The sequence below is a fragment of the Oncorhynchus nerka genome, linkage group LG12 (assembly GCF_034236695.1).
Source record: "Oncorhynchus nerka isolate Pitt River linkage group LG12, Oner_Uvic_2.0, whole genome shotgun sequence".
In the NCBI taxonomy this organism is placed as follows: domain Eukaryota; kingdom Metazoa; phylum Chordata; class Actinopteri; order Salmoniformes; family Salmonidae; genus Oncorhynchus; species Oncorhynchus nerka.
The window spans coordinates 61622190-61683532 of record NC_088407.1 but is presented as its reverse complement, the minus strand read 5'-3'; the positions used below and the strand labels follow the sequence as shown (position 1 = coordinate 61683532).

Here is a 61343-nt window from a genome sequence, read left to right as displayed (position 1 = left end):
CCCCTTGTCGATGAAGGGGTTTTAACAAGTGACAATCAGTATTCTGGTATTTGAACCACCTTGTCGGCTCAGGTATTGTTCTCAATCTGTTGTCCTCAAAGGTTCTGATTTGTAAGATTATGATGTATGTGCCATACTTAACATTTTGGCATGTTTTCTGAATCACCAGTTTTGTCAAAATGAATTTGTCAGCCTGTCGCTGCTGAATCAAGGTTGTGTGGGGAATGAATTCCACTATGGCTCTCTGCTGATCAGATTTGCTCCCCAATGGTCATGAATTTGCCTGGCCAGAGAGTTTAATATGGCAGACAGAGCTGCAGAGACTCTGTCTATGCAGGTGCTCACCTCCATGATGGCCCATTTTCTGGAGGAGTACTGCATACAAACTAGCCCGGGGACAAGCATGTGTGTATACTGGAGACCTCATTGGTCCCGTAAACTTCATGTGGGGATTGTAGTTCGAATGGGGGCAATTATTTGATCTACCCTGATCTGTCGCCAGATCAGGGTAGAGGAGGAGGAGGAGAGCTGAGACTCCAATGCCAGTGAATAACATCGCTCTTAGTGCTGTGTAGAACTTGCCTCAGCCTCCCTAAGATCTACACTATCAATTATAATGAATTTACAGAGACTTTAAGATAAAAACCTGTTATTCTGATTTATAAATTTCAGCTTTTATATGGGATAAGTGTAGTATTTTATCAGAATCCCAATTAGGTACTGCTAAAGCAGCAGCTCCTCTTCCTGGGGTCCACACAAAACATAAAATATGACAATGCAGAACATTAATAGACTAAATCAGAACGACATACATTTAAAATAAGAATATACACTTTCATACATTCATACCTTGGCATTCCATGCATCATGTGCTCATTATAATGGTAATACTGCAGCCATTCATTTTCCCATACATTGCGATCATTTGCTCTACTGTTACAATTGCTTTGTCTAAGCAGGTCCTGATATCCTAATCTCACAGCATCCTTGCATCTTGATATCCTCACAGCATCAGTTGTTCGTAAACACCAGAGAGCCATCCTTGTCCTCGGTTCTTCTGTTTGACGTCAATACTATGCATAATCATGTGGTTCATAGATGCTACACACCACGTCTTTTCAATGTGGATAATTGGGTCTTATTAGGTAAATATGTTCCAACCTATGTTCACCCGTTTAAAAAAAGACAGCCAAAAGTTTGCTGAATTCCCAATGCTATGCTTTCAACCATCTAAAAGCACAACTAAATTCCAACGTAAAATCTATGTCCGATTTTTGGTTTAGTTGTCTCAAAAATGTGTTACCACTGCACTTTCAGCCATCTAAAAGCACAACAACGTTCAAATAGGAATACAATGTCAGATATTTTGTTTATTTATACAACAACTTAATGTGTATCACTGTGCTTCATCTAATAGCACAGCCAAATGACCTGGGTTGCAGTTGTGATTACATTAAAGTAGGCCTACATGGCATGTGATCAATGCCGTTTGAGGTTCTGTGCAGATTATTATAGCAATTGTAAAGATTTCCACAGACCTTGCGACCTGCAACGCTTTCTATGATTGCATCGAACATTTATGGTTACAGTAACCTCAAAATGTGGCAATGGATGTCTTACTCTTCAGGTTGAATAAATATTGTTACATTCATTTATAAGATGGCCTTAACATTAGGGTATTTACCTTAGAGATCTTATTAATTTACTTTAATTTCCATTTCTATGCTATTTACTGTCTTAAAGTAATATTGAATTGTGTTTTTTTGACATCTCCTTTAAATGTTGATATTTTGTTGTATCTACTGGTTGGATAGTTCCATCTTAGCCACTGGTGAAGAAGGCACAACAGTGACTCTTTAATTAACCTCAGGAGGCTGAAGAAATGTGGCCTGTCCCCGAGGGACCTCACAGTGTTCTACAGGCCACCATCGAGAGCATACAGCCTGGTATGGCAACTCCACCACCACTGACCGCAAGGCACTACAGACGGTGTAACGCTCAGCCGAAAGCCCCATTGGGTGCACACTGTCCCTTCAGGACACCTACAACACCCGGTGTTGCAGGAAGGCCAAGAAGATCATCAGGGAACCCAGCCACCCAAGCCATGCCCTGTTCTCCCTGCTTCCATCACTCAGACGCGGGCAGTACAAGAGCATCATGGCTAAAACTGACAGACTGGCCAATAGCTTCTACCCCCAGACCATCAGACTGCTGAATAGCTACCACCAATCAGATACCTGCTCCCCTTGTCCCCTTCCTGCCCTCCCGGACATACATTTTTGGGGGGGTTGAGAGGGAGATGTGAGTCTAACATAGCATTTGTAAAGTTGTAGACAAGGTAATAGGCTATTTACCATATTGCAAAAGGGATATTGAATTGTACTTGGATAGATCCATCAGTGCCACCTGAGTCTAGCTTTAGCTTGTCTACAAATTAATAATTTTATATGTTGAATTCACATCTCCTTTTCAACCAAAAACCTAAGTTAAAGAATAGGACTAAATCAAATCAAATCAAACTTTAAATGCACTTAATATAGAGTTTGATTTAATCCTATTCTTTAACTGTTGGTTGAGATGGAGATGTGAATCCAACATACAGTACATATTATTAACTTGTATATTCCATTTGAAATCAACCAAAGCTGAAAATGCTAGGCCTATGTACTGTCTATGTTTGGTTGAATTCTGGGCTTAATGTAAACAAAAGCTGTTGACATCCCAAATGCTAAAACCCTGGATGGAAGACTGAAGAAATAAGGTATAGAATACCTCTCCAGTATGAGGTGCTGCCCAGCCGAAGTCTTTTTCTGATAGTGGATATTACATTGATGATCTGACATTGTTTCAAAGGTACAAATTCAAGATTTTTAGTCAAATTTTGTCTATGTTGAAAATTGGTTAGAGAGAGAGAGAGAAAGAGAAAAACATATGTCTGACATTTTCCCCTGTCACCACAGGCAACTGCTTGGAGCACGCTTCTTAGTGAAAGGTGAATTCCTTTGGGTGTTTGGCACAGAACTTTTCCCCTCTTATCTCCAGATGCTCAGAATAGAATATTATCATTTCCCCCACAGCTTATGCTGCCTCCTTATTTTCACATGCAAATTCAGCTTAATCAGTTGCTGTTGTTTTATACATATCTTTACATATCTTTAGTTAAAACATTTCATGTAATGAAAGTATAAGTTGCAGTTGTCATTTCACTCTCACTTTTTATTCCACCCCAGATTGCATAAGTTTACACAAGATTTGTAGAAGCAGGCTATAGTTGTGAGTGGCTATAGTTGATCATTGTGTTCCAGGCCAGCCAGGGCTTTGAAGGCTAGACAGGGGGGACAGTGTCTTGCCCTCAGATCTTGGAGGAGATCGATGTGAGATCCAGCGTGGCGCTGTAAAGGTCTTGGCAGGCAGCGTCACAAAAGGTTGAGCTCATTAGAGGAATGTTGTCGGCATGAAATGCCACTGTCTCCATCTCCCAGCAAAGGTGTCAACATCTGTTATCTAATGCAGGAGAACAGGGCCATTAGAAGGTGGCTTCTTCTGTTACCATGGCTTCATACTTCAATTAGAATGTAACCTTTCTGGGCCTCCTGAGTGGTGCAGCAGTCTAAGGCACTGCATCACAATGCTAGATGCGTCACTACAGACCCGGGTTTGATCCCGGGCTGTATCACAACCAGCGGTGATCGGGAGTCCTATAGGGCAGCGCACAAATGGCCCAGCATGGTTTGGGCCCAGCATCGTATGTTTCCTCTGACACACTGGTGCGGCTGATGGGCGGGTGTTAAGAAGCATGGTTTGGCGGGTCATTTTTTACCTTTGCCTCCCAAGCCCGTTGGGGAGTTGCAGCAATGAGACAAGATCAAAATTGGGGAGAAAAAGGGGGTAAAGAAATAAAGAATGTAACCTTTCTAATGTTTAGACTGCAAGCCAGTCAAGAGAGAGAGAGAGGGGGACTACCTTACTTGAATGATGTTCTGTATCACTGCCTGTACTTTTTAGTGGCACAGTCTGTACCAACATAGAGGAACATATAACAAACACTCTTTGCCAATTGAGACACCTCAAGTTGACTGGGAAGTCAGTTGTAAACCCTGTACGATTTCAACTGAAAATCTTCACCTGTTTATGACATTTTAACACTCATCAAACTGTCATGAAAGAGCACAAAAAGAGAAGTGCTTCTCCTCTTGTTGCTAAGGCAATGGTGGTTGCCATGCTGCAGTGGTTGAGCTGAGGCGACGCGAGATGGCAGACTCACTCATTAGTATTCAGCTGCCTCCAGGCTGGATGATCTTAGAGTGTTAACCTGATCAGCCCCAGTCTGCTAGCCCCCTCCACCTCCCTACAGACCCCCTCTCCTCTATATCATACATCAGTTACCCTACCCCGCCCACCAGCCAGCTCCACTGAAGAGGGTCTGTCTGCCTCCAAAAACAAATATCTCTCTGGACCCTTGCTTAGCAGTTTCCATGACAACATCCAATCCCCCTTCATTCCAAAGCACATTGCAGACTTTCTAAAAAAAGAATGTGTGTCTTGTCTTTTCTAACAGGCTTGTCTCCCCCAGAAAGCCCCAGAACTGATCCCCCAGCAGCCATCAGGTATGGCACAATATCTTCAGTTGGCGTCATGGGACAACATTTGATTACTCTGCAGTACAGATAGTTTCAAGTTTCAAGTGTTATTATTCATATGTGCGGGATGCACAAGGTGAACACCGTCCAACGGTGCAACAATTATAAGAAATCATAAAAGATAACCCAGTGGGTACAGACATCAGTTCAATGTGCAATTTTAATTTACATTTGGTTGAATTGTCAACTAATGTGAATCCAACAAAACATTTCACCATGTCATAGGATTTAGGTTAATAGTTGGGTGAAAAAACAACAAAATTCCCTTACGTTGATTACTTTTTGCGATACCAATCAGTTTGCATGTTGATTCATGTGTGTGTGTGTGTGTGTGTGTGTGTGTGTGTGTGTGTGTGTGTGTGTGTGTGTGTGTGTGTGTGTGTGTGTGTGTGTGTGTGTGTGTGTGTGTGTGTGTGTGTGTGTGTGTGTGTGTGTGTGTGTGTGTGTGTGTGTGTGTGTGTGTGTGTGTGTGTGTGTGTGTGTGTGCAAGTCAGTATTTAACGTCCATCCATGTCTGAGGACGTTGGGAGATGACTTGTAAACCGGCCACTAGGGGCAACAGTGAGCATTGAAGTAGGTTTCCATTTTGCTACAGCATTGTGGACCGGATGTTGGATGAGCGTAAGCATCTGCCCCAGGTTGCATGTTTGAATCCAGCGATAGATATTTTTGTTTTTTTTGTTTTAAGCCTATCACAAACCTTAAACTTACCTTAACCATTCAGAGTTAATGCTTAACCTTAACCCTTACCTTAACCATTCAGAGTTAATGCTTAACCTTAACCCTTACCTGAACCATTCAGAGTTAATGCTTAACCTTAACCTTTACCTTAACCATTCAGAGTTAATGCTTAACCTTAACCCTTACCTTAACCATTCAGAGTTAATGCTTAACGTTAACCCTTACCTTAACCATTCAGAGTTAATGCTTAACCTTAACCCTTACCTGAACCATTCAGAGTTAATGCTTAACCTTAACCCTTACCTGAACCATTCAGAGTTAATGTTTCATCTTAAGATTTTGGAGTTAATGCCTGAACTTAACCTTAAACACGATGAAATTGTACAATTGGAACAACTTCAAAATTGGATGTTTGAGAAACATGGATGAACATCTAATTCTGAGAGCAGTCTGATGGCTTGTAGATAGAAACTGTCTCTGAGCCTGTTGGTATCAGACCTCAAGCTCTGATACCGACTGCCTGATGTTAAGGGAGTGAACGGCTTGTGGCTGGGGTGTGTGGGGTCCTTAATGATGCTGAGGGCCTTCCTCAGGCACCGTTCTGAGTAGATTTCCTAGATGGGTGGGAGCACGGTCCCAGTGATGTACTGGGCCATCTTCATCTCCGGTTGGAGGGCCTTGCGGTCGTGGATGGAGCAATTCCCGTAGCAGGCTGTGATGCAACCGGTCAGGACGCTCTCCATGGTGCAGCGGTAGTATTTGGCGAGGACTCGGGGTGGCATGCTGAATTTATGCAACCGCCTTAGGTAGTAGAAACCCTGTTGCACCCTCTTGACAAGAGTGATGGTGTTGTTGGTCCATGTCAAGTCCTTGGTGATGTGAACACTGAGGAACTTAAAAGTGCTGACTCTGCTGCAGTTCTGTTGATGTGCATCACCTCAGTGCTGCTGTATCCACCTTTCTCGTCTCTATATCCCTACATCTGCCAATGGCCGGGTTATACAGCTGCGGCCTCACTAGACCTTTATACCTGACCTGTAGTGGCGGTATAGTGGAGGTGACCGTGCTATAGCAATCCTCAGGACAGCAGATACTCTCCATGTTATGGGATGAATCATGTGTTAAACTAATGGAGGCCACTCCACTGCTTTTCTCAACCTAATCCCCTGAACTCACACCCCAGCCTCAGTGTTACTCTGTGGGTCATAGTAGGACAGCCAGCAACTTACTAGCATCAATAAACCAACCTTTCAGATAGAGGGGAAGATGAAAAGCACCGCAGAGAGACAGTTTTGGGACACGTCAGTTACTGCTTTCTCACCAGGGCAGACAGCCAGCCCATGGATGCGACTTTTACAATGACGCAAGCAAATGTAATACGTGAATGCTTTATAGGATCGATTAACCCAATGTGTTGAATGGAGTTCAGGCCATCTGGGACAGAACAACTTAGCTGCCATCTCTCTGTCTTTCTCTGTTTCTTTCTCTCTTCTTTCGCACGCACACACACACACACGCACACACAAAGCTTTAGAGCTTATCTTAATGCTTACAAAATAGAGCTGTCTGCATTTTAAGGTCAAGAAAGCACATTAGCTGTGTAGCGGCTAAGAGTTTTTGGAATCCTGGAGATGCGGTGAATGTGGCATTTGCATGATTAAGTAGGATGATATTCACTCAGCTCTCTGATTTTCAGACGAAGTCTCTATACCCCCAGGGAAGGAGCCAGCCAGTACACTGATGTTACATAATCCCAAGGAATAACCAAGCGGAGCGAGAACAACCGGGCATAGTGTAACTGATTACAAACCCTGAACTCAACATTAATACCATCACACAAACATACAAACCATCAAAGTGGAAGAAAAACAATAAACATTGTCCCCTTTTTTCAGTTGTATGTCCACAGAAGATCACCTTTATTTAGTCTTAATTGAGTAAGCACACAACACATTACATAGGTGAAATCATTGCTGTTCAATAGCAGCTGAGTTTGATGAGGTAGACATGGAGACACTCATAATCAAAATATCACGTTATTTACATGTACCAATGCAATCCACACATACACATTAAACAGACCTACTCTCAGAAAATTGAAAATAAAGACATTACCCACAACAATCTGCATAGTACATTATATTGATATTACAAAATGTGTTTAATTCATAGGGCTGGTTTCCTAGACTCAGATGAAGCTTATTCCTGGAATAAAAAGCACTTTCGATGTGTATTCTCTGTGTATAATGCTTTTTGGTCCAGGAGAAGGATTCATCTGGTAAGGGAAACCCACTATGCTAGTTGGAAAGTGGGAGAGAGGAACCCCCTGAAGTAGTAAAGTACTGCGATAGCCTGAAAAGAAAGCTCACAGGTAATTGAACAATAAAGTGAGATCTCATATTGAAATAGTAATGAAATGGTTCAGTATCCGATGCCAACAGTAACATTCCTTTTAGGGTTGACAAATTGATAATATGGCAAATATGTTTACCGATTGAGGAGAAATTGCGCTCTTGTTTGTAGTACAAGGCTCTCGGGCAATTTAACCACATTGAGTGATTGTTATATCTTAAGTCATGATACATGTTCAAGGGAACACCATGTATTTTACATATATGTTTTGGGTAATTTAACATGTTACGAAAATTTGTGTTCACAATGGTATATAGTCATTTACACATATAAAACACTTGAAAATACAAAAATAAACTTGATAAAAGTCATCTCGGACTAAAGCAATATTCACCACATATCAGCAGCTTGGATATACAGTAGTGTAGTGTTATCAAATACTTTACGTATTATAGCTAACTTGGAATTTTGTCTTTCATGCCACTGATACACACTGTATAGAAACATATAGGTAAATGTGTTCATAGCGGCAAAAAGGATGTACACATCTCTAACTATCATCTCTAACTACAGTATCATTTCTTACTATCTGAGCAGGCTCAGGTAGGATGTATACATCTCTAACTATCATCTCTAACTACAGTATCATCTCTTACTATCTGAGCAGGCTCAGGTAGGATGTACACATCTCTAACTATCATCTCTAACTACAGTATCATCTCTTACTATCTGAGCAGGCTCAGGTAGGATGTACACATCTCTAACTATCATCTCTAACTACAGTACTATCTGAGCATCTACACATCTAACTATCATCTCTAACTACAGTATCATTTCTTACTATCTGAGCAGGCTCAGGGTAGGATGTAACACATCTCTAACTATCATCTCTAACTACAGTATCATTTCTTACTATCTGAGCAGGCTCAGGTAGGATGTACACATCTCTAACTATCATCTCTAACTACAGTATCATTTCTTACTATCTGAGCAGGCTCAGGTAGGATGTACACATCTCTAACTATCATCTCTAACTACAGTATCATTTCTTACTATCTGAGCAGGCTCAGGTAGGATGTACACATCTCTAACTATCATCTCTAACACATCTCTAACTATCATCTCTAACTACATCTCTAATCATTTCTTACTATCTGAGCAGGCTCAGGTAGGATGTACACATCTCTAACTATCATCTCTAACTACAGTATCATTTCTTACTATCTGAGCAGGCTCAGGTAGGATGTACACATCTCTAACTATCATCTCTAACTACAGTATCATTTCTTACTATCTGAGCAGGTTCAGGTAGGATGTACACATCTCTAACTACAGTATCATCTCTTACTATCTGAGCAGGCTCAGGTGGGATGTACACATCTCTAACTATCATATCTAACTACAGTATCATCTCTTACTATCTGAGCTCAGGTAGGATGTAGTGAAACTTGTTTATTCATAACTGTTTTAGGGTTGTCCACAGAAAGACCCTCAGAGCTCTAAAAGTACTTCACTTTGCAGTGTTATGAACACACTAGAGAAGTAAAAAAGAAAGAATAAATCCTGGCTTTGTCAATGACTTTGATTGTCTAATGGGTCCAAAAAGCCAAAGTACTTCTGTAATTGTGGCTTGTTTATAACGTATCATCACAATATTGATACATTATGTGGTTCAACACCACTTCACATTTACAATTAGTGAAAACTAATTGCCCAAAGTCACTCAAGCAAATAATCTGCTGTTGGGTTCCATCATTTAGCTTGAACTCAAGAGGAGAATAACAGTCTATTTAGAGTAATTAACAGTCAGTTGAAGTCTATTGAAATATGATAATACGCATATGGCAGTGTGATCTTTACAACCTCTACTGTCAGAGGAGAGTGCCACTTACACTCTATGAAAGAAAGGTGCTCTCTAGAACCTACAAGGGATGTTCAGCTGTCCCCATAGAAGAACCCTTTGAAGAACTCCTTTTGGTTACAGGTAGAACCCTTTTTGGTTCCATGTAGAACCCTTTCCCCAGAGGGAACATGGAACTAGAAAGATTTCTACCTCGAACACAAAAGGGTTCTACCTGGAACTACAAATGGTTTTCCTATGGGGACAGACACAGAACTCTTTTGGAACCCTTTTTTTCTACTGTTCCACTTTCAGACAAAGGTGCCATTACAGTCATAGAGGTCCCATAGAAAAACCTTTGAATACATTAACAGTTCTTGTCATTTTCTATTGAGCATTGTCCAAAAAAACAGTTTACCTAATAATATCAATGTCTTTAAGAATCATGTTCACCTCTAAGGGTTGTTACACCCCAGGTCATGAACACACACAAAGAAAGGAGAGCATTAGCATTAGTTCTTTATCATTGGTTTGATTTGGCAAAGGGCCCATCTCATAGCCGCCCATTCCAGCTACAGTAATGATCACAGTAGAGGTAGTGATGCCAAGTAATACAGCCATTGTGTGATTCTTTAAGATGCATCACGAAGAACCCCACAATCATTGCTATTAGAGTAGAAACAGTGCCTTGCAAAAGTATTCATCCCCCTTGCCGTTTTTCCTATTTTGTTGCATTACAACCTGTAATTTAAATAGATTTTGGGGGATTTCATGTAATGGGAATACACAAACTAGTCCAAATTGGTTAAGTGAAATTTAAAAAATAACTTGTTTCAAAAAATGATATATATATATTTTTTAAATGGAAAAGTGGTGCGTGCATATGTATTCATCCCCTTTGCTATGAAGCCCCTAAATAAGATCTGGTGCAACCATTTACCTTCATAAGTCACATAATTAGTTAAATAAAGTCCATCTGTGTGCAAACAAAGTGTCACATGATCTCAGTATATATACACCTGTTCTGAAAGGCCCCAGAGTCTGCAATACCACTAAGCAAGCGCCACCACCAAGCAAGCGGCACCAAGTTGTGGAGAAGTACAGATCAGGGTTGGGTTATAAAAATATATCAGAAACTTTGAATATCCCACAAAGCACCATTAAATCCATTCTTAAAAAATTTAAAGAATATGGCACCACAACAAACCTGCCAAGAGAGGGCTGCCCACCAAATCTCACGGACCAGGCAAGCAGGGCATTAATCAGAGAGGCAACAAAAAGGCTAAAGATAACCCTGAAGGAGCTGCAAAGCTCCACAGCGGAGATTGGAGTATCTGTCCATAGGACCACTTTAAGATATTGTGTATTATTGTTATTATTATTAATCATGTATGGTTGTTATGTATTATACAGTGCTCCTTTTGTTCTTAAAAATGATGTTTATTATGCTATTAAGAGAAGCGCTCAGCTTCTACCCAAGTGCCATAATAATGTGCACTCTAAAAAGCAACGCAACAAAAAAAGACCCAAAAAGAGAATGACTACACGGAGCTGGGCTTTACGAAAGAGTGGCCAGACAAATGCCATTGCTTAAATAAAAAGAAATAAGCAAACACATTTGGTGTTTTCAAAAGGCATGTGGGAGACTCCCCAAACATATGGAAGAAGGTACTCTGGGTTAGATCAGACTAAAATAGAGCTTATTGGCCATCAAGGAAAATGCTATGCCTGGCGCAAACCCAACACTTCCCATGATTCCTACAGTGAAGCATGGTGGTGGCAGCACCATGCTGTGGGGATGTTTTTCATCAGCAGGGTCTGGAAAACTGGTCAGAATTGAAGGGATGATGGATGACGCTAAATACAGGGAAACTGTTTCAGTCTTCCAGAAATTTGAGACTGGGACAGAGGTTCACCTTCCAGCAGGAAAATGACCCTAAGCATACTGCTAAAGCAACACTTGAGTGGTTTAAGGGGAAACAGTTAAATGTCTTGGAATGACCTAGTCAAGGCCCAGACCTCAATCCAATTGAGAATCTGTGGTATGACTTAAAGATTGCTGTACACCAGCAGAACCCATCCAACTTGAAGGAGCTGGAGCAATTTTGCCTTGAAGAACGGGCAAAAAATCCCAGTGGCTAGATGTGCCAAGCTTGTAGAGACATACCCCAAGAGACTTGCAGCTGTAATTGCTGCAAAAGGTGGCTCTACAAAGTATTGACTTTGGGGGGTATGCACACTCAAGTTTTCAGTTTTTTGCCTTCTTGTTTGTTTCACAATAAAAAATATTTTGCATCTTCAAAGTGTTGTGTAAATCAAATGATACAACCCCCCCAAAATATTTTTTAATTCCAGGTTGTAAGGCAACAAAATAGGAAAAATGCCAAGGTTGTGAATACTTTGGCAAACCATTGTATATTAAGACAATTATTTACAAAGCAAATTCAGTCATTACATTAATTTAACCCTTTCTCTAATTTGAGGAACTCAAACTGAAGACTTAGAGCACGTGCAAAGCTGGTTGACACATAACATCCCCACAAAGTTATAGCAGCATTATCTACAGCTACAACATCCCCAGCAAAAACAGTTAACTCTGAACATCAGGTGATTCAACCATCGTTTGTGGTGTCAAGTGTGATAACATTATTTGTTCCCCCTACTGTAACCCTAGACTCACTGAGGAAATATACAGCAATCAAAACCTTCAGGCTGTGAGCTATACAACCTTACTCCGTAGCAACCATGAAGGTGATTAGACAGAAACTGGTAGCAGACCCCAGCAAATGTTTCAGTCAGTCTTGTGTTCCCCGTTCTTGGCCCATCCTCTGCTCATGGCCGCCACTACGATGGTGTACATGTTGAGCCAGGCCTGACGCAGTGGGCCAGTGTACCCATGACCCAGACTACACTGCAACATGTAGAGAAGGGACTCCCCCACCACCTGCAACATACACATGCACACACGGATGCACGCAAGCAAATATTATGAATATTGGCCTACAACTATAAATTGTTGCAAGTTTTGTTCCTAAAAAGTACACTGTAAAATAATATGTTGATTTCAATGTACGGCAAATGCCTTCAATAGGATTGTGAGTTTGCTCAACAACATTTTTGTTGGTCAAACTCACAATCTTATTGCAGCTGGTTGTCTTAAAATCATGGTTGTGGTTAATTCCACTTCCTCTAATACAATTTCCTCTCCCTGTATATTCAATTGAATTCAAATAAAATTCCAGGTCAGTCTTTGAATTCAGAGAGAACTCAATTCCAATCTCAATTCCAATCTTAAATCAATGCTAAGAATTCAATTCCCAATTCAATAGTATCCCCAACATTTCCACAAATTCCAATTTGAATTCAATTCTCTCAGACTGATCATATCACTGTCCTGACTGCCTGGTTATACTGGAAATAGAACTTGATATGATTTAGAACAAATCCTGCAGCACATTTTTATACTAAGTGCAATAATTCCAATAAATGGGAAATTTACAGATATTGAATTCCAATTCAATACCAAATATATAAATGTTTTTACAATTCCAATTCAAACAGTCCAAATTCCAGTTAAATTCCAAAACGTGAAGATTTTTGAAATTTGCATTGAATTCAACATGAATTCTCCACTTCATGAGTTAATTCAATATTTTAATTGGAATTTCAAATTAAATTGGAATTGACTTGCAATTGTACGTAAAATCAACTTTTCTTTTTTTGGTTTTACAGTGTAGTATAGTGTACAGTACACTCAGTATGACAGCAGTGTATTACAGTGAGTAATCAGAGTGACAGTAGTCTTACAGTGAAAGACTGGGTGTTAACCCCAACTGCCTGGTGCTTCTTCCCCAGATTGAGCAGAAAATCCTCCAAGGTATGAAGGTCGTCCAGATGACTGACTGCTGCATCGATCACCAGCATTACCTGGACACATACACACACACACACACACACACACACACACACACACACACACACACACACACACACACACACACACACACACACACACACACACACACACACACACACACACACACGCACAATCATGTACGCACATACACAAAGAAATGTGCACATACACCAACACGCAGCAAGAGGTTATTGCCGTGGATTTGTTTTCAAGAATCAACCATCTACAGTGAGGGAAAAAAGTATTTGATCCCCTGCTGATTTTGTATGTTTGCCCACTGAAAAAGAAATGATCAGTTTTAATGGTAGGTTTATTTGAACAGAGGGAGACAGAATAACAACAGAAACATCCAGAAAAGCGCATGTCAAAAATGTTATAAATTGATTTGCATTTTAATGAGGGAAATAAGTATTTGACCCCTCTGCAAAACATGACTTAGTACTTGGTGGCAAAACCCTTGTTGGCAATCACAGAGATCAGACGTTTCTTGTCGTTGGCCACCAGGTTTGCACACATCTCAGGAGGGATTTTGTCCCACTCCTCTTTGCAGATCTTCTCCAAGTCATCAAGGTTTCGAGGCTGACGTTTGGCAACTCGAACCTTCAGCTCCCTCCACAGATTTTCTATGGGATTAAGGTCTGGAGACTGGCTAGGCCACTCCAGGACCTTAATGTGCTTCTTCTTGAGCCACTCCTTTGTTGCTGGGTCATTGTCATGCTGGAATACCCATCCACGACCCATTTTCAATGCCCTGGCTGAGGGAAGGAGGTTCTTACCCAAGATTTGACGGTACATGGCCCCGTCCATCATCCCATTGATGCGGTGAAGTTGTCCTGTCCCCTTAGCAGAAAAACACCCCCAAAGCATAATGTTTCCACCTCCATGTTTGACGGTGGGGATGGTGTTCTTGGGGTCATAGGCAGCATTCCTCCTCCTCCAAACACGGCGAGTTGAGTTGATGCCAAAGAGCTCCATTTTGGTCTCATCTGACCACAACACTTTCACCCAGTTGTCCTCTGAATCATACAGATGTTTATTGGCAAACTTCAGACGGGCATGTATATGTGCTTTCTTGAGCAGTCCTTCACGGCGTAATGTGTTACCAATCGTTTTCTTGGTGACTATGGTCCCAGCTGCCTTGAGTTCATTGACAAGATCCTCCCGTGTAGTTCTGGGCTGAGTCCTCACCGTTCTCATGATCATTGCAACTCCACGAGGTGAGATCTTGCATGGAGCCCCAGGCCGAGGGAGATTGACAGTTCTTTTGTGTTTCTTCCATTTGTGAATAATCGCATCAACTGTTGTCACCTTCTCACCATTCCAGCCTTGTGTAGGTCTACAATCTTGTCCCTGACATCCTTGGAGAGCTCTTTGGTCTTGGCCATGGTGGAGAGTTTGGAATCTGATTGATTGATTCTGTGGACAGGTGTCTTTTATACAGGTAACAAACTGAGATTAGGAGCACTCCCTTTAAGAGTGTGCTCCTAATCTCAGCTCGTTACCTGTATAAAAGATAACTGGGAGCCAAAAATCTTTCTGATTGAGAGGGGGTCAAATACTTATTTCCCACATTAAAATGCAAATCAATGTATAACATTTTTGACATGCGTTTTTCTGGATTTTTGTTGTTATTCTGTCTCTCACTGTTCAAATAAACCTACCATTAAAATGATAGACTGATCATTTCTTTGTCAGTGGGCAAACGTACAAAATCAGCAGGGGATCAAATACTTTTTTCCCCTCACTGTAGATGTCAGTTTTAATGGTGATGGGCTACGCAGGGTTACCTTTGTGACATGGTCCAGGAACTCAGGGCTGGAGAGGCAGTCTTGTGTGGGGCTACAGTTTGTGTTGTAGTGAAAGAGGTTGAGGAGCGCAGGCTCTAGTTCAAACAGTCTGCACAGACATAAAACACAATTCAGTACTACAGGTGCAGACAGATACATGTAGTCGTAAGTCCCTCGAATGCCACAATTAGCTACGATTTTAATGTCTGGTTAAAGAAAATAGGACAGTCAGCAACAGTTCTTCTCTAGTCTGTTTTAGCAGAAGCTGTTTCAAAATAAAGACTATTGCAGCCTGTCGCCAAGCAACAAGTCAAGCCACCAGTCCCAGTATAGGGAGTGTGTGATGCAGTATCTATGTAGGTGAAGTGTATTTTTCTCTCTAAGTACACAAGTACTGTTTACTATGACAACTACATTATTTACAGTATCTTTGCACTATACTGACATATTTGTACTGTATACAACTGCAAATTGTAGTCAATGGTTAGGTTTCAGTAAACTTTCTTACAAGAAATGCTGCAGATATCAACCAACACTCTGTTTTGGTACACAAACAGTAAAGGCTGATATACTAATCACCATGAAATCTTCATGGAGGAACACATGCATGTATAGTTCTCAGTGTTTCCCATTGGATTTTTTTCAGCAGTGGTAGCAGAGTCGAATATAGGGGAAACACTGGTTATAAAGTATAGTGTTGTACACCGGTACCCCTGTTTATAATCTCGTTATTGTTATGTACATTTATTGTGCTACTTTTTGATTGATTAGATTTGTTTTACTTGAGTTTATTTAGTAAATATTGTATTAACTCTATTTCTTGAACTGCATTGTTGGTTAAGGGCTTGTAAGTAATCATTTCACAGCAAGGTCTACAGTTGTTGTATTCGGCGAGTGTGACAAATACATTTTGATTTTTGAATAGATAATACAGTGTGACAAGCAATATCACAACTTCTCCTAACTCCTTCATTTCCTCCATACCTAACTCCTTCATTTCCTCCATACCCAACTCCTTCATACCTAACTCATTTATTTCCTCCATACCTAACTCCTCCATACCTAACTCCTTCATTTCCTCCATATCTAACTCCTTCATTTCCTCCATACCCAACTCCTTCATACCTAACTCCTTCATTTCCTCCATACCTAACTCCTTCATACCTAACTCCTTCATTTCCTCCATACCTAACTCCTTCATTTCCTCCATACCTAACTCCTTCATTTCCTCCATACCTAACTCCTTCATACCTAACTCCTTCATTTCCTCCATACCTAACTCCTCCATTTCCTCCATACCTAACTCCTTCATTTCCTCCATACTTAACTCCTTCATTTCCTCCATACCCAACTCCTTCATACCTAACTCCTTCATTTCCTCCATACCTAACTCCTTCATTTCCTCCATACCCAACTCCTTCATACCTAACTCCTTCATTTCCTCCATACCTAACTCCTCCATACCTAACTCCTTCATTTCCTCCATACCTAACTCCTTCATTTCCTCCATACCTAACTCCTTAATTTCCTCCATACCTAATTCCTTCATTTCCTCCATACCTAACTCCTCAAATAAAAAGCTTTAGATCATGACTGTACCTGGAGAACATGACGACTCCGTGTGGAACTTTGTTCTTGCCAAGACTCTCCCAGCTGCCTCGGATCAGCTCCTTGTCTTTCTCCGTCAGCTTCTCCATGCCCGGGGGTCGCTCAGTGTGAGGACTAGCTCTCTTTGCAGGATCAGAGGAAAAGTCTCTGATCTGGGCAACCCATTACACTTTGGTAGACTCCGCTTGGGAAACCTTTGATGACCCACCTGGAAACTAAGTGTAAGTGCAAGAGCTAAAACATAACATATTAAAACCAAAACAATAGAAAGAGGAATTCATGATAGTTGTACATGTGCAAATCTAGATCCCAGCATACCTCTTCTCTCTTCACACGCTCCCTGTCTGTACCAGGCTGTGGAGTCTGTGTGTGTGTTTGTGCATCTGGAGAACTGCCTTGGCTGGTACTCTTGGTACTGACTTGCTCTCCTGCTCACGGTGCATTCAGAGAGAGACAAGTCATCCGCCGTGCTTATCTGTCAAACTGACTACTGTCTCTCTCTCCCTCTCCGTCTCTCTCTCCCTCTCCCTCACTCTCTCCCACTATACTCTCTCTCCAGCGCTGTGGGTCTGTTCACTCCACTGAAGAAGGAAAGGCGGGATCGCTCTCTTTCTCTCCTTTGAGGATGTGACGAGCTATAGCTCCTCCTACAGGTGAACCAAGGGCTGTCAAAAACATCAACCTCCCTCCAGATACACTGAACAAAAATACAAACAACATGTAAAGTGTTGGTCCCATGTTTCATGAGCTGAAATAAAAATAACAATAAATGTTCCACACGCACAAGAAATGTGTTTACATCCCTGTTAGTGAGCATTTCGCCTTTGCCAAGATAATCCATCCCCCTGACAGGTGTGGCATATCAAGAAGCTGATTAAACAGCATGATCATTACCCAGGTGCACCATGTGCTGGGGACAATAAAAGGCCACTCTAAAATGTGCAATTTTGTCACACAACACAATGTCACAGATGTCTCAAGTTTTGAGGGAGCGTGCAATTGGCAGGCTGACTGCAGGATCACGTGTATTGCTTTGTGTGGGTGAGCGGTTTGCTGATGTCAACGTTGTGAACAGAGTGCCCCTAGGTGGCAGTAGGGTTATGGTATGGGCAGGCATAAGCTACGGACAACGAAAACAATTGCATTTTATTGATGGCAATTTGAATGCACAGAAATAACGTGACGAGATCCTGAGGCCTACCTCATTTTTCAGCATGATAATGCACAGCCTCATGTCGCAAGGATCTGTACACAATTCCTGGAAGCTGAAAATGTCCAGGTTCTCCATGGATTGCATACTTACCAGACATGTCACCCATTGAGCATGTTTGGGATGTTCTGGATCGACCTGTACGACAGCGTGTTCCAGTTCCCATCAATATCCAGCAACTTCACAAAGCCATTGAAGAGGAGTGGGGCAACATTCCGCAGGCCACAATCAACAGCCTGATCAACTCTATGAGAAGATGTGTCACGCTGCATGAGGCAAATTGTGGTCACATCAGATACTCACTGGTTTTCTGATCCACACCCCTACCTTTTTTTTAAGGTATCTGTGACCAACAGATTCATATCTGTATTCCCTGTCATGTGGAATCCATAGATTAGGGCCTAATTTATTTATTTCAATTGACTAATTTCCTTATGTGAACTGTAACTCCGTAATATCTGTGAAATTGTTGCATGTTGTATTTATATTTTTATTCAATATAAATAATCCCATACACAGAGCACCATGACTTGGACTGTCACCTACTATAAGGTCAGAGGTCAATGAACCAAAGGGAGATAAGTCATCACATACATGATCTTGAGTTATGGGACATTTCAGACCCTTTGGGGCCCCAAATGTACCTTTTGGAGTTGCTCTTTAACCTTGCTATGAACGTTTCTATCGTCAGATTGTTTTATGCTCAAAAACTCAATTGAATGAAACTGTGGAGTGCTAACCAACCACAGACACTTGATTTGGAGCACTTGAAGCAATTTCATAATGAAATGTGTGGGAATGTTAATATTGTAGCTGAAGTAATAACAGACCTGAGGGCTCCACTTTTGTAAAATGGTACATGATTGTTTAACTGCTTGGAGAGGCGTATTCTCAGACACTCAGATAACCAAGTCTGATGGCCAAATTTAGAGGATGTCATTACCCCACATAAGAGATGTTTTTCTCAACCATGTTATTGCCTGCTTCATTTAAATGCTTGATCAAATTTTTCATTACATATAGTACCAGTCAAAAGTGTGGACACCTACTCACTCAAGGGATTTTCTTTATTTTTACTATTTTCTACATTGTAAAAAAATTGTGAAGACATCAACACTATGAAATAACACATATGGAATCATGTAGTAACCAAAAAAGTGTTATATTTAAGAAATAAAGCACAAGGGGATGTGGTATATGGCCAATATACCACAGCTAAGGGCTGTTCTTTGGCACGCATTGCGGAGTACCTGGACACAGCCCTTAGCCGTGGTATATTGGCCATATACCAACAACCCCCGAGGTGCCTTATTGCTATTATAAACTGGTTACCCGTTTAAGACATGAAGGTCAGTCAATCCAGAAAATTTCAAGAACTTTGAAAATGCAGTCGCAAAAACAATCAAGCGTTATGAGAGCCAGTTTCATCCTGAGGACCTCCACAGGAAAAGAAAACTAAGAGTTACCTCTGCTGCAGAGGATAAGTTCATTAGAGTTACCAGCCTCAGAAATTGCAGCCCAAATAAATGCTTCACAGAGTTCAAGTAACAGACACATCTCAACATCAACTGTTCAGAGGAGACTTCGTGAATCAGGCCTTCATGGTTGAATTGCTGCAAAGAAATCACTATTAAAGAACACCAATAAGAAGAGACTTGCCTGGGCCAAGAAACACGAGCAATGGACATTATACCGGTGGAATTCTGTCCTTTGGTCTGATGAGTCCAAATTTGAGATTTTTGATTCCAACCGTCGTGTCTTTGTGAGACGCAGAGTAGGCGAACGGATGATCTCCGCATGTGTGGTTCCCACCATGAAGCATGGAGGGGGAGTTGTGATGGTGCTTTGCTGGTGACACTGTCATGATTTATTAGAATTCAACACTTAACCAGCATGGCTACCACAGCATTCTGCAGCGATACACCATCCCATCTGGTTTGCACTTAATGGTACTATCATTTGTTTTTCAACAGGACAATGACCCAACACACCTTGAGTGCTGCATCAGATGACCTGGCCTCCACAATCACCAGACCTCAACCCAATTGAGATGGTTTGGGATGAGTTGGACCGCAGAGTGAAGGAAAAGCAGCCAACAAGAGCTCAGCATATGTGGGAACTCCTTCAAGACTGTTGAAAAAGCATGCCTCATGAAGCTAGTTGAGAGAATGCCAAGAGTGTGCAAAGCTGTTATCAAGGCGAAGGTTGATATGTTTAACACTATTTTGGTTACTACATGATTCCATTTGTGTTATTTCATAGTTTTGATGTCTTCACTATTATTCTACAATGTAGAAAAAAGTAACAAATAAAGAAAAACCCTTGACAGAGTACGTGTCCAAAGTTTTGACTGATACTGTAGGTTTTTGCCCACGCATTTAAAGTAAGGATGCTATTGAACAGCATTTCTCTACTATTCTCTGGGTCAGAGGGGTGATAGTGTTGCATTTCTCATGCTGTTAACCATGGCATTCTTTGTATGCATAGTAACTGCTGTGTGGAATGCCATAGATGGTGCACAGCAGTCTCCTGCTGGACCACTGGACGGTGTAAGGAAGGAAAACATGGTTTCCATGACAGCCTCACTGGAGCCCTTGAACCCCTGACATGTGATTTTTGAGCTCTCATGGAGGTGACTGCATCTACCATTCAAGAGTCTCCTACCGATGTGAACCCCACAGCTGGTTTGATTGATCAGCTTTTATTGTTGGTCCACTGTAGAGTAAGCTCAGTTAGGGGAAAGACCATAAGCTGTCAATGACTCCCATACTCATCTTCATCTGAACTCTTCCAAACATTTTGAGCGGGGCCTTAAACACATCATGTTTCTCTGATGGTACCCCCCAAATGACCATCTGAGCTGGTCTCTATGTAGACAGCAAGGTATTGCTCAATTACCTTCATAAGTCACAGAATTAGTTAAATAAAGTCCACCTGTGTGCAATCTAAGTGTTACAAGATCAGTCACATGATCTCAGTATATATACACCTGTTCTGAAAGGCCCCAGAGTCTGCAACACCACGAAGCAAGTGGCTCCATGAAGACCAAGGTGCTCTCCAAACAGGTCAGGGACAAAGTTATAGAGAAGTACAGATCAGGGTTGGGTTATAAAAATATATCAGAAACTTTGAATATCCCACAAAGCACCATTACATCCATTCTTAAAAACTGGAAAGAATATGGCACCACAAGAAACCTGCCAAGAGAGGGCCGCCCACCAAAACAACTCACAGACCAGGCAAGGAGGGCATTAATCAGAGAGGCAACAAAGAGACCAAAGATAACCCTGAAGGAGCTGCAAAGCTCCACAGCGGAGATTGGAGTATCTGTCCATAGGAACACTTTAAGCCGTACGCTCCACGGAGATGGGCTTTACGGAAGAGTGGCCAGACAAACGACATTGCTTAAAGATAAAAAAATAAGCAAATACGTATGGTGTTTGTCTAAAGGCATGTGGGAGACTCCCCAAACATATGGAAGAAGGTACTCTGGTCAGATGAGACTAAAATTATTTTTTTAGGCCATCAAGAGAAACGCCATGTCTGGCACAAACCCAACCCCTCTCATCACCCCGAGAACACCATCCAGCATCATGCTGTGGGGATGTTTTTCATCAGCAGGGACTGGGAAACTGGTCAGAATTGAAGGAATGATGGATGGTGCTAAATACAGGGAAATTCTTGAGGGAAACCTGTTTCAGTCTTCCAGAGATTTGAGACTGGGACGGAGGTTCGCCTTCCAGCAGGACAATGACCCTAAGCATACTGCTAAAGCAACACTCGAGTGGATTAAGGGGACATTTAAATGTTTTGGAATGGCCTAGTCAAAGCCCAGACCTCAATCCAATTGAGAATCTGTGGTATAACTTAAAGATTGCTCTACACCAGCGGAACCCATCCAACTTGAAAGAGCTGGAGCAGTTTTGCCTTGAAGAATGGGCAAAAATCCCAGTGGCTAGATGTGCCAAGCGTATAGAGACATACCCCAAGAGACTTGCAGCTGTAATTTCTGAAAAAGGTGGCTCACAAAGTATTGACTTTGGGGGGTGGGGTGGGTGAATAGTTATGCACACTCAAGTTTTCAGTTTGTCTTATTTATCGTTTGTGTCACAATAAAAAAGATTTTGTATCTTCAAAGTGGTAGGCATGTTGTGTAATTCAAATGATACAACCCCCCCCCCACACACACAAAAAAATATATATATTTTAATTCCAGGATGAAAGGCAACGAAATAGGAAAAATGCCAGGTGGGTGAATACTTTCGCCAACCACTGTTGGACCTGTCCATTGACAAATTATTTATGGGCTTTCTCAAACGGAGTTTGACGAATACAACTAGACTGCATGACAGATTGAATATGTACTACTGTACTGCAATGTCATTGGGACCACTGTCAGCCCTCTGATTTCTCAGTGAGGTATGATATACTAACTACACCAGGACGGGTCAGAATCCGTAACATTGTAGGCCTATTTTTGTTTTTCAAACACTTTTTTTCTGGTTACCAAGTAGTTCTCCGCTATAATGCCATGTTAAATGAATTTCATAAAACCAAATAAGCCTTTGATATTCAGTTTTAATAAGGTTGAAATATTATGCGGCCAAACATTTAATATGCCATGCAAAATGTCAACATATAACATTCTAAATTACTTATAAACATATACAGTTCCATAAACCTTTATTTATTTTCTCACATTTGCTCCATTTAATATAAATTTAACAGCTCCAGGGTCAGATATCCCCATTTTAGAAATATCATAAATCATGACAAAACATGTCAGACAGTCCAAGACTGGGTCAACATAGTTAAACTACACTACAATTATTTTAGAACATAGTTCTCTTTGAAGCAGAATAGCTACTGTATATGGAGTTCTATGACATGCGGGGTGGGGTCTACCTTCTTCATCAATGCATTTATTCCACTCTGGTTTTCACGCTCTCTTCCTCTACCTCTTCAATTTCCTCCCCGACGTCTACGTTTCCATCCCTAAATCAGACATGTCGGTTAGAATGTCTATATTGTAACTGCATCAAAGTTTTGCTTGACTGCAGTATTTGTCTTCTCTTCACTAAATACTTTACAACAGTCTCACAGTATTATGTAATGCAACAGTGTATATAGAACTATAACACATGGCGTCTGTGGATTTCCAGCTGCAGTGGTATTCCTATTGGCATTAGATATTGTATGACTAAAACGAATTGTTAGTTGGAAGACACTGCGACACAAACTTGTTGTCATTGTAGGTACCTTTTCTCCATGTCACTCTCAACACTTTGGTCATCAACATCGTCGTTGTTATCCAATATGAAGACGGGTGCCGTTCCAAACTCTTCTCCCTTTGTTTTGACAAACTGCTCATTCAAACCAGCTTCCCTCAGCTTGTCTCTGTATATACGCTCCGCGTCAGCCTTGGCGTTTTTCTAGAGCAATTCCATCAAAGGCCAGGGAATAGACAAGGTGCACAACAGTAAATAATACAACAGTTGACCGCTTAAAGGCTCTTCTCAAGTGTTTGCAATTCCAGAAAATGAGTTTCCAGGTCAATGCAAGCCCATAGTTTACCTGGGACACCTGTTCAAACAGGTAAGGACGGACAGTTACTCTGGCCTTTATATCCTGTAGCTCCTTCTTATACTCTCTCGTCCTTTGTTGGTCGGCCTCCCTACATGTACAGAGCCACATAAACATTAATTCGACATTAAGTACAGATCAACAACTCTTTAATCAGTCTGTTCTTTTCTGTTTTCATCTGAGGAATTTCCCAGTACTCACCGGTGCTGTTTCAGCTTCTCATGATACACCTCTTTCAGGCTGCTATGAGGGTCCATGACCTTGGCGCGGACAGCCACTGTCTTCTTCATGGCCTGAGACCTCTTCCTATGTCTCCGCATCCACTCTGCACTCTCCTGCTCCTTGCTCTCTTTCTGCTCCACATACTTTCTGATGGACCAGGGAGAGGACAGGACAGAGATGAGTATGACTATGTCCTGTGTCTTTACTTATTGAGACAGACACACCTGATAATGAAGTTCACAGTTCCCCTTTACCTAATGGCCATACAGCGTTTCCTTGCTGCATCTGTGATGTAGGTGGGAAGCGTATCTGTGGACAGTGATGTTAAGCCTCCAAAGGAATTGCTTCTCTTCAAAACGGCACTGACTATGGGTTCCTGAGGACAAAAATAACACAAGGAAACAAAACATTTCCAAAGATACAAAGATAAATTTCATTTCAAGTTCTATTTGCAGAGTTCTACAGTAAGCTCACCTGTTCTTTTTCAGAGCTGCTTCTGCTTGGTCTTGAAGGCAGAGTTGACGTCCGCAGGTGGAAGGGCTGACACTTGGTAACATTTTTCCTCTCTGCCCTCTTCAGTGATTCCCTCTGAAAGGCCTTGTGCAGCCTGTCAAAATCAGGGACCTGGGAGTTGGTCTTTGGCTGGAAGGTAGGCTTCTGATCCAGGAAGGCCAGAACCTCCTTCTTAGTCCGTTGGGCGGTGCGAGTCTCCGGATTCTCAGTATGAGTTTGGTTCTCTATAGGTGCTGTGGACTTCCTCAAAGTCTCCTGGGCCCTCAGCTGAATGCGTACCTTCCTGCGTAGCTCCTCCTCTACAGAGCATACAGAATTTAATGAAGAAAAAAAAGATTTAGGGAGGATTATAATACTTTTATAATACAATTTACTGCACCTAAGCAAGATCTTTGGAGATATATTATTTAGGCAACACACCTTTTAAATGCTCAGAGACCGCATGGTCTTTGATTGCTTTCGGTACTGGTTTCCTGACATTGGTGGCTTTTTGAGACTGTGCCACCGTGCTTATCATTTGCATCAGCTTCTCTCTCTTCTTCTCATCTCTCTCCAGGAAGCTGAAGGGCTTCTGCATGGAGAGCAGGAAGTCCCTCCTCTGTTCATGGCCTTCCTTCCTCTCTTTCTGCCGCACCTGCGTCATCTCATCATAGAGGGGCAAAAACACATGGCCAGGCACAGGAACAGCACGAAACTTCCTCTGACATTCCGCCTCCTCTTTCTCCTCTTTGCTTAGTTGGAGCTGCTCTGTTTCTGTTGGACCTTGGTGCTGAAGATGTTGTGGTCCTCTGTGTGAAACAGTTGTGGCAGAAGCCCAGGCTGCAGAGGATGTGAAAAACCTCCCTGACTGTCTGAGCTGTGGGGATTTCCTCGAGGTAGACCTCCTACCTGACATCAGTTCAGACATGGAACTGGATTTCCTCGGTCCCCTACATTTGAGATTGTTTTATTTAACATAGACCAATAGGATATTTGAGACTTACAAAACAAATATATTGTGATAACTTATTTGCATCATTGGGTGACTTGACATACCTGGCCTGAGAGCTGAAAAACTCGTCCAATTGTCTGTCAGCACTAGACTTCCTGTCAAAGCCTGCTGACAGCATAGAGTTCTGCTGGATCCTTTTCTCAAGGCCCTCTCTCTGTCTCCTCTCTGTCTCCTGCAGCTGCTGCGTGTGGGCCTCCTTCATCTCCTGCAGTTGGTGCTGGAGCAGTAGCTCTGAACTCAGGCCATCCTCCAGGAAAGCCTGCAGGTCAGCCATGTTCCTCTGCTCTTGCATCCTAGCAGCAGTGTGTCCTCCTGAACCCAACATTCACCAAACAGCTATGGAAAGAAGGAAAAAGGGAAGACATTTTTATATTCCAAAAACACCTCTTCCAAAAACACCTCCCACAATGAGATAAACCCTTGTTTAGATCAGACATTTTAATTTACACAGAACTGTGTCCCACATTTGACCAATTAATGATAATTAATATCATGAAAAGTTATGCAAAACTCCAGTAGCACATGATGTGAGCCTACGCAAGGGTTGCCCTAGCAACCAAACTGCTTCTCCAAAACATTGCCAGAGAAGTCATATTATATGTCTACGTTAATATAGTAGGCTACATGCTAAACTGTTTTAGGGCAGAAAATGTGTATTGTTACACAATGCATAACTACAATACATATTGAGATTACAATTTTGGAATATTGTCAAATAGAAAATATAACCTGATGCTGGTGCACTTTAGAACTACAGCATACTTATTCCAGTGGATTATTATTATAATAATTATTGTCCATTGTTGTCCATCTCTTCTTGCTTCTCTGCTTCACAACAAAGACTGTCATGTATCGACATCATATATTGACTGTTACAAAGTAATAACTTCGAATCACTGGATGATGTTTCGCTACTTGTTGTCAAAGCTAAGATATTTGACTCCACCCCCTGGAACATTCTAATGTTTGATTGGCTGAAGTAAACGCTTGCTGTATCTTGATCTATACCTCAGTCATCTCGATTGGGCACTTCATGTTGACACATTTGTAACACATTTTTTTATTCAAGAAGCGCCTTAACTATTCCTTCTACATTGTCCTCCTGAATAAAACGGAATTATGTTTAAATATCAATAGCACCAAAGTGCGGACAACTTGTGAAGTGAAACTAGTGCGGTTCCTTTTTCTGATTGGTTGAGCACTACAGGAAGTTCTTGCCTCTTACGTATGTCAAAATATACAACATGGCTGCATTATAGAATGGACACAGCTGCGATTAGTAGGACATATTCAAGGGGAAACATTTCGTTCTGATTCTAAACAATATAGTTGGAGTTCTTTTAAGGGTTAGACGAGTACCACGTCGTTACGTTGTTTTAAAGATGCATAGTCTTACTAAAACGGCACTGTCTTTCAATGGAATCGGGCGGCGGTGTGTTGCTCTGAACCGTTTTTCAGAAACAAGAATCATTTGCAGAGGACTCACGTGCACAGCAGAACACAGGGAACATGAAAATGAGCTCTATGATGTCATTATATCTGGAGGAGGGATGGTTGGGACCGCTATGGCTTGTTCTTTAGGTGAGTCGAGGTGATCTCCTGATGCTGCCCAGTCAAACTGCCCCTATTTGCCCCCCATCTAAAGGAGGAGGAGCCGTCATTCCGCTGCTGGATGCAAATTCTCAGACTTCATCCTCACAACTAAGTTGCAGTTGTGGCTTTGCTGCTGATTTACACCATACAGCATTTGCCTTAGTTCTGTGTTACTAAACAAGTAAGGTATAATTAAGACAAACATGCAGAGGAACTTTAATTTCTTGTTCTCATGGCACCACTAGTGATGCCAAAATGTAGGCTATATCAATGCTACTCCCACCACAACTTTTAATCTGTCTGTTTATCATTTTGGACGGAGCATAAATCAATTTCATGCATCCTCGTTATTGTTGACAGGCTTGGATCCAAACTTGGAGGGGAAGAAGATTCTTTTGCTTGAGGCAGGCAACAAGAAAGTGATGGACAAGGTCCCAGACGCCTACAGTACAAGAGTCAGCTCCATCAGCCCGGGCTCTGCCACCCTCCTCAGTGGTACACAACCATATTACGAAACACTATTATCATCTTCCCTGAGAAAGTAATCTCTCTAATGGCATTAGAATCTCTGTTTTCCATTGACCAGCCAATAGCATCAGAAAAATGTAGGGAACCTCTCTGCAAACAGATACACATGGCTGCAATAGTATGAGCTTCATAAAGTACAGTAGGGGTGAAGAGTTGTGTGTAGATCGTTTGGTAGTTGTTGTCTATTATTTGTCATGGTTGGTTTATCCGTTTGAAAAGAACAGTACATCTTGTCCAATGACAAAAGAGCTCATGTTTAAGTGGCCAGCTTCCTGTCTGATTAAGCCTATTTGTGGTGTGGCTCAGTATAAAAGGTTGTCAGGAAGAAGGTTAGTGATCAGGCCCAGCTTAGCAGGGATCATATCTGGCCTCTAGTCTACATCAATCATTGATAGAATCCTCTCAACTATTATTCATGTCTCCTTGGGTTTTACTTGACACCCTGATGATGTGCTGCATGTCAATAAGGAAGTGAAGGAAGTGATTTGGATACCCATGGCTATGTCAAGCCCAGTTAAATTGACTTGAATGTATACTGAACAAAAATGTAAATGCAACATGCAACCATTTCCAAGATTTTACTGAGTTACAGTTCATATAAGGAAATCAGTCAATTGAAATAAATTCATTAGGCCCTAATCTATGGATTTCACATGACTGGGAATACATACACTACATGGTCAAAAGTATGTGGACAGTTGCTGGTCGACCATCTAATTACAAAATCATGGGCATTAATATGGAGTTGGTCCCCATTTTGCTGCTAAAACATCCCCCACTCTTCTGGGAAGGCTTTCCACTAGATTTTGAAACATTCCTGCGGGGATTTTCTTCCATTCAGCAAAACTGATGTTGGGCGATTAGGCCTGGCTCGCAGTCTGCGTTCCAATTCATCCTAAAGGTGTTTGATGGGGTGGGGGTCAGGGCACTGCAGGCCAGTCAAGTTCTTCCACACCGATCTCGACAAACCATTTATGTATGGACCTCGCTTTGTGCACGGGGGTATTATCATGCTGAAACAGGAAAAGGCCTTCCACAAAGTTGGAAGCACAGAATTGTCTAGAATGTATTTGAATGCTGTTGCATTAAGATTTCCCTTCACTGGAACTAAAGAGCCTAGTCCGAACCATGAAAAACGGCCCTAGACAATTTTTCCCCCACCATCAAACTTTACAGTTGGCACTATGCATTGGGGCTAGTAGCGTTCTCCTGGCATCTGACAAATCTGGGATTGACGGTCGGACTCCTAGATGTTGAAGCGTGATTCATCACGCCAGAGAACACGTTTCCACTGCTCCATAATCCAATGGTGAGCGAGCTTTACACCACTTCAGCCAATGCTTGTCATTGGACACGGTGATCTTAGACTTGTGTGCGGCTGCTCTGCCATGGAAACCCATTTCATGATGCTCCCGGGGAACAGCTCTTGTGCTGTTTGGGAGTTTGGAACTCGGTAGTGAGTTTTGCAACCAAGGACAGATTATTTTTTACACGCTTCAGCACTCGGTGGGTCCCGTTCTGTGAGCTTGTGTGGCCTACCACTTCTCGGCTGAGTCATTGTTGATCCTAGACGTTTCCACTTCATAATAACAGCACTAACAGTTGACCAGGGAAGCTCAATTTTATATATCTGTCAGCAACTGGTGTGGCTAAAATAGCAGAATCCAGTAATTTGAAGGGGTGTGCACATACTTTTGGCCATGTAGTGTATATGGATTTGTTGGTCACAGATACCTTTTTTTTTAAAGGTAGGGCGTGGATCAGAACCAGTCAGTATCTGGTGTGACCACCATTCGCTTCGTGCAGCATAGTGTTGATCAGGCTGTTGATTGTGGAATGTTGTCCCACTCCTCTTCAATGGCTGTGCGAAGTTGCTGGATATTGGCGGGAATTGGAACACGCTGTTGTATACATCGATCCAAAGCATCCAAAACAATGGGTGATATGTCTGGTGAGTTTGCAGGCCACGGAAGAACCTGGACATTTACAGCTTCCAGAAATTGTATACAAATATTTGCAACTTTATTATCATGCTGAACCATGAGGTGATGGCGGCAGATGAATGGCACAACAATGGGCTTCAGGATCTTGTCACGGTATCTCTGTGCATTCAAATTGCCATCGATAAAGTTCAATTATTTTTGTTGCCCGTAGCTTATGCCTGCCTATACAATAACCCCACTGCCGTTGACATCAGCAAACAGCTTGCCCACACAACGCCATGCATGTAATCTGCAGTTGTGAGGCCGGTTGGATGTACTGCCAAATATTCTAAAATGACATTGGAGGTGGCTTATGGTGAGAAATGAACATTCAATTCTCTGGCAACAGCGCTGGTGGACATTCCTGCAGTTAGCATGCCAATCGCAAGCTGCCTCAACTTGAGATGTCTGTGGCATTGTGTTCAGTGACACAACTGCACATTTTAGAGTTGCCTTTTATTGTCCCCAGCACAAGATGTACCTGTGTAATGATCATGCTGTTTAATCAGCTTCTTGATATGCCACACCTGTCAGGTGGATGGATTATCTTGGTAAAGAAGAAATACTCATGAACAGGGATGTAGACAAATTTGTGCTCAACTTTTGAGAGGAATAAGCTTTTCTGCATATGGAACATTTCAGGGATCTTTTACTTCAGTTGATGAAACATGGGACCAACACTTCACATGTTGCATTTATATTTTTGTTGACTTCGCCCACTTGAGTTCTTGTCTCATTTAATCAAACTCCTCTAACAAGTAATTATGGGGCTTTTACGCCTCATACATAACATCCCTAGATTTGATAGATCTTGTATTCTATTAAAATGTTGTGTGTGCCTTTCAGGTGTTGGTGCATGGGATCACATTATGAACATGAGATGTAAGCCCTATCAGAAGATGCAGGTCAGTTCTTGGAAACTCCAAGCCCTAAAGTTATTTTTTATTGAGAAGCCAATTTAGGTTGTTAGTTATACTGCTATATACTTACTCTCATTCTCCATGCATCAGTAACTTGTTTGGATATAAAGTTTTAGGAAAATTGTATCTCCCCTGCCATTTAACCTCTACTCAATCATGTACTTTACAATGCCATTTCCCTGGAGCGTGTAATTGTTAACAAAGAAAAAGCAACCCCAATGGCGGTTTAAAACATGCATTTAGTTCATTCCTCTGCCCAATTTATACGTCCTCAGAGGCCATGCAAATGCCAGGGTGCCTCAAACCCCAAAGGACAGGAGGTCAATTTAAAACGATGATCAAAGCTCCCTGGCTTAGTGAAATTTTTGTTTTTTTTCCCCTCTGGCCACAATGGCAGAGTATTTATTTATTTAATTAGGATCATATTTAATAGGAAAAATACATCTATTTGGCATCTTCAACTAGGCGTTCATCCCCTGTGTGTACTAATTCTAAAGATGAATGTGACAAGCAGGAGGCAGAAGATGGAAGATGACAGGATGTGTGGATGTCAGCAGCAAAGTTACCGTGTTTTACAGCTGTGGGCGCAGGCTGAGTCCCTTCTGTAAGATGTGCTCAGTTTATACCAAAGAAAAAAACCCAGGGTTTCTCTCATGGCCAAGGATGTCATCATAAAATGTAATATGGTGATTATGGTGATATACCTCCTCCATAATTCCTTTACTGCTCTGCTCCTTTTTTTGCCTGTTTTTTTGCAGATTCATATTACAAGGATAGAGGAGCAGCGCGTAGTTTAGCTGTGTTACCTCTGCATGATAAGGTCTGAGAGAGAGAGTCCTACATAAGCATAACCACTTCCCTGCGTCACATGAAAAGTATTTTCGTTTACCATCTCAGAAATGATGTGCCTCAATTATGTGTTTTATTTTGACACTCAACTTTTTGGGGATACAGTAGCCAATATTTACCCGCTCGGTAACGTTAACAAAAGTGTTCTGTCGGGTCCAAAATATTGCCATACATCCACATCACAAATGGCATTTCATCGTGCATCAGTAAGCTCCCTAAGTCGACCATAGAACTAGAAGGGTGTTGTTGACCTTTCTAGATCTTAGTTTGGTAATTTAAGTAGTGGCTGCCAAGCTCTGGCTGCAGCTGAACAAATTTGATGTGTTCAGTTCAATTAGGCTGTGGCTCTTTGGCCGGCTTAATATAGGGAATGGGGATGCATTTAAGGATAGAGTTCTTGACCACAGGGATAATTGGTTTCTCATTTAGGTTTGGGATGCCTGCTCTGATGCCCTGATTACATTTGATAAGGAGAACCTGCAGGACGAGATGGCATACATTGTGGAGAACAACATCATTGTGGCAGCCCTGATGAAGCAGCTGGAGAATCTCTCTGGTAAGAAAAGCAGCGCCACACAGTCCAGTTGCATTGATGATTTGTCCATGAAACGCTCACTATGCACAAGTAGTGATGTGACTCTCCTTAGAAGAGACCTTGAGTTCATTGACATCCTGTTAATGAGCACTGGGTCTGGCAGCTCATGTTATGTCACCACATTTGTTCCATCCTGTCCCTGTGTTTTATTTATTTGTATTTTCCCCAGTGTCCGTTTTTAAAGACCAGTGCAGCTCTTGGACACATCCATGTTTTTCCTGCTATTTCAATCAAGTTCCATATTTCCTGTGTGCCAGTTAGTGCACTCCATATACCGGGTGCCATGTAAAGGCACGTGCAGTTGTCCAATGACCTATTTCACATTGACATATGCTCCCACGCCATTAAGGATGCTAAAGTGCTGACGTTGTGCTGTATTGTTGTTGAAATTAGGCCGACTTTTTGGAGGTTCAGAAATGAAACCTTAGCACTGCCTTGCGTCCGACTGTAAAACAGCATATTTATAAATGGGCTTTTCTACATTTTGCACTAAACAGATGTGTGGTTGCAGGCAGCAGGTTTTCCTTAAAGGCATCATGTTGGTCCTCTACTTAATTTTTTCTTCCTTTGGCCATGATGTTTCTCTGCTTCTGAGGCAGTACATGAAAAGCGTGCACTAAGTTCGCTAGTTTGGTAGTAAGTCTGCTCTCCAGTCACTGCAGGCCAATATTTGTCGCTCGTGTTCAGGAACCTGTAGTCAATCTGCAGACGGGAACCTCTCCAAGTGGACAACGCCAAGTGTAATTCCAGATCCTTTCATGTTTGGGATGACCGACTACCGATAATTCAAAGAAAGTGGGAGTTTTGGTGTAATCCCAGCATGCTGGCAGCAAGCGGAAAGTGTGAAATGGTCTGCTTGTAGATAAACACTATTAATCAATGCTATGTGGCAAGCCAAGACCATTTAAGAAGATTGTCAATGTGAGCTTCGGCAGCTGTTCCCTGCCAGAGAGGCAAACCAGTGGTATTTTACAAGGTGGTTTGTAGATCTTCCACTGCCTTAGTCACTTACAGCCAAACCTTACTCTCTTTTTTTCCTTTTTGGAGGAAACAAGTAGCAGTCTTTTTAAAATTTAAAATAAATGTAATTTATTTTACCTCCTTTTTTCCCCAATTTCGTAGTATCCAATTGTTAGTAGCTACTATCTTGTCCTATCGCTACAACTCCCGTACGGGCTCAGGAGAGATGAAGGTTGAAAGTCATGCGTCCTCCGATACACAACCCAACCAAGCCGCACTGCTTCTTAACACAGCACGCATCCAACCCGGAAGCCAGCCGCACCAATGTGTCGGAGGAAACACTGTGCACCTGGCAACCTTGGTTGGCGCGCACTGCGCCCGGCCCGCCACAGGAGTCGCTGGTGCGCGATGAGACAGGGATATCCCTCCCTAACGCGGACGACGCTATGTCAATTGTGCGTCGCCCCACGGACCTCCCGGTCGCGGCCGGTTACGACAGAGCCTGGGCGCGAACCCAGAGTCTCTGGTGTACAAGTAGCAAAGTCTTGATTAGTGTGACCAATTGTGATGAAAAATACTTACTGGCCCCTTCCTTGTTTAGTGAAAATGATTCTCTGTGGTGAACCCAAAATCCCCTTGTTTAGTGAAAATGATTCTCTGTGGTGAACCCAAAATCCCCTTGTTTAGTGAAAATGATTCTCTGTGGTGAACCCAAAATCCCCTTGTTTAGTGAAAATGATTCTCTGTGGTGAACCCAAAATCCCCTTGTTTAGTGAAAATGATTCTCTGTGGTGAACCCCTTGGCTCTGCTTTAGACCATTTCCTTTCTCTGTGTTCGGTCTCTCAGATCAGGTGAGGGTCCAGTACAAATCCAAGGTGGTGAAATACACCTGGCCCAAGTCCCACCAGGTAGCTGACGCCATCCCCTGGGTTCAGGTCACCCTGGCCAACGGACAGACTCTTCAAACCAAACTACTGGTCAGTCCATCCTGAGTAGTAACTCTTTTATTTTTTATGTTTAAAAAATATATTTTAGCCTTTGACCATAATGCTCTAGGATGTAACTGCTGTGATTGGCTGGTTTGCAGATTGGAGCAGATGGGCCAAATTCGATGGTAAGGCGGGAGGCGGGGATACCCACGGTCAAGTGGAATTACGACCAATCAGCTGTTGTGGCTGTCCTGCATCTGTCTGAGGTGAGATTTACATCTTACAACCTGTCTATTTCATCACGACACATGGAGGCCATACTAATTGTTATCATGTGTTTCTATAGCCAACAGAGAACAATGTTGCCTGGCAGAGGTTCCTTCCAACAGGCCCCATAGCAATGTTACCAGTAAGTTTGTATCATAGGTTCAAAGTGCAGCTGAGCTCTTTGCTTTTTTCTGTCCCTTAATCTTAACCAACGTCCCCTTCTCTCTTGTGGCTGTAGTTGTCAGACACAGAGAGCTCTTTGGTGTGGTCGACCAGCCACCGCCATGCAGAGGAGCTACTGCAGCTGGATGAGGAGAGCTTCGTGGACTCCATCAACACTGCCTTTGTGAGTCCCGGACTGACCCCACCGAATCAGATAATGATTAGGAACAATTGCCTTTATACAGCAGAGAAAGAAATGGATTTCTGATACATTTGTATGCGTTATCAATAGTACATTTTATGAACGGAAATCCTCTTGTTACCAACATGCTGCAAGTGCACCAATGAACCGGTTAGCCAATGCCAATGGGTGCACTTGTCACTGTTTTCTGTTTACTCTACATCATACATGTAGACAATACCAACGTTTTGCCAGCATAAAGTCGCTTTCCCAAGCCTGCTATATTTACTGGTCCTGCCGATGGGGTCACCACGGTTGTCATGCTTGGTTTCAGGCCTGGTTTGCTAATTTAACCTGTGGTCTGCCAGTTGGTCATTACTGCATGGAATGTTTTTTTAAACTAAGCTAATTCAACAGCAGGCCTGACCAGCCTCTTCTTTTAATTAGCAAGGGTCCTGTAACGCTGCCAAACCATTTTGTTAGTGAGGAAAAGTACACTCACTCTGCATTTCTGCTCTAGTTTGTTTCTTTAACTTCTCTCTTCTCTCTGTCTACCACGCCCCTCTATCTCTCCTGTACCCCTGTCTCTTACTCTACCTGCTGTTTCTATCTCTTTCGCTCTTCTTCTCTCCCTCCATCTCTTCCTCTCTCTCTCTTTCGCTCTTCCTCTCTCCCCCCCGTCTCTTCCTCTCTCTCTCTCTCTCTCTCTCTCTCTCTCTGTGTCGTCTCTTTCTGCCAGTGGAGTAATGAGAACCACAGTGAGCTGGTGGAGACTGCTGGCTCTCTGTTCCGCACTGCCCTGTCAGTCCTCATGCCGTCTGCAGGCTCGGCACGCCAGCTACCGCCCAGCGTGGCCGGGATCGGCCCAAAGAGTCGGGTCATGTTCCCCCTGGGCATGGGCCATGCGTCAGAGTACATCAGGCACCGGGTGGCACTCATCGGGTAAATCCCCACTCACCCCTGGGGACACGCCATTATTGAACTTCACATTGGTTTGCTTTAGAAAACTGGCTATTGATATTTGACCTGGCATTTTGTAAATGTAAGGATTATATGCCCTTATTCTATGAAGGTATAACAGGATCATATGAAAAAAAAATAGATACTTATCAACTGCAACAACAAAAATTAAAGGTTAATGCCTCTATCCAATTATTTCTGTCTATTTGAAGGGAATGCTTGCTTTGATCCTACCCTGTAGATGAGGTGACTAGATTTACACAGCGGGGGTCTTTATTTTTCTTTGCAGCGATGCAGCACACCGCGTCCACCCTCTAGCTGGCCAGGGAGCCAACCTGGGCTTTGGGGATGTGGCCTGCCTCACTCAGCTCCTGAGCCAGGCGGCCTTTAACGGGAAGGATCTGGGTTAGTGACTACCCTAAACAGACACCAAACACAGTAGCCGTAGCCAGTGGTTTCTCAGAAGCTCTTTTCCACAGCCCAGGCTGGGACGCTTGCTGTTGATCTTGATTATAAAAAGAACAGTCTTTCTTCCAAAGTTTATTTGATGTTTTTTTTCATATAGTTCTTGGCAGAAAGGACAGTTCACAGAAATAGAAATCCTGTTATGTGAATATTTGTATTTGTTCTGAATAGCTCCAATGCAGAAAACGCATTAACAATGTACACAGGTCCAGAAACTATTTTCTCCATGATTTATTAACCCCTGGTGTTTTGCTCGGCCTGTGTTGTGTTGTGCAGGGGCCATGCAGCACCTGTTGGAATATGAGACAGAGCGCCAGCGACACAACCTGCCCATGATGGCTGCCATCGACCTGATGAAACGACTGTACTCTACTAATGCTGCCCCCATGGTTGTCTTACGCACCTTCGGTCTGCAGGCCACCAATACACTGCCAGCCATGAAAGTTAGTATGCTGTCTCCTCTTTAACCCCGCCTTTCTCGAATGTCATGTCCCTTGTCAAAGTGAACCCACAACACTTGTTCAAGTAGAAGCCATCTCTTCTTCCATTCCCAAGGTTTGGCCACATGTCAGAAGTAAGCCCCACCTTGGCTTCGTTCATGACCCCACCCGATCCTGACCTTTTTTCTGATTACATGTCTTTTTACTTTAGCTCTGCCTATAATTTACATGGTTGTCAACTTACTACTACGGCAGCTTAGTTTAGCCCCAAATGTAGTGTTACAGAAAGTGTGTGGGTGGGGTGCAGGGCTGGCCCCGGGGCTGTGTTACAGTGGTGTTGGCTTGTGTTTTCACACCCCTTTTATTACAGACCGCTGATGTGAAATGGCTTTATTCCCTACTAAGTGATTCAGACCAAAGCAACCGTAAATGGTTGTAAAGGCATTTCTCTCTGGAGACCTAAAGTTATGCTTGACATTTTTCCATATTAAATGTTGAGTTTACAGATCTCGTATACAGAGGTTTGTAGTGCCACTTTTTTCACAGATGGGAAAGATGCTAGTCATTGTTTTTTGTAGAACTTGCTAGTGCTATACGTGGCTGTTGGATTCGTGTATTTGTGGAGAGGTATGGATGAATTGACAAAATGGATGTTTAGATTTGTGAGTTAATGTTCTTTCTCTCCAGGCTCAGATCATGGCGTTTGCAAGCAAGTGACACACACTGGTCCTGCCGTTTCAGTTTGATGGTACGCCAATGACTTTGTGAATGGAATGTAAAAGTGTAAATTAATAAAGTTATTTTATGCTCTGTTATTACTGCGCGTCTTTCTTTGTGTGAAGATTATTTTGGGTTTTTCTAAGCATTTCCGGGGCAGCAGGTAGTCTAGTGGTTAGATTTTTACTATGATTTTACTTGGCATGTCAGTTAAGAACAAGTTCTTATTTTCAATGATGGCCTAGGACCAGTGGGTTAACTGCCTTGTTCCGGGGCAGAATGACAGATTTTTACCTTGTCAGCTCGGGGGATTCAATCTTGTAACCTTTCGGTTACTAGGCCAACGCTCTAACCACTAGGCTACCGAAAGGTTGCTGGATCGAATCCCCGAGCTGACAAGGTAAAAATCTGTCATTCTGCCCCTGAATTAGGCAGTAAACCCAGTGTTCCCAGGTAGGCCATCATTGTTAATGAGAATTTGTTCTTAATTGACTTGCCTAGTTAAGGTAAAAACAAATTAAATATCCTGTATCCCAGTTTCACAAAACATTATGAACACATGCTCTTTCCATGACAGACTGACCAGGTGAAAGCTTTCATCCCTTATTGTTGTCACTTGTTAAATTCGCTTCAATCAGTGTAGATGAAGGGGAGGAGACAGGTTAAAGAAGGATTTTGAAGCTTTGAGACAAGCGAGACAGATTGTGAATGTGTGCCATTCAGAGGGTGAACTATCAAGAAAAAATGTTTTAAGTGCCTTTGAACGGGATATGGTTGTAGGTGCCGGACGCACTGGTTTGTGTCAAGAACTGCAACGCTGCTGGGTTTTTCATGCTCAAACGTTTCCTGTGTGTATTAGGAACGGTCCACCACCCAAAGGACATCCAGTCAACTTGACACAACTGTGGGACGCATTGGAGTCAACACGGGCCAGCATCCCTGTTGAACAATTTCAACACAAAGTCCATGCCCTGATGAATTGGGGTGTTCATCTCAATATTAGGAAGGTGTTCTTAATGTTTTGTACGCTGTATATTGGGCTATTTAAAGACTGAACATGTTAGGGAAAACAAATACACTTTTAGTATTTTATTGAAACACATGTATACTGTATACACGCACCAGGTTTTCATAAAATATTGACATGATCTGTCAAACAGTTCACCTTAAAGCATAGTGAACATTATGCAGCAGAAAGAACGTTTTCATCTGCAAAGTCTAAGCAGTTACAGACTGGTAAGTATTTTACTAATACAGGTTTACTTTGTAGTTTTATATACAGCAGAAGTTATTGGACAGATAGCGGCTATGATTGCACCAGGAGCAATAATACAGCAAAGTTGAATTTTGTACAGATTGCAACAGCATTTTAAATATTTGTACAGTTCACAAGAAGAAAATGACAGTATTAAGCATTATATGTGTCTTGAACCAAGAGCTATATTCCTACAAATGAACGATTAATGGGTTGAAGGTCTTTGATATACATGACATGCTTAGACGCTCTAATAATAACATTATGACTGGTTGCTGAATACAGCAACAAGCTAAACCTCTGACAGGGTCCTGTCGTCATGCACACGGCTGATCGAACAATGATCTTTTAGTGTGACACCGTAGACAACACACATAACAGAGTTCACCAACAGTCAGAAACACAAGTCACTCACTCTGATTCAACACCACCGGCCATCCTACACAAGGCCACACATCTACCAAGGCAGCACTTTTAAACATTAACACCGTACAGTATTCATGTATCAAATGCAAGACTTACTCAGTGAGAACACTATCGTCTCCCCCCTCTGAGCTTTACTTGCCTCCTGAGTTGTTGCAAATTGGACACCTCCCTTTAACATGGATGGATATGAACAACTCTGTAAACATCCAAGCAACATATCTCCAATACAGTATCTGCAGTTAAAGTGTTCTGTGCAAAGTATGAGGGGGGAAGCTTTGGCTAAGTCATTTCAACCATTTATTGTTATAAGCCTTGTGAGGGGAAATGTCTTATCCACTTGTCCTACAGTATAATGTACATTTCCAGATAGAATGAGTTGCAGTTTAACATTTACCATTGATTTTGGAAGGAAAGTGATCTGGGTAGATTCTCCACCCAAGTCCAGGATCCTCACTGTCATTCCTGCAACCCATTTTTTCAAATATTCCACTGTACTTTACAGTGCACTCCATGACCAAAGTTCTCTCAATACCTTACTAGTCGCATTGCTTTTAAATACTCACTCACACACTCAAAGGTAGCCAAATAAGACTGCATTTCAGGTCAGACAGCCCTAAGGAAGCGAAAATGTAAACGCTTGCTTTGCAAAAATAAAGTCAACTCACTAATTATGGGTTAAACATACAGTAGAAATAGCTGTCCTTCCTTATAAAAAATATAGTGATTTCTTTGTCAACAGTTCTTGGATTATTTGCAGGAGATTGCTGAGGGAGGGAGGGGATGGGCAGGCTGGAGGAGCGTGGCAGTGCTGCTGAGCAGGAGGGAGGGGCTAGTCAGGGGTCGGTGGCGGAGGAGATGCCCCAAATAACAGGCTGTCCCTCTCAGTGCCTGCAGACAGTTAGGATAGCTGCCCTTAGTGGATGTTGAGGTTGTTAAAGTGATCGAATGTGGCTCCCAAGGCCCAACTTGTCTCAACGTTGTTCACCTTCTTGGCAAGCTGTGGAGCAGAACAAAAAACGATGTTTGTTAAGTTGACTTATTAACGTCTTGGTGCCTGTCCCCTACCTTTGTGCCCAGTGACCTGTTCCTGTCTCACCTGCAGCATTGTGTTGTCCTTGAAGCCAAAGCCCTCCTTCAACAGGCAGGTGATATATGTCATATCCATGCAGAGGAAGGGACTGATGGGACGGTACTTGGTCATCTTGTTGCACACTGAAAACAAATCAGGTAGGCACTACGTTAACAACAAATCACAAGGGGCAGAGAGCACTGTTAGAAATATTATGTATTCACCTTATTTGGTGGATATTTAACAATTATTTACTTAACAGTAACATAGTTCTGTCCTGCTAATGCTGAGTTTTATGACGACAGCACGCGTGGGCATATTTTGAGACATCTTGTATCATGTCTCATGTGGGGTCAAGCAGCAGACAACCTCTAACCTGTACACCACATAATAGAAAGCTGGTCATCTTGTTTGGTTTATTTTGTTTGTTTAGCTGACTGAGAAAGGGGGTGTGAGAAGAGTCAAGTGCTGAGGGTCTGCACATGTTGGTGATTCTGGGGATGGGTGGCAGAGTCAACAGACTAGCTGTACACAGTGTGTCTCTCTCAGGCTCAGCCCCCAGGTCAGTTTGGTGTTGTGTGGCTGTCAGGTACGAGAGAGAGAGCTCACAGCTGCCCAGGTCAACTGCCTGCCAACCTGTCCAACACCTGACGACCTGCCCAACGTGTTCATCGAGACCATATGACTGTTTTCGCAATGCAAACAGACTTTACATAACACACCAACTCGTTCCTGCTAGCTGTAAATCTAGCACAGGCATTTATTGAGCCACGCGCTCTAACAGTACCAAGGCTATATGTCAATCTAACGTGCCAGAGCACTTTCCACATCAGATTACTGTAAATTATGTGTAAATGTGTTAAATAGCTAAATGTCAATGTGTATGTAAAATATCAACATATTTGTTTAGGCTCTGAGAACAGTTATGAATCAGACATTTCATCTGATGGTCCTTGGTTATATTGGAAATGGCAAACGAAAGTGCCAATGTTCCAGGTTAGGTTACAGTAGTGCCAAGATGTTTGGGCATAAACAAGGTTGAGTGTTTGTGTGAGTTAGAACAGCGTGTATTTTTACGGCAAGATTTTGTGGTGAGGAGCTGATGTTTTGTAAGGCCCGTGAGATTATTGAGTCTAACATGCAAATAAGCACCAACATTATTTGTTTGTACACTGTGTACTGCATCAATATAGTCAACATGTTTCTGAGGGGGAAAAGCCTAGCACTCACCTTCTTTGGCTCTCTTCTTGAAATCCCTGACTTCTACCATGCCACCGCGACTGCCATCTGGAAAACAAAACATTTATACTTATTCTCATCTGCAACAACAGCTGTCATTTCAGTTTTCCAAGCAAATCCTAAAAACTGCAGTTAAATGTATTTGAGGAGAAAATAAGTAAACATTTTTTATTAAAAAAATATAACTTGAATCCTTTCATATCATTATGAGGTTTAACTGGATGCTTTCTGAATGGTGGTTTTGTATCCGTCCTGGTCTGTGTCTACTCACCGATGAGGCCTGACTCCACAGCTCTGTCGAAGTAGTAGGAGAAGGCATAGAAGATGCTGCTGCCCTTCACCTCAAACGGCTGGTGCACGATGCCTTTCACCACCCTCATCACCTCATAGTAACACAGCTTGTAACCTGCATAGCCTGGAGAGACACACAGATAACATCAAAATAATCATTACTATCTATCACAAACTGTACTGAATCTTCAAGGCAGGTATCATAAAAGTATAGAGTTACGTCAGCTTCATGACAACATAACACTCAAGTCAATTGTTAACAAGCCAGAATCATTTTAAATTGGCACCAACAATAAAAGGTTTATTTTCAAATGAGAGTAAAATACCTGAGTTTGCTGCATGCTTGTGGTGGAATGTACTGGGAGAACCCGAAGCCTCTTTATGAGATCAAAATGGGGTTGAGGCTATGGGCTCTCCAGGGCTCTACACTAGAAAAACCCCAAAAGGATACTTTCACAGCACCCTGGGATTGGTTTGTTGGTTACAACTGGGGAAACCAAGTGCTGACAAGAGTAGCACACGCCTGTTGGGTTATCTATTTTTACCACATAATTGTAAGCGGTCAACATCAAGCCTCTCCTTACACAAAAAAATTCCAGCTCGGGGACTAACCCAGTATCTTTTGGCTCCATGACCGTGGTATGGGAGTGTTGCATTATTTGCGGAGTTAACTGACAATTTTCCTCTCATTTAAACACAAGGTTTGCTCTATTATAACTGTTTAAAGTCTGCATGCAGAGAGAAAGAATGACAAAACATGCATTCTGCACTGTCCAGTGGGAAAATGTTCTCAACTCAGACTGAACTAAACTCTAACATGGCGCTCTGAGACTGAATAATTTATTTATAGTTTCGAGGATTATAAAAAATAAAATATTATTGAAATTGTATGTTTTATCTTGTGCTTACCGTCAGGAATTCCGCTAACTTTGTAGGTGATTCCACCAAAAGTCCAGTCCTCTCTGAACTTCTTGGGTAGACAGGAACTTGTGAAAACTTTCCAATCCAGACCTGAAAGAGTAAACCAGTTATTGCATTGTCCCCAACGAGGATGACAGTTAAATAGTGTGTCTGATTTATAGAAATCTTGTGTCTTGCAGCATTATACAAATGTATTTATCCAGCCTGAACAGATGAATGACTGCAGTTGCCTAGCTTGAATAGCTAAGCAAATACTGTATGACAATTCAAATTACCATCAGCCCCCAAAGCACCAAGAGTTGCCAATCGAGCCGCTACAAGTCCATTTCCAAGGTAGCTGAATGAGAACAGATATTCAGAAAACATTCATGACAATGCCAAGGTAATGTGAGTATGCTGTTTTCATTGCATGCCATGATATACAATGAGTATACAAAACATTAAGAACACGTGCTCTTTCCATGACGTAGGTGAATCCAAGTGAAAGCTATGATCCCTTATTGATGTCACTTGTTAAATCCACTTCAATCAGTGTAGATGAAGGGGAGGAGACAGGTTAAAGAAGGATTTTTAAGCTTTGAGACATTTGGAAGCACGGATTGTGTATGTGTGCCATTAAGAGGGTGAATGGTCAAGACAAAATATTTAAGTGCCTTTGAATGGGATATGGTAGTAGGTGCCAAGCGCAACGGTGTGTCAAGAACCACAACGTTGCTGGGTTTTTCACGCTCAACAGTTTCCTGTGTGTATCAAGAATGGTCCACCACCAAAATGGCATCCAGCCAACTTGACACAACTGTGGGAAGCATTGGAGTAAACATGGGCCAGCATCCCTGTGGAACGCTTGACACCTTGTAGAGTCCATGCTCCAACAAATTCAGGCTGTTCTGGGGGCAAAAGGAAAATGTACAACTTGTAGTGTGTTTGAGTTTTAAAAAGGCTTCTGAAGTTTGTAATTTCCACTTTGAAATTTCCGACTTGATTTTCCTTTACGAAAAATGTATCAACCCCAACAAAAATTTCCATTAATTATAATCCACATTATAATCCACATTATAATTCACATTTCCTGTTGCAGCATGATTATTTTCCTGCAAAATGAAGATCTGTACTATAAATACTGCACCAATGCTTGTTTACTCACCTGTGAGTATAGAGTTGTAGAGTGTGGTTGAACATGTTGATGTTGGCAATGTAACTGGCTGGGGCAGTGAAAACTGTTTTCTATGGGTACAGAGAGAGGGGTTGAGTAATGTCTAATTAAATAGCAATGTTTATCTAAATCTTTGTAAAACATCAGTGGAGTTCAGTTGAACATTTACCTTTGATTTTGGAAGGAAAGTGATCTGGGTAGATCCTCCACCCAAGTCCAGGATCCCCACTGTTTTCCTGGTCTTGGCATACAAGTGACCTAAAGCAAACAGATGGAAAGTCAAACACACAGAATTGGAAATAGAAAACTATAGACAGGATTCTATCCATCATCGACATTATAAACAGAAAGTAGAACATACAGGTACTGTACATTGACCACATACTGCATTTAGAATTCATTCATTTTCCAACCACCCGCTTGAGACAAAGACAGGCATTCTAATAGATACAGTTGAAGTCGGAAGTTTACATACACCTTAGCCAAATACATTTAAACTCAGTTTTTCACAATTCCTGACATTTTATCCTCGTAAAAATTCCCTTTCTTAGGTCAGGTAGGATCACCACTTTATTTTAAGAATGTGAATAATAGTAGAGAGAATTATTTATTTCATCACATTCCCAGTGGGTCAGAAGTTTACCTGCTACCAAATACGTTGTCATTATGGCAAAACAGTTCTATTTTTGTTTCATCAGACCAGAGGACATTTCTCCAAAAAAGTATGATATTTGTCCCCATGTGAAGTTGCAAACTGTAGTCTGGCTTCTTCCTTGCTGAGCAGCCTTTCAGGTTATGTCGATATAGGACTCGTCTTACTGCGGATATAGATACTTTTGTACAAGGTCCTTTGCTGTTGTTCTGGGATTGATTTGCACTTTTCGCACCAAAGTACGTTCATCTCTAGGGGACAGAACGAGTCTCCTTCCTAAGCGGTATGATGGCTACGTGGTCCCATGGTGTTTATACTAGCGTACTATTATTTGTACAGATGAACATGGTACCTTCAGGCATTTGGAAATTGCTCCCAAGGTTGAACCAGACTTGTGGAGGTCCACAATGCTTTTTCTGAGGTCTTGGCTGATTTCTTTTGATTTTCCCATGATGTCAAGCAAAGAGGCACTGAGTTTGAAGGTAAGCCTTGAAATACATCCACAGGTACACCTCCAATTGACTCAAATTATGTCAATTAGCCTAACAGAAGCTTCTAAAGCCATGACATCATTTTCTGGAATTTTCCAAGCTGTTTAAAGGCACAGTCAACTTAGTGTATGTAAACTTCTGACCCACTGGAATTGTGATACAGTGAATTATAAGTGAAATAATCTGTGTCTAAAAAATTGTTGGAAACATTACTTGTGTCATGCACAAAGTAGATGTCCTAACCGACCTGCCAAAACTATAGTTTGTTAACAAGAAATGCGTGGAGTGGTTGAAAAACGAGTTTTAATGACTCCAACCTAAGTGTATGTAAACTTCCGACTTCAACTGTATACAGTACCAGTCAAAAGTTTGGACACACTTACTCATTCAAGGGTTTTTCTTTATTTTTACGATTTTCTACATTGTAGAAAAATAGGGAAGACATGAAAACTATGAAATAACACATATGGAATCACGTAGTAACCAAAAAAGTGTTAAACAAATAAATATATATTTTATATTTGAGATTCTTCAAAGTAGCCACCTTTTGCCTTGACAGCTTTGTGCACTCTTGGCATTCTCTCAACCAGCATCACCTGGAATGCTTTTTCAACAGTCTTGTAGGAGTTCCCACATATGCTGAGCACTTGTTGGCTGCTTTTCCTTCCCTCTGCAGTCCAACTCATCCTAAGCCATCTCAATTGGGTTAAAGTCAGGTGATTGTGGAGGCCAGGTCATCTGATGCAGCACTCCATCACTCTCCTTCTTGGGCAAATTGCCCTTACACAGCCTGGAGGTGTGTTGGGTCATTGTCCTGTTGAAAAACAAATTATAGTCCCACTAAGCGCAAACCAGATGGGATGGCGTGTCGCTGCAGAATGCTGTTAGCCATGATGGTTAAGTGTGCCTTGAACTCTAAATAAATAAAGACAGTGTCACCAGCAACGAACCCCCATACAATCACAATGCCTCCAGCATGCTTCATGGTGGGAACCACACATGCGGAGATCATCAGTTCGCCTACTCTGCGTCTCACAAAGACATGACGGTTGGAACCAAAAATCTCAAATTTGGACTCATCAGACCAAAGGACAGATTTACAATGGTCTAATGTCCATTGCTCATGTTTCTTGGCCCCAGCAAGTATGTTCTTCTTATTGGTGTCCTTTAGTAGTGGTTTCTTTGCAGTTATTCGACCATAAAGGCCTGATTCACGCAGTCACCTCTGAACAGTTGATGTTGAGATGTGTCTGTTACTTGAACTCTGTGAAAGATGTATTTGGGCTGCAATTTCTGACGCTGGAAACTCTAATGAACTTATCCTCTGCAACTCTGAGTCTTCCTTTCCTGTGGCTGTCCTCATAAGAGCAAGTTTCATTATAGTGCTTGATGGTTTCTGTGACTGCAAACTTTCAAAGTTCTTGAAATTTTCCGCATTGACTGACCATGTCTTAAAGTAATGATGTACTGTCGTTTCTCTTTGCTTATTTGAGCTGGTCTTTCCATAATATGGACTTGGCCTTTTACCAAATAGTGCCATCTTCTGTACCACCCCTACCTTGTCACAACATAACTGATTGGCTCAAACGCGTTAAGGAAAGAAATTCCACAAATGTACTTTTAACAAGGCACACCTGTTAATTAATATGCATTCCAGGTGACTACCTCATGAAGCTGGTTGAGAGAATGCCAAGAGTGTGCAAAGCTGTCATCAAGACGAAGGCTGGCTACCTTGAAGTATCTAAAATATATTTAGATATGTTTAACACTTTTTTGGTAACTACATGATTCCATATGTGTTATTTCATAGTTTTGATGTCTTCACTGTCATTCTACAATGTAGAAAATGGTCCAAATAAATAAAAACGCTTGAATGAGTATGTGTCCAAACGTTTGACTGGTACTATAGGTCTGTGGCCACCAAGAGAAAGGCGGCGGCTATCATTTTGGCCATAGGATAGGTTTTAAAATAAATGTTACACTAACTCTGTGTAAAAGGTGAGGGAATATTGCATCCCATCGTGACCAGATGGTGGCCAACATTCAAGACAGTCAGACAGGAGACTTGCACTGCTCTGCAACTGTGTACAGTGTTTAAACCTCAGAAATGACCCCCCTGACCATTAACACCACCTTAACAAAACATGAGCAATGTCTTACCTGTCAAAAAGTTCACTGTTACCCAGGCCAGGACTCCTACAAGAGAGAGTAGATGGAGAGTGTATGAAGTAAACATTCACTTGAGCCCAAATCATATACAATTGTTGCCTTTGTAATCGTGTTGTTGGAAGTACTGATACATATTGCCATTTGAACACATGCAGTTCAGAGACTGTCAGTTAAGATATTGGAGGTTATACTAGTTTTCATTCATTTAGCAGCTGTTACATTAGCAATATTTGTCTGACATGGATAGACCAACCCAGGTCATTACTACTGTCTCAGAGCTCAGGTTATAGCTCTCATAAAGTGAGGCTAATGAATTGCACATCTGATGAAACAGGAGTTGTTGCGGGTGTCTTAATGAGTGATGTGGAGGATCACTTAATATTGAGTGTGGGAAGGACAACCCAGACAAGGTTATTTAATTGCTCTATGAGGTAGCGATAGAGCTCTTATAAACACATGTTACTAGGACAGTGTTCGGAGATACCAACCACCTGGTTTGACAATACTGCAGCGTTTAGCTAATCTAAACAATGTCTACAGTTTTCCTCTTTACCAACATACCCACAATACCACAGTACCATAAAAGAACATGAAAGACAAATGTTTGTGACAGCAACAAAGTGACATACCTTCATTTGTTCCATTCATTATGGAGACACTGTTGTTCGGTACAAAGAAGGGGGACTCGTCAAAGACTTCCCGAACCTACGGGGACAATTTATGATGACAGTGCATATTAATAAAGATCATGATGAATAAAGACAAGAAGAAAATAAAAATTGATACTTATTATCTCAAGACTCAGGAATTGTTATTAGGCACATTTGGCTGAGAATGGCGGAATGCAAAACCACAAGCATGGCTAGAGTAGCCACACTAATTTAATCATTCAAATGACATATTCCACTACTCCAGACGACCCCAAAACAACAGTTTTTTTGCATAGTGATCACCACCTCGAAGTGGGTAGACTTTCCCCCCCTGGTTTTTTCAAGAACACTTGTAAGCACTTAGCAGTTTCATGTCCCGATCCTTGGCAGGACCTGTCATCCCTGTGCCAAACTAACTGAGGGGAGAGAAAACGTGCCTCACCTCATCCAGCAGAGCATTAGCCTTCTCCTTGGGCAGGAGGCGGAGCCCGGCCGTGGCTTTCAGGACCACCGGGGTCTGCTTCCACTCGTCCTCTGGCACCGTCTTCTTGGCCACCTTCAGCAGCGCTCTGATCGTGTTCCCACCCTGAATGGGATAAAAGGCATTAACAGATGAGCATGGTCTCCACTGGAACACTCTCAAATCACAGCCGTGACCAAAAGGGCTGATATAGATATTTCAATATAGATATTTCAACGTATTCAGTTGATTAAAGGGCTGATATAGATATTTCAATATAGATATTTCAACGTATTCAGTTGATTAAAGGGTTGATATGTTTGTCCACATAGGACTTCACATCGTCTGGTTTTTAAGATGTAGATCCCAAGACAGTAAATATCAGACTTAAGTGACAGCTTCAACAGAATCAGTTCATGTAATTACATGGTCTACATCGCAATGCCTAAATGAGAAAATGATAGGCATGATACATACCTCTTCAGGCTTATCTTTATAGGCAGACAGACCAGGCTTCACCGCATGATACATCTCATTGTCCAGAACTGGCAGCTCAACTAAAAAGACAAAGAGTAGATGGGGAGAATGCATTCAATTTTCAAACAAGATATAAATATATGAAATGTGTGAAATAACAGAACTCTGTTGCATTAATGTGTGCTTTGAAACGTGCTTTGTTGCCTCAATCATTGCTAGGCTTTACAATCACTGATGTTAAAGGTAAAGTAAATACAAAAACAGCAAATCAAAGTCCATTATTAGAGGTTCGTTTTTAGGGATTTCGGCCACACTAACAGATGATTAAAACTACAACTCAGCTGCCTCTTGGTTCGGTCTTGCCCATGATTGCTCTCTCCCCATGCTGACGGCACATGTTTGCCTTTACACCACAGAGCGAATGACCCAACGGCAAACATATGGGAGACAGCTGAATGTAAACCCCTATTGGCTCCTGGGACTAAGCTAAGGCTGATAGATACTGAATGAAATACACAGAAAAAGAGAGAGAAAACACTCACCTGGGTCTTTCTGGATAAATGTATAGATGTGGATCCGGGTGCCTGTGCTCCCAGCATCGAACATGATCCCATAGAAAGTGCGGCTGAGGTTGACAGGATGGGAGACCTCAAGCAAGACCTCAGGCAAGATTTTGGGCACGACTTCGAGCAGGAGGTTTTCGGGCAGGAGGTTTTCCATGTTAGCAGAGTGTTCGTGGTGGACTGTCTGGCGAGGATGGTAGGTTGCCTTCGCTTGGAAGTTCCAAGCCAGAACCGACATTGACATTACTGTCAGGAGAAGCATTTGAAGAGCCATCTTTTTTTAACACCCAAAGAAACAATGATGCTTTTGTAAAAGCTAAAACACTTTACTCTATGGATATACAGTAAGAGTCAAACTGTGCCTTATTCAAGATAGTCTTCTTCAGAGGAGCAGCACAAAATGCAGTGGCAGCAGCTTGCAGAGGTGATGAGAGACAACCGGAGAGGCAGAGACAGTGTGGGTAGCAATGCACATTCAGGACTGTCTGGTCATCGGTTTATAGTATATAAAGACATACGGGCTTGGCACTGGGCCACACCATGACAGGTCATCCACCAATCCTGTTGCGTTCCATCTAGGTTCCTTCAAGAGTACCCCTTCTGAAAGAACTGGATACTGACTATCTGCTTACCAGCAGCAATTATTTTTCTCTCTCTTCATCTTTTGTGTGCAAGCTGGAGCCAAAAATCCCCCCAAGTGAAGAAAGAAAGAGGATCTATCAAGACATCAAAATGACTGGCTTGTAGAAATTTGAAGCAATTGTCTTAAAATACATTTTATTGGTGTATTTAATTAAGACTTACAGGCAAGCTTGTCGATTACTACAATTCCTTCCCTGCACAAAGTAGCCTATTACTCATATTCGTCTTAATTTCTTGTATTGCCTGTCTTGACTTGGGCTGAGGTAGTAACCTGAGGTAGTAACCTAAGGTAGTAACCTGAGGTAGTAACCTGGGGTAGTAACCTGGGGTAGTAACCTGGGGTAGTAACCTGTCAGGTAGTAACCTGCGGTAGTAACCTGAGGTAGTAACCTGACAGGTAGTAACCTGAGGTAGTAACCTGTCAGGTAGTAACCTGAGGTAGTAACCTGAGGTAGTAACCTGTCAGGTAGTAACCTGAGGTAGTAACCTGACAGGTAGTAACCTGAGGTAGTAACCTGTCAGGTAGTAACCTGAGAGGTAGTAACCTGAGAGGTAGTAACCTGAGAGGTAGTAACCTGAGAGGTAGTAACCTGAGGTAGTAACCTGTCAGGTAGTAACCTGAGGTAGTAACCTGAGGTAGTAACCTGAGGTAGTAACCTGAGGTAGTAACCTGTCAGGTAGTAACCTGAGGTAGTAACCTGAGGTAGTAACCTGTCAGGTAGTAACCTGACAGCCCAAGGCAAGACGGGCAATACACCTTTCTCTAGATATGTATAAGTCATTGTATGTGTGTATCACATTCCGAACCAATAATGACATGTGAAAATTACCACATAAAAACATATGCTGCAGACCTTTAAACCCAACCAACCTTTCATAAGAGATGTGCTGATGCAACTTGCACTCCAACTGGCATAAATGCTGAAAGAATGAAAGCAATATTCTCACTCCCACTCATCCCTGTGCTAACCACAAGCTTTCCTAGGAAATAATATTTAAAAGCATGTTTCACAGGAGAAACCATGAAAAGCATGAGTAGCTGTTTTCAATTTTAGCTGGGGGGTTGGCAAGGTGTCATTAACCAGTCTATCAGCAAAAATATTCTAATGTACTGTAATGTTCAGAGTTTCTGGTTTCTAGGAGGGAGGGAAGCAATAACAATGTGCTACTGCAGCTCAGCAAAGAGGCCCTGCTAACTCAGAGACCTCATATGAACTTAGCTTTGCACCAGAGTGGGATTTCCTTCACTCAGTCCCCACGAGAAGCTGCAGCAACAGTAAACAAAGACAGGGCTGAAACAGGTTGAATTTGTATATTTCTAGAGACTGCAGAATTGCTGAACTGGTATCACCCAACTCAGCTCCTGCTAACAGGTTCACCACACAGTCACACACAGGGTGAGTGAAGCACAAACTGTGGTGGCATGTGTCACCCAGCTCAGCTGAGGGGGTGTGATTAAGCCGGAATGGGGGCGGCCAGCAGTCCTGCAGCAGGACTTGAGAAGGGCAGAGAGAAGGTCCACAGAGAGGGCACGAGGAAAGGATGGGGCTTGGCACTAGCATGCCATTCCAATCCCAGGACAGTCCGCTGTGCAGCGCACTGTTCTAACACTGTAATTTGGACTAAAAATATTGCACTTTCTTTCCTCCTTCCTTTTTGTCTAAATACTGTGGCTACTCTTTTTCAATCCTGTGGTTCACCCTTATGGTCCATTTCCCCTATCAAAGCATGCATGTGCAGGACCTCTCATTGACGTTGTGTCCATTCAAATGTCCAATGCAGCTGTTTTAGCTCAATATTGAATAATTTCTTGGTAACAATTAAGTACCTTACTGTGATTATTTTTGACAATTTTAATTGAAAACAAACAAAATAGCTTCGTAGCAAAGAAAAAAATGTCGGTGGGGGAGGGAAAAACGGAACATTTGCTGTTATTGGCAGATTGGTTTATTAACTCATTGTGATGTCACCATGGAAGGCCAAAATGCTACCCCACTAAAACAGGCTGAAATTTCAGGCAGTCTTTTCAAAACAGCTACACTAAAAGGGCATCATAATTTTCACAATTTCACAGTATTATTCCAGTGTGTGGAAATATATACATTACCAGTCAAAAGTTTGGACATACCTACTCACTCAAGGGTTTTTCAAATTTGGACTATTATCTACATTGTAGAATATTAGTGAAGACATGAAACTATGAAATAACACATATGGAATCATGTAGTAACCAAAAAAGTGTTAAACAAATCAAAACAGATTTTAGATTCTTCAAAGTAGCCACCCTTTGCCTTGATGACAGCTTTGCACACTCTTAGCATTCTCTCAACCAGCTTCTTGATGTCGTCACCTGGAATGCATTTCAATTAACAGGAGTGCCTTGTTAAAAGTTAATTTGTGGAATTTCTTTCCTTCTTAATGTGTTTGAGACAAATCAGTTATATTGTGACAAGGTAGGGGTGGTATACATAAGATAGCACTATTTGGTAAAAGACCAAGTCCATATTATGGCAAGAATAGCTTAAATAAGCAAAGTGAAACGACAGTCCATCATTACTTTAAGACATGAAGGTCAGTCAATCAGGAACACTTCAAGAACTTTTAAAGTTTCTTAATGCAGTCGCAAAAACAATCAAGTGCTATGATGAAACTAGCTCTCATGGGGACCGCCACAGGAAAGGAAGACCCAGAGTTACCTCTGCTGCAAAGGATAAGTTCATTAGAGTAAACTGCACCCCAAATAAATGATTCACAGAGTTCAAGTAACAGACACATCTAAACACCAACTGTTCGGTGGAAATCTGTCCTTTGGTCTGATGAGTCCAAATTTGAGATTTTGGTGAATGGATGATCTCAGCATGTGTGGTTCCACTGAGAAGTATGGAGGAGGTGGGGATTTAGTTAGAATTCAAGGCACACTTAACCAGCATGGCTACCACAGCATTCTGCAGCGATACAACATCCCATCTGGTTTGCGCTTAGTGGGACTATCATTTGTTTTTCAACAGGACAATGACCTAAAACACACCTCCAGGCTGTGTAAGGGCTATTTGACCAAGAATGAGAGTTATGGAGTGCTGCATCAGATGACCTGGCCTCCACAATCCCCGGACCTCAACTCAGTTACAATGGTTTAGGATGAGTTGGACCACAGAGCGAATGAAAAGCAGCCAACAAGTGCTCAGCATATTTGCGAACTCCTTTAAGACTGTTGGAAAAGCATTCCTCATGAAGCTGATTGAGAGAATGCTAAGAGTGTGCAAAGCTCTCATCAAGGCAAAGGGAGGCTACTTTGAAGAATCTCAAATCTATTTTGATTTGTTGAACACTTTTTTGGTTACTACATGATTCCATGTGTTATTTCATAGTTTTGATGTCTTCACTATTATTCTACAATGTAGAAAATCATTTAAAAAATTAAGAAAAACCCTTGAATGAGTAGGTGTCAACTTTTGACTGATACTGCATATAAAACACAGGGATATCACATTGACAGAGATCTGACAACAGCAAAGCTATATGAGCCAATTTAACAGGTTGCTGGCTGCACACACTCAAAAAACACAAGATGTCATATTAAAGTTACTAACTCCAGTCCTTGCAAAAGCCATGATGTCGTGTCTGCTTTTCCCCCATGCTGCTATCTCCAAGGTCCTTTGTGAGAAGAAGTATCATACCCTGACAAAGACAAATGTATACTACTGCATAATTAAGTTTGGCATTCAGACATACAATAACGTACAGTAAGTACTACTATAGAAAAAATTATGTATTTGGATCATGTGCAGTGTTTTGATTGATTTGTTCCTTGGAATCTTACTACTTGTCCCTATTGTGTCAAAACATGCCAAACCTTCATAATCAGATTACAATGATTTTAGAGGAGAGCCATGGTCGGACAACTTCTGAGCTGAGCTGAGCTGTATAAACTGTGAAACTAGACAAACTAGATTGTTCAGTGGTCGTGGTTGAATACTATGATAAAAGTATGTTTAGTTTGAAAATGAAAATAGTTTAGATCAAAAGTCACTTTAGTAAAGCAAGGTAATTGCTTATTGTACACAACCATCCTTCGTTTCAGAATATGTAGACTAGTTAGTTGGTAAATAATATATATATATATATATGAAAGGTTGTGTTAGTCTATAGGGCTTTACGGAGGGAGGCATAGACTTGTAGAAATTAGGTGGCAGTAAGACACAGCAAATACTAGTCAAAAGGTCCAAAAATAAATCCTCAGTGGTATCTTAAACACTTTTGATGTTTTGTTGCATCTTAACCAAAAGCTTTAAAGCATGAGAGATGACCCAAGCATTGTTATCCAAGCCTTGCAATCTATTATTAATATACCGCAATGTTGCCCTCAGGAATATCATGTTTGCGGGTGTCCTACCACAAAACTCTATTGAAGAGACCTAAACCATGTCATTACAATTCCAATGATAATGACAGCTTCAAAATGCTCAGGGTTATTTCAGTGTTCTACTCCCTGTCATAGCAATTAGCTTTAAATTTAGTCCTCAAACTCTGTGCATGATGCCAGTGCAAAAAGCTATATGCTTAAATTTACAGTAACTACACCCTGACATCTGTGATATACTTTTTTGTTCAACTTCTGGTTGAAGAATGTTCCTTGGGCACCTTCAAGTTTCTCCATAAAGCACAATTTGGAAGCCAGTTGAGAGAGGGCATGTAATGTGACAGTAGCTTTTGGATTGAAGTGACCCGCAATAACTTTACATTGTTTATTTCAGTTGGTTCATGTACTCAGAGCCTGCAAAGTCAACTGCAATTTGTTGACCTTTTGTGGCTTCTCCGCAATTTATGTAATCCAACAAAACAGTGTGATCCTGTTGGCTGTGTAACCTGACAGCGGCCCAAGGTTCTTCCCAGGACACGCAGAACAATATTCCTCTTAGAAGGGGTGCAAATGGTACATACCAGGGGCTGCACCGCATCCCTCATGTAGGCCTATAAACAGATCTGTGTCAATGTGTCACGTGTGCTATATTAACATATTCACATGACAAGAGGATCAAGATGCAGAAAATCAAGGATCAAGGAGCAGAAAATGAACATGTCTTTCTTGATATTCATGCAAAGGTCTGTTCATGTTTTGTATTATGTAGCTAGCCTAACTTTATGGTGTGTAGCCTGTTCATTTGAATATGTTTTTGTGTAATTGCATTCTAAGTCAAATTGACCTGGAATAGTTTTGTATACTGTGCATATGACATTACCTGCTTCAGGTGATTGTGAAGTAGACTGCTAACATGTCCACAGCCAGTGCCACATGATATGGTTTCTATGGTATCAAAATGGTAAAACACAGGTTCCCCAGCGGCTTGAAGTGAAGCTTACCTAGCTAGCCTATAAGTGCCCCATTCATTCTTATCAGTTCAATTATCGTATCCAAAACAATGCCCAAGAAGAAATGGAAAAAAAGGGAAATACTGATCATGTTAACGGGTAAGACAAGTTCTTTGCGTTGTCGTCATGGCTTGAATTAGGTTAGCAGCAGCTAACTTAGTTATCACACTGGGGGTAGTTAACTTTAGCTAGCTATTGTTAGGCAAGGTCTGTGTATGTATACGAGGCAAACAGGAGTCAAAAGCCAATAAAGAGTCTGACATTGAGAAGGAAAAGGTCAATGCTGCTCTTCTTTAGCTTTCGCAGAAGCAGCAGCTGTTCTTCCTGGTGTCCACAAAACAAAAACACTGGTACACTGATAGTCACACAAAATGTAAAATACAACGATATACCATTTTTTATTTTTTTATTACAAAAAATGATCATATCCATAACTCCCCTGTTCCCTAACTTTGTTGTTGTTGTCGATTACAAGGCTGGAGGGACCATTTAAAAAGTTAAATAAAACAGGCCCTTGAGGAAAATGAACAGCTGGTAAGTATTTAGTCTTTGTGAATTAAGTTTGGGTAACTAACCTCCCAGGTAAGTCTTCCATCATGTTGACCTAACAGCCACATTCAAAAGAACACGGAGTGACTAGACAGTTTACATCTTACAGAGCACAGTGTTCTTTATAATTAGGCAGTCCCTATGCTAACTTATATGAAAAAACAAAGAAAACAAAAACTAAAAACCTACCCCATACACTTTCAGCCATATAGTCAGAAATTATGTTTTGGTAATGCCCTTCTTTGGATACAGAAAAAAAAGTTGGTCAAATGTGCATGGTCTCAAACATATAAAAACTAGTTTGTATAGGCTAAGAAGGTTTCTTTCCCTCCTGTGTCATATGGATTGTTTGTGCTGGTGTGCAACTTTATTTACGGGTTAATTTTGACAGTAGATCTCTACAGAGAAGAATACATCACATTGATTGGAGTAAAGATATTTTTAAATATCTAACTGCCATTGGAATGGTCAAACAACAAAATGTGCCACTTTTGCTGACAGTTGTTTTCCATCTCCATGCTTGTAAAAATGGGACCCAATAAGCTTTTGAGAAATAAGACGCTCGGTCTGGACCAATTTAAAACACGCCCATTTTAGACATGCATGGCATTGTCACTTATGCCATTGTAGCACTCATTTGGGAAAATTATTTTCGTGGTTGACCCTAATGATGTGATCACAACATGCCCCTCAACCCCCTTTGCTCATTGTAAAGTGTTAAATGGTTCATCTTGAAAATTGACTTAGCTAATGGAAATCACATAAAAGCACTCAGAGAACAGGAGCCCCGTGGCATCTGTCTCAAATTAGTCTGACAATGTTGAAAAAGTCAGCAACCAAACAATTATATCATCAAGATATTTAGCAGCTGTCATTTTCCAGTCATTCCACTGGGTCAGAGCCATATTTTCTTTTCAAATTAAAAGCACAGCATTAGGAATAACAGAGAAGAGAGAAATGCTAAACTTCTTAAGCACAAATCTGTCCATTTGATGAAAGAACGCAAGGTTTCTAAAGAAAGCTGTGGCTAATTGAATTGATCCCTGTCCTAAGTGTATAGAGCACACAGTCCCATAGCAGAATAAGTGGCATCTAAAGTAGCATGGCATTCATAAATTAATCTAAAGAATAACAATTAGGCATAACATTATAATCAAATGGTTGCTAACCTATCATTTAGTCATCATGTACCTGACTGTGGGTGAATGTTTTGCTTGCCTTCCATAACTTTGTCCACTTTAGTCATTTCTGACTGGGGTGTACACAGCAGCATTTAAACTCGGATTTCAGCCTCAGACTGATTTGGGTTTGGTTGCAAAGGCAATACTTCATCTGAACTTTTAGATTTTATTCCCAGCTGTTCTCCTCCGGGTTCCTGGAAGCTATGGTAATTTCCTCAGAAAATCTGCATCAGTTATATTTCTGAAATAGCAGCTGCCATCTCACGTACAAATATGAAGTGGACACACACTTCGCTTTGGAAAGTGTACATTCTCAAAATGTTAATTGTATACGTAAAGTAGCTAATAATATCAGTATACAGTATTTACACCTGCTGTATAGAGAATATCATTTTCTTTGACTCCAAAATCCAAGTAATATACAGTATAACTAACACCGATTGGTTGTTGCAGGTTTCAGAGTACACTCTTAAATTAATTGAGCTGGATAAGAACTTCAAGACATCCATCGAGTTCAGGATGATCCAGGGTGAACTGAAGACTATCAAGGAGTTTGGGGGAAAATAAAGCACGAATGGACAGGAGCTCAGTAGTATGAGAACAAGATGGACAGAAACCTTGTTTCATACCCTGAAGTACCACTCTTGATTGTGAATGATTTCATAGTTCTATCAATGATCATCAACTCTCTATTTTCTAGATTAAAGAAAGCATGTACATTGCAGAGAGGGAGCACAAGTAAAGCCTAGCTAGAATGGAGCACACATTCTTCAGTGAAAAAGGTATGATGACTTTAAAAAAGGGACAAATTATTTTGTACATGAAAAATACACTTAGGGAAAACTAGCCTTGGGCTAATCAAAAAGTATTGGATTTAATGGGTAAAGACGTTTAGGTGTGAAAAGCCTAACTGAGCTATAGAGAGGGGGGCGAGAGGAACAGTGAGTACTGTGTTCGCTGCAGTTTCACCTAGAGGAGGAGGCAGAGCAGAGGATCGCCCAACTGGATGAGAGGGCCCACAATGAAGCCGTTGTGTGAGTGTCTCCGCTGGCCAATTACAAGCTAATTTTACTGTTCAAACTGCACCTTCAGGCCAGGAGAGAAAAAAAAAGATGCCAAATAAATAACATGGGAGGGAAACCAAGGTTCTTGACCACACCAGTTTGTCTTCCTTAAGATAGTGTACATCACCTAAGCCAATGATGACATCCCAAGCAGTTCCAGAATGCCTTGCAGGGTTGCAGGGAAGAGGGTCCTGGTTTGGAACAGTGGGGAAGACCTCTCTGTACTGTATAGTTCGAAAGCCATCTGAGGACAGACTAGGTACTATATACACACTTTGAAGTCTGTGTTCTTTTATAGTCTATAAATGATCTTCAATACTGATACTGTATTGCCAGTTCTATACTTCAGTTCTTGGTGATTTATATTGTATATTTCAGACCAATTTGGTGACTTAAGGCAAATTAAAACCAAATCTTCCCCAGCATTCTAAGCTTGGAATTTGATGTCACTCAATTTTCTCTACTACATCACCAAACCCAGCACACCACCTTTATGCCATTTATACCTTAGAGAGAGTTTGGCACATGAAAGTTAAAACTGTCAGGCAGCGAGACAACGCATTGCGCTTCATGTTCAACAACAACTTTGGTAGCCTAGTGCCTGGCTGAGACTAAGTGGAGAACCTGAGGAAGATGACTGTCATTGGCTGAGGAAAACGCCTCCCTGGCACTGCATACGGTACACCAGCCCCAATGGCGCCACAAACAGAACTGTAGGCATTCATCATCTCAATACCATCTCAATAACTTGCCTTTAAATTGTTAAACACGTGGCAAATCTCCAGAGGACATATTTCAGATGGTATTTCCCATTTTATTTATATTTGCTGACCCCATGTTTGTTTTGCTTGCGGCCCCTCATAACCCTCACCTCCAGTGTGAGCTGGTGGCTGGTGGTTGTGGCAAGTTTCCACTGGCTTCTGGGTTCCAAGTCAGTGGCTTCCCCCCTCAGTATTTTCGGGGCACTGTTTCTCTGAAGCAAATACCATAATCTCGCCCATTATTTCGATAAAGTGAGGACAGGATGAAGTCACCCCAGCGCAGTCCTTCTTCCATGCTCCAGCCTCCTTCCATTCCCTTCCATGCTCCATCCATTTCCTTCCATGCTCCATCCATTTCCTTCCACGCGCAACCCTCCTTCCACGCGCAACCCTCCTTCCACGCGCAACCCTCCTTCCACGCGCAACCCTCCTTCCACGCGCAACCCTCCTTCCATTCGGCAATTAAGCCCCCCCCCCAAAAACATTATTCGTTCATCAACATGCCATTTAGTGGCTTTAATTAACTACATTACCTTGGAGAAAGCCATATGTATATTGTCATGATGATTGCAACCATATTTTAAGACTAACCCCTCAACCATTCCTATATTTCCCACCCCTAGAAGACCAGTGAGCTGATGGGAGAATGTGTCCCAGGTGAGGGCCCAGGAGATAGCAGAGCTGAGGGGGAAGGTGGGGACCCTGGAGCAGGCCCTAGGGCTCATGGTGGGTGAGTTTGAGAGACAGCACCAGGCCCTGGACAGCACCCAGGCCGGCCAAGTGAAGTTGGACAAGTTGCAGAAGCTGCTGGCCATGCGGGAGAAGGAGATGGGGCGAGTGAAGCGGCAGCCACAGCATTGTGTAGCAATGCACAGAGCTAGAATGATTCTTCCAGGCGGCCCTGGGCAAGGTGAAGCATGAGATCCAGGCCTGCCGGCTGCAGTACAGCCAGGAGGCCCACCGTAGGAGGATGAGTAAGGCCTGGTCAGGCAAGCAGGAGTACTCCTGAATCCACACCTCCCCCAAAAACCCCTCACAGCACCAACAGTGTCTACACCGACCTGGAGGAGGCTGAGAAGTGGCCTGCCTGCGGTCATCACCACCACTTACCGTACATTGCCCCATTTCTCTGGTAGCAACTCCTTGTCAGCTGTATATGATTCAGCAGTCATCTATTCAAAACACAAACACTGTACACTGTTCAAAATTTGACAAATAATGTCTAGACTGTTCCTACATGAAAATCAATTTTTCCACTACACTTGTGTTTCAGGAAAAATCTCCAGAGCAACAGGGTTGACATCTCTGAACTCACGTGGGAGCAGAAGGAGAAAGAGCTTAGACTGCCAAAACGAACGGACAGAAAGCAAGGTACATCGTGTGGGTCCTGTGTTGTCTGCCAGCAGACATGCTCATTGTTAGCTTCCCTCTTTTCTATTTCTACTGCGTTCAGTTTAGATGATACCATCAATTTGGAATCATTAAACATGAAAACAAAACCCCTGGCACAATAAAGAGTTGAGATGAAAACGCAGAGATACCATAAGAAGCACGAGCCGTGCTACAGTCTGAGGGCCTTTAAGACATTTAAAAAGGAGTCGCAAATAAACAGCTCTTTGGTCAGCAGAAGAGGATACCATAAAACATCAGTTTATGGTAACATCAACATAATTTTCTTTTCCGTACAGCTGCTTAAAAAGAAGGAAGAAAGAGTCTGGGCACAATAGTAAAAATAGGGCCGGCCACAGAGTCCTGTGCTTGGAAACAAACATCTGGCCACGCCGATTTGCCTTCAGCCTCTTGGCCCCACTTCACGTGCACAAGGAGTTTATTTAGTTATTTGAACGCCTGTGGTTAGGGAACAGCTAGCAGCATAATTGTCAAGTTGAGTGCAGGGGATCTGAATGTATATGGTGTCAACATTGTCCTGGCGTCTAGCCTTGCAAACAGAGCATTTGGCGACCTAGGATGAATTTACAGAAACCCAGTAGAGTAGGAATCATAATGACTCTCATTTCTTCAGTCTACAGCTAGAGAGAACAGCTGCCACAGTATGGGAAAACATTCCTTTTAAAAATCTACAGCATTTCAATCTACTCTTCCTTTTGCAGGAATCTGAGCCAACCTTTGGTGTTGTTGGCATCCCCAGATAGGAACCAGAACGACACAGATCCCGGGTAAGACACCAAAACAATACTTGAGGAGAATGTCCTGGTTTCTCTTTGTAATTACAAAGCTTCGGTAGATTTATCTGTCCCATGGAGCATGTTTAAACACCAGCAGTGAGAGTGATTTATCAGACCTTGTAGATTTGTTGTTACATAATGACATATGCCTTGCAGAATTACAGAGGAGCCGTCCCTTGTGACCATCACCCAGGCGCCTGTGTATACCCTTCCCTCCAACCCCAGCCGGATATCCAGAACACATGAGCTCCCCGACAGTCCCCTGCGGTGTTAGTGTCACGGTCGGTCTGAGAATTTTGCTGCTCCAAATGAAGTCTCCAGAATTATGTTGATGGTTTTGTGAAAAAAACATTTGTGTGGTATTTTCTGATCGTCATCATTTAAAGCGTACAAAAGGAAAACTAACTTTTTAAAAGGAGTCAGGACAGACAGACGAACGATAAAGGGTTAAATTAAAACGGATTGCTTTTTATTAAAATGCAACCTGTACTGAACGTAATGAAATATTGACACATGCAGGAATAACTGCACCACAGGATGTGTGCATAACAGATGAACTGATGAACTGAATCCATGATTAATAGTGGCATCACATTTGGCAGCTACACATTCATCAATATCATAATGTTGTTGAGGCAGCGTATTTTGAACAGTGACGTTGCATAGAAGAAAAGCTATGCAAGTAACTTCACACTGTTTTAGCTCCTTTTTCGCATTATTGCCAAAAACGTAACATAGATCGTCATGATCTGTAAGAACCCTTGGGAGCTGCTAGCCTAATATACACATCATTACTAGAAACTTGCATAGAACAAGGGTACTGTTAATCAACAATGAAGCCAAACTATTTATCCATAGTGTGTGAGTGAATCTTGAGATAAC

At 41.9% G+C, this 61343-nt stretch overlaps 4 protein-coding genes and 1 pseudogene across 5 annotated transcripts; 2 read left to right on the top strand and 3 right to left on the bottom strand.

Moving 5' to 3' along the window:
• Positions 1-11719: 11719 nt before the first annotated feature.
• On the bottom strand, positions 11720-17027 carry ngb (neuroglobin). Its single transcript, XM_029676157.2, has 4 exons — positions 16816-17027; positions 15217-15325; positions 13321-13440; positions 11720-12457 (listed from the first exon to the last, which is right to left on the bottom strand). Exons 1-4 carry the CDS (start codon positions 16911-16913, stop codon positions 12305-12307), a joined length of 480 nt encoding a protein of 159 aa, XP_029532017.1. The 5' UTR covers positions 16914-17027; the 3' UTR covers positions 11720-12304.
• Positions 17028-22592: 5565 nt separating this feature from the next.
• On the bottom strand, positions 22593-26295 carry fam161b (FAM161 centrosomal protein B). Of its 2 annotated transcripts, none has more exons than XM_029675436.2 (9): positions 26073-26295; positions 25388-25679; positions 24773-25281; positions 24314-24651; positions 24094-24215; positions 23819-23986; positions 23609-23708; positions 23294-23466; positions 22593-23029 (listed from the first exon to the last, which is right to left on the bottom strand). In XM_029675436.2, the coding sequence occupies exons 2-9, from the start codon at positions 25666-25668 to the stop codon at positions 22957-22959; spliced, it is 1764 nt and encodes a 587-aa protein (XP_029531296.1). In that variant the 5' UTR covers positions 25669-25679; positions 26073-26295; the 3' UTR covers positions 22593-22956. The 2 variants fall into 2 exon arrangements, with proteins under 2 accessions (XP_029531296.1, XP_029531297.1); XM_029675437.2 differs by having other exon boundaries at positions 26106-26295.
• Positions 26296-26555: 260 nt separating this feature from the next.
• Positions 26556-36990, top strand: coq6 (coenzyme Q6 monooxygenase). The gene is made up of 12 exons (XM_029675438.2): positions 26556-26924; positions 27297-27431; positions 30293-30351; positions 31645-31771; positions 33618-33748; positions 33859-33966; positions 34047-34109; positions 34206-34313; positions 35050-35252; positions 35560-35675; positions 36012-36178; positions 36863-36990. Exons 1-12 carry the CDS (start codon positions 26726-26728, stop codon positions 36890-36892), a joined length of 1446 nt encoding a protein of 481 aa, XP_029531298.1. The 5' UTR covers positions 26556-26725; the 3' UTR covers positions 36893-36990.
• Positions 36991-38011: 1021 nt separating this feature from the next.
• LOC115138523 (ectonucleoside triphosphate diphosphohydrolase 5-like) lies at positions 38012-49198 on the bottom strand. Its single transcript, XM_029675434.2, has 13 exons — positions 48688-49198; positions 48146-48225; positions 47651-47794; positions 47188-47263; positions 46550-46585; positions 43416-43504; positions 43238-43317; positions 42369-42430; positions 42082-42183; positions 41153-41296; positions 40873-40929; positions 39670-39785; positions 38012-39570 (listed from the first exon to the last, which is right to left on the bottom strand). Exons 1-13 carry the CDS (start codon positions 48980-48982, stop codon positions 39487-39489), a joined length of 1365 nt encoding a protein of 454 aa, XP_029531294.1. The 5' UTR covers positions 48983-49198; the 3' UTR covers positions 38012-39486.
• Positions 49199-54809: 5611 nt separating this feature from the next.
• On the top strand, positions 54810-60735 carry LOC135574119 (basal body-orientation factor 1-like; annotated as a pseudogene).
• The last annotated feature ends 608 nt before the right edge of the window (positions 60736-61343 follow it).

Bases quoted from the DNA above. Each gene is read 5' to 3' on its own strand.
- ngb (XM_029676157.2), bottom strand. From the start codon at position 16,913: ATGGAGAAGCTGACGGAGAAAGACAAGGAGCTGATCCGAGGCAGCTGG. The intron at 13,441-15,216 runs GTAACCCTGCGT...GTATGTGTCCAG, and splicing joins TCCTGGACCATGTCACAAAG to GTAATGCTGGTGATCGATGC. The intron at 12,458-13,320 runs GTAAGACTACTG...TGTATGTTGCAG, and splicing joins TTAACACCCAGTCTTTCACT to GTGGTGGGGGAGTCCCTTCT.
- fam161b (XM_029675436.2), bottom strand. From the start codon at position 25,668: ATGTTGGGTTCAGGAGGACACACTGCTGCTAGGATGCAAGAGCAGAGG. The intron at 23,987-24,093 runs GTAAAGGGGAAC...CTGGTCCATCAG, and splicing joins AAACGCTGTATGGCCATTAG to AAAGTATGTGGAGCAGAAAG. The intron at 23,709-23,818 runs GTGAGTACTGGG...CTGTACATGTAG, and splicing joins GAGAAGCTGAAACAGCACCG to GGAGGCCGACCAACAAAGGA.
- coq6 (XM_029675438.2), top strand. From the start codon at position 26,726: ATGCATAGTCTTACTAAAACGGCACTGTCTTTCAATGGAATCGGGCGG. The intron at 33,749-33,858 runs GTCAGTCCATCC...GCTGGTTTGCAG, and splicing joins CTCTTCAAACCAAACTACTG to ATTGGAGCAGATGGGCCAAA. The intron at 36,179-36,862 runs GTTAGTATGCTG...CTTTCTCTCCAG, and splicing joins ATACACTGCCAGCCATGAAA to GCTCAGATCATGGCGTTTGC.
- LOC115138523 (XM_029675434.2), bottom strand. From the start codon at position 48,982: ATGGCTCTTCAAATGCTTCTCCTGACAGTAATGTCAATGTCGGTTCTG. The intron at 42,184-42,368 runs GTAATTTGAATT...TTACTCTTTCAG, and splicing joins TGGTGCTTTGGGGGCTGATG to GTCTGGATTGGAAAGTTTTC. The intron at 39,786-40,872 runs GTGAGTGCTAGG...ATTTGTTTTCAG, and splicing joins CAAGAAGAGAGCCAAAGAAG to TGTGCAACAAGATGACCAAG.